Source organism: Alexandromys fortis, unplaced genomic scaffold (assembly GCF_014885135.2).
Source record: "Alexandromys fortis isolate MF-2015 unplaced genomic scaffold, M_Fortis_MF-2015_v1.1 scaffold_145, whole genome shotgun sequence".
NCBI classification, from domain to species: domain Eukaryota; kingdom Metazoa; phylum Chordata; class Mammalia; order Rodentia; family Cricetidae; genus Alexandromys; species Alexandromys fortis.
In genome coordinates this window covers 3,018,433-3,084,963 of record NW_026068049.1, presented here as the reverse complement: position 1 = coordinate 3,084,963, position 66,531 = coordinate 3,018,433, and the positions used below count along the sequence as shown (strand labels likewise).

The 66,531-nt window shown below is 42.2% G+C and overlaps 1 protein-coding gene across 1 annotated transcript; it reads right to left on the bottom strand.

The window, feature by feature from the left end:
• Positions 1–6,029: 6,029 nt before the first annotated feature.
• On the bottom strand, positions 6,030–55,055 carry Opn5 (opsin 5). The gene is made up of 7 exons (XM_050119385.1): positions 54,926–55,055; positions 50,853–50,999; positions 43,234–43,425; positions 39,465–39,799; positions 29,545–29,786; positions 26,400–26,457; positions 6,030–6,483 (listed from the first exon to the last, which is right to left on the bottom strand). The coding sequence occupies exons 1-7, from the start codon at positions 55,053–55,055 to the stop codon at positions 6,406–6,408; spliced, it is 1,182 nt and encodes a 393-aa protein (XP_049975342.1). The 3' UTR covers positions 6,030–6,405.
• Positions 55,056–66,531: the final 11,476 nt, after the last annotated feature.

Here is a 66,531-nt window from a genome sequence, read left to right as displayed (position 1 = left end):
CTCGGGAGGCAGAGGCAGGCGGATCTCTGTGAGTTTGAGACCAGCCTGGTCTACAAGAGCTAGTTCCAGGACAGGCTCCAAAACCACAGAGAAACCCTGTCTCGAAAAACCAAAAAAAAAAAAATTGATGATCATAGATGATCATATCCATAAACCTGTGATGTTGGTTTCTAATTCAAAATTAAGAATAAGAACATAGGCTGCAGAATGATTATGTCTTTAAAATATCATCTAAACTAGATTCATAAAGTTTGTGTCTATTCTTCCTTCTGACAATGTTGCGATAAATACAAATATTAATCATTATTTGAGCTGTGCTCTAAGAAACTGAGAGTGGTGACAGCAGGCCCAGTGTCTAAACAAAAGCAGGCCTGAAATAATAACTCCTGGATTTTATGTCATTGACCACACTTTCAGGTTTTAGTATCAACTTCATTCTGACACAGCCAAGATGACATTATCTATCTTTGTCTTGACCATAATGCTCAAATTACAACCACCAGCAAAACACTGCAGTCAGTAATTAAGGTATTAATTTCAACATCAGCTTGAAGGTCCTACTGAGCTTCTAAAAAAGAATTATCATGACAACTGTGGACCTTTTGTACAGACAATAAGAAGACAGTGACCGCCTCGTGTTAGAAAATGTGTGGAGAGGGATAGAAACGGTTGGTGGGCTTTTCATTCTGGATTCCTTCATCTTTTAAAAGCTAAACCATGGGAATATATTACCTAGCTCCCCAAAAAATATCACGCTTAAATGACAAGGACAGCGTTCTGGATTTAACAGAGCCTCTACTACGTTTGGTTGGAAATGCCAAGAGAGTAGGAGGTAGGTATTTTGCCACTCCATGTTCATCCTGAGATCATGCACAGATGGGCAGAGCACCTGCTCTGAGTCAAGACAAGGAGTCAACCCAAGCAGATATATATATAAGGAAGACGTTGTTGGAGAAATAATATGCTGTGATAAGAGCACAGGCCCTCACCTAGGTACGGGCCGAATCTCACTTTTATCTTCGTTGGCTGCGGGATAATAAGGAAATCTATCTCATTCATAGAAGGCCATTCAGGAAAGCCTTGTATGAGCATTGTAGATTCTACAGTGTATAATAAGAACTCAATGAGAGGCTGCCAAGGTGGCTCAGCAGGTCGAGACATTTGCATGAAGGACTGACAGCCTGATTTGGGCACAAGATCACACAACAAGGCAGAGAAGAACCAAGTCCTGAGAACTGTCCTTTGACCTCCATGTGTGTGCTTTATATTTTTAAAATACAACTCAATAGTGGCTTAAGAGATAGCTCACTGCTCTTGCAGAAGACAAAAGTTTGGTTCTGAAAACCTTTATCTGCTCACAACTTCTTAGAACTCCAGTTCCATATGATCCAATACCCTCTTTCCTCTGCGGGCTCTTGTACTCAGGCAGACACACTTACATAACAATGAAAATAAATAAATATTCCCTGAAAAAGGAAGAGAAGAAATAATATACTAATAAATAATAATAATAAAATACATATTGGGGGCTGGGGAGGTGGCTCAGCAGTTAAGAGCCTGTATTGCTCTAGCAGAGGACCAGAATTCTGCTTCCAGCCCCTATCCTAGGAGGCTCACAAATGGCTATGTTTCCAGCTATATATCTGATTCCCCCTTCTGGCCTCCTTGGGCACAGCTCTCATGCACAGATCCAAATGCATACATGTAATTTAGAAAAATAAAGAGAAATACATTTTCTAAAAATTAATGAAAAAAGAAGACATGAAATTGAAAAAAAGGCAAGAAAGGGTAATGGGGAGATTCAGAGGGAGGAAAGGGGGGGGGAATGATATAATCTCAAAGGTAAAAGAAAGAATATTTTTAAAATCAAGTAAACAATGAACAGTAATTCATTCCCCCCTTTTTAATTGATTTTTATTGAGCTCTACATTTTTCTCTGCTCCCCTCCCTGCCTCTCCCCTCCCCCTTCCAGCCCTCCCCCAAGGTCCCCATGCTCCCAGTTTACTCAGGAGATCTTGTCTTTTTTCATTCCCCTTTTACATATTAATAAGAACTTTAAACTCCTCAGAGTTGATGCCCTCACTGTCAACAAATCAGAAAACAAACCACAGGCCAACAAAACCTTTGTATTCTTCATTGGGTTTTCAGGAAGACTCACTTTTCTGTACCTTGTCACAGCTGGATTGAGTCACAGGAAGTGCTGGCCAATGGACAGTGGTGGGATTACACCATAAAACACGGCATGACGTAGCATCACACCATTGGAGGTTCTGCTCTCACTGCGCCCTCTACAGCAGGGATGGTAGACTGGAGACAGGGGTTTTGCCAAGTGTAGTCGAGAAGTTGGCATGGGGCAAAGTCCCTCTGGGGACACATGGAGTCATGACACAAGCAAGAAATAAGCTTTCGGGCTGGAGATATGGCCCAGTGGTTAAGAGCACTGACTGCTCTTCCAGAAGACCCGGGTTCAATTCCCAGCACCCACTAGGCAGCTCACAACTGTCTGAAGATCCAGTTGTAGGGGATCTGACACCTTCACACCAATGCACATAAAATAAAGTTAAATAAACCATAAAAATATTTAAAAAAAAAAAAAAGGAAATAAGCTTTCGTAGCACCAATCAGCAGAGGTTGGAGGGGGAGGGGAAGATTTTTGTTCCGTGTTACTGCGTCATCGTGGAACCTTCACTTTGAGGAAAGAATGTGTCTTATCAATAGTAATATTTTAAAAGGTTTAAAAATGCAGCTGTCGCTCGAACATCTGGTTTGACTACTGTGTGTGTATGCTGATCTCATTTCTTCCTTCTCCTGCTCTTCTTGCTGTTCCACGCCCAAGCACAAACACTCCAAAGTATACCCTCTTCCGGCTGCTGCTTTTTGAAATTCTCAACATGGTTTGAAATTGTTCCCTTTATATATTCTTTTCTTATATAATGTATCCTGATGATGGTTTCTCCTCCCTCTACTCCTCCCAGTTCCTCTCCACCTGTCCTCCCATCTGGGTCCATCCCCTTTCTGTCTCTCATTAGAAAAGAAACAGGCTTCTGGGGTATAATAATAAAACATAACAAACTAAAATATTAGATAAAACAAAAACTATTACATCAGATTTGGACAAGACAAACCAACAGAAGGAAAAGAGACCAAGAGAAGGCACAAGAAACAGACTTGCTCATTCACAAACTTTAGATGCCCATGAAAACACCAAACTGGAGTTTACAACACATACACAGGAAAGGACCTGGTGAGGCCCGTGCAGGTCCTGTGCGTGCTGCCTCAGTCTCTGTGAGCTCATATGGGTATTAATCCTATTGATTCCTAGGCCTTTGTTAGCTTGGTGTCCCCTATTTCCTCTGGCTCTTACACCCTGCCTCTGCTTTCTCAGTATTCCCTGAACCCTGAGGAAAGGCATCCCATGGAGACATCTCATTCAGAATTGAGTGTTCTGTGGTCTCTCTCTTTACACAGTAATCTACCTGTGGGTCTCTATATGTGTTCCCACCTGCTGGAGGAAGATGGCGGAGAGGGTATAAAGAATTTACATTCTTTATTGCATTCCACAGGGAATGGAAGACACCAAGAAAACAAGGCCCTCTAAATCAACACAGTCTGTGCACATATGAACTCGCAGAGACTGAGGCAGAGTGCACAGCGCCTGCACAGGTCTGCACCCAGGTGGAATCCTGGAGCTGAAAAAAAAGGGGGGGGGGACACACATACCATTCCTAACCCAAGGCTAGCTCAAATTGAGAACCACTTGCAAATGAAAATCTAGTTTCATCCAAGGGAGTCTCACGGGGAAAGAAACCATTCTTATTTTGTTTTGTATTTTTTGTTTTTTTTGTTTTTGTTTTTCGAGACAGGGTTTCTCTGTGGCTTTGGAGCCTGTCCTGGCACTAGCTCTGTAGACCAGGCTGGTCTCGAACTCACAGAGATCCACCTGCCTCTGCCTCCCAAGTACTGGGATTAAAGGTGTGCGCCACCATCGCCCGGCATGAAAGAAACTATTCTTAAGTGTAGGCTGCATACCCACGGTAGATGGCCAGTTGAAAACTAATTCATTGGCATTTTTGGAGGTCCCTTGTCTCACAAGTCTTCTTAGGGCTTTTCATATTTTTTTAACTTTATCTTATTATTTTTTTACTTTTTTTTTTCAAGACAGGGTTTCTCCTTAGCTTTTTGGTTCCTGTCCTGGAACTAGCTCTTGTAGACCAGGCTGGCCTTGAACTCATAGAGATCTGCCTGTCTCTGCCTCCCGAGTGCTAGGATTAAAGGCATGCGCCACCACTGCCCGGCTTTACTTTTATTTTTTATATCCTTCTCTCATTTTGCCCTTCAGGTCGTGTGTGTGTGTGTGTGTGTGTGTGTGTGTGTGTGTGTGTGTTATGGCTTCCAATTTACTTTTCTTATGGGATTTCTGAGTGTGTGAAAGGGTGGTTCTTGGATTCTTGTGCCTTCTTTTGGTCTCTTTTCCTTCTGCTTGTTTGTCTAGTCTAATTTCAGTTTTTGTGTCAGTTTTTGCTTTTATCTTATTTTATTATTATCCCTTAGAAGCTTTTTTATGTTCTAATGCGAGAGAGAAAGGGAGTGGATCCAGCTGGGAGGAGAAGACTGGAGGAATTGGAAGTAGCTGGGAGAGGGAAATCACAATCACATATTATGTGAGAAAAAATCTATTTCCAATCAAAGTACAATGTAACAAAACTTTTTCCTACTATTGTGTAGTGCTGGAAATTATGTTTAGGACTTTGCGTGTGCCGCATGACTATTCCATCACTGCGCTAAACTGTCGGCCCAGCCCCATTTTAGGTTTTAAACACAGTCTGCGTTGACAGTTTTGCTTCTTGCGGTAATGAATTTCATACACTAGTGAAACTCTTTCTTCTCTCTGGCCTACTCCTCGTTACCTTCTGTGGCAGATTAGAGATGGTGTCCCTTACGAAGGGACTGGTGGTGACAGTTTGGTCCCCAGCTAGTGCCGCTGAGAGGTGATTGGATCACATCATCAACAGTTCATACGAGAATGAAATGAGCTTTTAGGAGGGTAGTCTGGTTAGAGAAGGAGCTCACTGTATTGTGTACTGAGGTCATCTAGATGGCCAATGGGAACCTAACTCAGCAGCATCAGTGGAGGCCCCTTGAGGGGCTTTTATTTGTTTATTATTGTTTGTTTGTTTTTGTTATTTCTATTTTGAATATTATCTTAGTTTTCATTTTTGCTTTTTTTTCTTTTTCTTCCTTTTTACCCTAAAGATCCCTTACATATAAATTACGGCTTCCAGTTTAGCGTTCTTTATGGAACTGTGCAAACAAGTAGGTCTCTGCATCCAAAACTGTTTTGTGTGCCTTTCTCTGCGCTCATTTCCTTCTGTTTATTTGTTCATTTGTTTTATCATATTTTGATGTGTTAGATTTTGTTTTATATTACTATATATGAGGGAAAAGCTATTTTCAATAAAATGGAAAAAAGAATAAGCATAAAATAAGCATAAAAGGAAAAGGAATACTCCTGACCACTGAACACTTTTTCCTAGGCTCTATGCTTTTAGAGAAGTTGACACAAATCACCAAGATGGGCAAATGGAGAATTACCAAATCGTGCTATTCGGCTGGTTCCCTCAATGTAAGGTCTTTCTTTTCATCCTGTCAGAGCTGCACAATAGTGCTGCCTCTTTAGCTGTAAAATAAACAATGCCGACAAAACAACAATGGTTCCGAATATTGGTGCAATAGATTTTCTTTATTTAAAAAAAAAAATGTACTCGGACAGCAGCTGTGGCTTCAAAAGAAAATAATCTTCAACGGACAAAGTTGAAAAGTGCTAATCCATCCTTTCCCAGTCCAGTCAACAAACTGCTCTCCAGTTCGGCACACAGCTGGGACAAAACCAAGGAGTCAAAGGCTAAAGCATCTTCTGAATGTTCTCATAGAGAGTACTTACAAGTGCTATATACAGGTTGACTTGACAGAGGATTCTTTTAGAAGCTTCCCAGATAAATGGTCCAGATGCTAACCATCTACAAGAATAAGTGGTTGGTGTTTTCGAGGGCATGTTCACAGTAATTAATGCATCCATAAGCTCTATTAATATCACAATGAAGAGGCAGCTTAGGGGACGATGCACCTTCCCATGGCTGAGGACATGCTTTTCATCTTGGACCATTTTAATCATCTATAAAGACTAAAGAGTGGACACTTCACATGCTATGTACTTGTGATTAAACTTCAATATCAACGCTGCAGTCAACACTGACCATATATTTTCTCAAACTTAAGAACAAAGGCAAAGAATACACTACAAGGGTTTTTTTTTTCAGCATTTCAAAGAGTATATTGAAGCTGGCCACTTATTTCTGAAGCCCTGAAGGACAGGTGCGGGGTTTCTCGGCCTCAGAACTCAGGTGTCTATTTCTTGTCACAGTCCCCATCATTACTGTGACTCTCTCCATCCATAACATGGGCACTAGTAAATCTGGAACTGCTCTGTTTGAGAGAACAACAACATTTTTGAGGTGTGCACGTCTGCTAATGTCAGGCCGACTTCAACAGCTCCCCAGTACTACTCACAGATGCAGAATGCTGGAGCTCAGTGGTTCTCAATCCTCCTAAAGCCGCAACCCTTTAACCCACTTCCTCGTGTTGTGGTGACCCCAGCCAGAAAATTATTTCACTACTGCTTCATGGCTGTAATTTTGTCACTGTGATGAATTGCAATGTAAACATCTGATATGCAAAATATCTGATATGTGACCCCACAAGGGTTACGACTCACAGGTTAAGAACCACTGTTGCGGATGGTCCACAACCCCAACCCATACTCCCTGAAGCCAGCCTTGGACTTGTATGGATTTACCCATATTTGAGCAATGATCCCTGGAGCATAAGTGTTTAATGCTTACCTTGGGGCACCTCAGGTAGATCCTAAAGATGAAGCCCAATGGGAATCGAGAGCTTCAAGAATAGAATCTGAACCTAACTGAACTTAAAACCAGAATGAACTATGGTGTTGTGCCTCTCTGAAAAATGAGTAAAGCCATTCTGCTGCTTTTTTTGTTTTTTTTTTTTCATTCTGCTGCTTTTGAGGTAAATTCAAGGACCACAAGAATATAGCCTATGTTCAGGAAACCTCAGCTATAATGCAATTATTACCACATATCGTTACCAAACACTTAGATGGGAGATGGACCTGTTGTACCCAAGGATACACATGTGGATGCAAAGATACATATATACATGCATGTATTTAAATAGATGAAGGGTGATAGGTAGATGGATGAATATAGATATATAGACAAATAGATTGTTTCCTTCACTTCTCACATATCTTGTGTATCTATGATAGTATTAGCTTATCATTTCACACTTTAGACAATGCACTACATGTCAAGAAAACCTCACCCCTAAAAAGACTGAAATAAAATAACCTTGGAGTAGTGGGATTACGCCTCCAATGTAATCCATGTTGTAGATGCTAAACCAGCCCTTCTCTGTGCCACACTCACCAGACAAAAGCATAAATATCACCAAGCCCAGGTCATCCAAATGAAATGCATCTGTTCCATTCACCCCTCCCTTAGCCTCCCACAGAGAGAGAACCATAGACAGCAAGCATACAGGGTTCTGGATCCATTCCACTACTTCTCTTGCTGTTTGCCTAACCCCACGTCCTTGACTTTCTATACTCCAATAGTAGGACCTTTTTTCGACATCTTTACTTTCCTCATAGATACCTGTTAGATATACTCTGCTGATAAGATTTAACGTATGATTGTTGCGCCATCATACAGCTTTCTTTGTCAGGCTTGATTAAGGAAATGGGGATGTTAAGGGAAGATGTCTAGTTAGCATCTAGGATCCTGCAAATGTGTTTGTTCTAGAAATATCTTGCAAATATGCTTTTCTTAATGCCTTCTGGTGACCTCCCTTAAACTCTACCCCTAAGCCTTCAATTCGGATTCTCCTATCCCGGTTCAATCCACTTTGGGTTGTCTTTAAGAGTGAAATGTCTGAAGTGTTTTGGGGATTCCCTGGTTTTGTTTGATTTTTGCCTCTTTAAAGTGTTTTGTTTATCCATGAGTTAAGGTATTCCTTAGACAGATGGATACACATCATTCTTTTCATACCAAGATAATAATGAAGAAGAGTGATGGATTATTTTTACATGTGCAGTATTGTTCCATTGTGCCAATAAAATTGTATTATTAAGAAAATGTTTAAAAATTCTCCCTGATAGTTTCAAGTATCTTTAGCCTCTTTAGAGTGAACTAACACATGTCTGTATTTGGTTTCTTTTTGACATTATAACAACCATAATTATAGAAGAAACGGTTTTCCATCAAAAATTCAATTTGTCACTCAAAATATTTGTAATCTTTATATATTTTACTCTGTTGTGGAATACTACTTTAACTAGGCAAAGATGTTTACTTTTGTTTATGTTGCAAAATATTACTTAAACTATGTAGAGATGTGTTACATTTGTTTATGCTGTATTTGTTTAATTATATAAAGATGTATTGTTGTTTCACCTTGCCTGCCTAAGGCTCCTGGTTGGTCTGATAAAAAGCTGAATGGTCAATAACTAGGCAGGAAAGGGATAGGCAGGCCTGGAGGGCAGAGAGAATAAGTAAGAGGAGGAGTTTATTCTCTAGAGACTGAGAACAGAATATGAGGGATGAAAACAGGGAGACACCCGGGGCCAGTCAGGCAGCCAATAGCCAGTCACACATGGAGTAGGACATACAGAATGAAAGAAAGGTAAATAGCCCTAAGACAAATCATAGATGAAGAGGAACAGATCAATTTAAGTTATAAGAGCTATTAAGACTGGCATAAGGTAAGGCCGAGTATTCATAATTAATAATAAGTCTCTGTGTCATGATTTGGGGGCTAGCAGTTCAAGAAAAAAACCTGCATTATTCTGGAGTAAATGAGTGGTGTTGTTGCATTTGGACATTTAGCACTTCTCAGATCACAAGTTTATCCAGAATAATATGGTGATAACACAGGAAACTTATGAGATAGAGAAAGAACTACAGAGTTCATCTCCAGATCAGAGAGAACACCTCCCCTCTCCACCTCATGGTTGGCTTCTCCTTTCAATCTCCCCCCAACAAACTGTAACCTGCATCCTTACACATCCTGGTCTCAACTCGGTGGCCCCAGTCTTCCAATCATGCATTCCCCTTTGGATCAGAAAGAGGATATATTCCCTCTTCCTCTTTTTAGAATTTATTTATGGGAGGAGAAGCTATGGGGAGGAGGCTATATGTGTGAGTGTGGTGTGTTAGTATAGCGTTTGTGTGAATGGTGTATGGGGGTTGGTTGCACACTTCACACCTCTGCATTTGCTCTTGAAAACCAGAGAAGGAATCAGAAGTCCTACCATATCACTCTTTGCCATTTGAGAGCGGTTCCCCCATTGAACCTAGAGCTAAGCTGGTAGCTATCAAGCCCAACTATCCTCCTGAACACCCCCCCCCAGTACTGGGGTTACAGGTGTGCCTGGATTTTTATAGGTGTTTTATGGGTGTTGGAGATTCTAACTCAAACCCTTATACATGGTCTTCAAATGCCTTACTGACCAACCCAATTCCTCAGCCCTTTGTCTTCTTAACTATGACGCTGTCACTGCCAACTTTTTCTATCTCTTTACCAAATCCATCTGATTCAAAGATCCACAGTCAAGCACCAGTTGAGCTCCAATACTCTAGTCAACGAGAAGGAGGAAGGATGCTATGAGCAGAAAGGGGTGGGGTAGGCAGTGTCAAGATCATGATGGGGAAAGCCAGAGAAAGCTGACCCGAGCTCATGGGACTCTAGACAGACAGCTAGGGAGCCTGCATGGGACAGACCTAGGCCCTCTGCATGTGTGTGACAGTTGTGTAACTTGGTCCATTTGTGAGGCCCCTAGCAGTGTGACCAGGATCTGTCCCAGGCCTATTAGCTGGCTTTTTGAAACTCATTCCCTATGGCGGGATGCATTGCTCAACCTGGATGCAAAGGGGAGGAACTTGGTCCTACCTCAATGATATGCCAGGTTTCTGCCTCCCCATAGGAGGCCTTACACTTCCTGAGAAGTGGACTGGGGAGAGAGCCAATAGAAAAGAAGTTGGGGGAGGAAATGGAAAAAGGACGAAGGGGAAATGGTGGTTGGTATGTAAAATAAAAAAAATTGAAATAAAAAACGGAAAAAATCCATCTGAAGTAACCCTCGGCATATTCCCACTTATGCTATACTCCAAGGTTCCCTTTCTCTCAGTAACATTACTGTAGAACAACAGCCATTGGTGGGGGAATATTTTATGAAACATCTGTTAGCTTCCAGGTGTTCTAGAAGGAAAGCCAGGCTCGTGGTGTCCTCTCCAGCTCTATTGCTGTCTTGCTATGCTATTCCTCAGTCTAAGGAGATGGTCCATATGTTAAATTATTTGATCAACAAAAAAAATAATTTAAGGGCTATATCCCAGTTTTCAAATAAGCACACTAAGGCTCACACCATTATTCTCCTAAGAACTCACTATAGAAGCATAAGAAGCAACTCCCTGACGCTGGAGAGCTGACAGCAATATCAGTGCTGTCTGCTGAATTTTGGTGGCACTGTCTTTTTAACAGCAAGCTACAAGTGACACCCCTCGTAATTATGAGAGTGGATATAATAAGAAAGGAGATCAAGATGCTTCACTCTGTGTCTTTCCTTTTTAATCTACCTAGAGACAGTCTCTTTTAATCACCTGCAATGAATGATTGCTTATTACATAATTTTATGGCCCAGATACATGCAACACTAAAGCTAACTGAATTATCCTTGGTAATTATAGCATGTGAAAAAAGATCACATTTGCTTACCTTGACCTACTTGGATGAACTGATAGTGCTCATTCTTAGCAGTCATCTAGCCAAATGTTCCTTATCTCCATGCAAGTGTAGGGCAGCCAAAATAAAAGTCCCATTTTTGCAAAAGCTCTGCTAAATGTTGGTGCTTAATTCTCTGTGACCATTATACAACCAACGGTCCTGCTTCCCTTGATGCATTGAACAGAATTGTATAGTATAAGCGTTTGCATAAGTTTGTACTCATTAGATAATATAACTAACATGTTATCTAGGAGGCAACATTTTGACCTTGAAGAGAGAATGATATGGGTGAGATGTCTCTTCCACGAGTCTATTCTGGCCTCTTCATAAACATTATGGGTAAGTTTACTAATGAACCACTGGCAAATTCTGCAGAGGCTATGCCATGATGAGACAAGGACCAGGGTTTACAGAGCACGCAGGGGTAGGCATCCCAGTGAGCATCAGCGGGTCTCCATAGCCCGGATGAGTAAACAGATGCTATGGCCATTCCTACCTCAGCCCCAGGTTTCCTTAAATGCTAATGAAAGCTTGAACTCCTGCCTCTAAAAGATTCTGAGGAGCCGGGCGGTGGTGGCGCACGCCTTTAATCCCAGCACTTGGGAGGCAGATGCAGGCGGATCTCTGTGAGTTCGAGACCAGCCTGGTCTACAAGAGCTAGTTCCAGGACAGGCTCCAAAACCACAGAGAAACCCTGTCTCAAACAAACAAAACAAAAAAAGATTCTGAGGAAAGCATTCCCAGGAGAACATTTACCTCTGTCCAGTGGATCTGGGTAAAGGTGACATCCCCATGTTCTATCCCTCAGCCTTCCCAGTTTTATCAACTAGAACAATACAGGTCTGGGGATGCATTCTATTTGTGAAAGCAATATTCACCATGCATCAAAAGAAACTTGTCCCAGACATAAAAGTTTCTAATTCCAGTCCCAAGATGTGCTTGTGACCTTGTGTGAGACCTGCATATTCTCTGCCTTAGTTTCTGACCAGAAAAAAGTCCATCCTTCCTTCCCCTTTCACAAGGCATCGGAAAGTTTAGTTAAGACAGGGAGCTCTAACAAGAGCACACGGTACGAGGAAACTGAAAACATTACTGTTAAACAAAATCCTAGTGGCCCTTATCTGGTGTTTCTTATTGTACCTTGTCACTACAAGGAACCCAAATTATGTCAGAACCACCAAAAGCCCCTCAGGTCACCAGCTGCTGTTATTTGTCCTGTCGCGGGCATTGTGGTGCTTGAAAACTCAGGTTCAGGGAGTGTCACACAGCCCCAGAAAACCCTGCACAATTTCATGTATTATGAAAGCATTTTCTGAGTTTCCATTTCCTCTTCTGAAATGGCATGATATGTTCATAGTAAACCCCAATGAACTTGACTACCTAAGTGAGGATTAAATGAAGCAATTAACCCGTATAACAGGATTTGACATTGAATTTAACACACAGTGAGTGTCTTATCAGAGTTAGAAACATTATCTCTTTAAATGTCTTCCCTATGACAAGAGTAGAACCTTCAAGTGAGAAGGATTTCCAGAATCAATTACGTTCAGAAGTGGATAAATTCCTATGAGGAGACCATGAATAGGCCCGCTCTTCAAAATGGAGGCCATCTTATCTACGCTTTGCATGACGTGTTTGAAGATTAGAATGCTTTCCTTCTGTGGGAACTGCAGGACTTAGCTGCAGGGGGTTATGTTTTGAGAAATATTGTTCTCAAAAATTGGATCTTCATTATGCTATGTTGTTAAGCTCCTCAAAATCTAAGAAAGAGAGCCAACCTTTGCCAGATTCAGCAGGTGAAGGCACTGGGCTAACAATCTGAGTCCCATCCCAGAGACCTGCTTACAGGAAGGAGAGAGCAAACTCTGACCTCTACATGCATGCCATTGCAATGTGCTTCCCTACCTTGAAACACACAAATAAATCAATCTAGTTTAGAAATTATTTTTAAATTTGAGGAGATGAGGAAGAAAAAATGGATGAATGCATCTAGTGTCTGTTTCTCAAAGTTCATGGCGCTTTGGTTTGTTTCCTCCCTGGGAAATTCCTGTGTCCATTTGTCTTCTAGCCAGGCTTATGAAGGAAGAAGGGTTGTATGCAGTTGGCCATTGCTGAGGCTAGGCAATGAATATAAAATATGAGTATGAAATATGAACATGAAATATGTCATCACACGGTGTGTCCTCTTTCATGCATGTTTAAGAAGTGCCATGAAAGTCTTAGAAAACCCATTAAATAAACCAGAAAAATACATGTGTACATACAGACAGACTGTCACTTTCTTTAGAGTCTTACATTTTAGTTGTTTATTTTGTGTGCTTTAGGGGCAGGGGACTCACACATGTCCCACGGCATGCTAGTAGAGGGCAGAGGGAAACTTGCCTGAGTCAGTTCTCTCCTTCCACCACGGGGGTCCCGGGACTTGGACTCAGCTGAGCAGTCCTGGCGCAGGGTGCCACTATCCTCTGAGCCATCTCACCAGCCCCAGATGATCTTTTAATATCTACAACAAATCTAAGGAAAATGGCAACTGCCCTGGGGCTTACACGTCTATTCAAGCAATGGTTAATAACTCACTTCTTTAACAAACTTGGACATGAAGCTCTTCTCACACTTCAAAACCAGAAGAGGTCCCTTATGGTGATAACGCTCAAGGCAAGTCCGTGTGGGGTATGTGGAGGTACGCAAGCATCGCTGCTCATACTTTCAGCCTTTAGGGAAAGAAAGGCTCTGCATTTTAAACTAGAGCATAAATTGCATCTTTAAATTAGTCTTCTCTCTTACCTGCCTGCCAGAGATATTCTATATTCAGTCAAGTCAAATTTTGGCAGGGCTAAATACATGATCAGCCCACACACAGTAGTGAACTTGACTTGAAGATCTCTGTCTAGTCTTCACTTTTTAGTGATCGTTTTTTATTATTATTAATTTTTTCATTTATTTTACATACCAACCACAGTCTAGCCTTCATTTTAACTGTAACGCTCTTTGGGGTTTCCAGCTGCCAGGGAATCCTAAGGAAGTTTCATTTGGACCCGAATACATTTCACTTGCCAAAGTGCTAACTCATTGTTAAGAATTCTTTCCCCTACTAAAAGTGAAATCAGCAGGCAGTGATCACATTTAGCCTTTTGAACAAAATCTCCCTAAATTCTCTTTCATTCCACATGCCATTGTTTTAAAATGTGCCCCGTTCTTTCTAATTGTGAGCAGTTAAGGGACTTACATAGGTGGATTGTGCATTTTATTGCTTACACTCACTGTGGGGCTTTCACTAACCTGCCTGCCTGTCACCGAGGTCCAAGTCCTTGCATTAGTCATTTTCCAACTGGCCAATTTCACGGTCTCCTGGAGGGGCATTCTCATTCATCTTGTTTGTGTTTATAATACCATCAAAATTTATAAGGCACTTGGGTGTGTTCCCACACTCTAAAATCCTCTTTTCTCTCACCCCAGCCAAGCACAGTGACTTTCTTCTTCACCTAAGAGTTACCTCTAAAATTAAGATCGTCACTTTTGCTCCAATTTATAGGTTAAAAAAAAAAAAAGCTGTTGTGTTGAGTTGCAGGGATAAAGGCTCTCCAAGCTCACACTAGATAGGCTGAGCTGCTTTGAGAGCAAATGCTTCAGTCTTTAAGGTGGGAGAAGATGTCTTAGGAGGGCATTTCTACCTCCATGAAGCCACACTGAATTTCCAGTCACAAAACACATTTTCACTAATCCACGTTCACATCTGCATAGAAGCTAGTCATATTCCAGATGTGGCCTGAAGCTGCCCCAGGTAAACACACAGCCCAACACTTTCCAAATGAGCTTTCACAAGACTAGACTGATAAAAAGGAGGAAAGAAAGAAAGAAAGAAAGAAAGAAAGAAAGAAAGAAAGAAAGAAAGAAAGAAAGAAAGAAAGAAAGAAAGAAAAGAAGAGAGAGAGAAAGAAAGAAAGAAAGAAAGAAAGAAAGAAAGAAAGAAAGAAAGAAAGAAAGAAAAGATAAAAACTGGGATTTTTATTCACTAGTTAGGGCTGAGCATTGCTGGCCATAGAAGGGTGGGTTTCTAACACTCACTTCCTCCCTCACTGTATTACAATAAAATAATGGGCTTCGATGCTGCTAGGTCATGCCATTTTTTTACACTGTTTATTAATTTCTTTATCCTAGCAGGATAACTAGGATAAAAGAGGGAAACCAAAAACTTTGCATTTGTAACCTGCCTTCTCATCAGATACAAGGTATAAGCATTTTGGTTGCACCTTTAACAATGGGCAGGTTGATTAGCCTCCTTATAGTGAAGCAAAAATTGGGCTTCAGCAAAAGCACAAAATTAAGCACAGTCCTACATGGCTGATCTACATACCGAAAGGATAAGAACTGCGTGAGATCACTTCGCACGGACAGCTTCTCTCAGAACTGCCTCCTTGCCCACAGGATTGCAGACTTTTGCACGGTCTTGTAGACTCTAGTGGACTCTAATCCCAAGGTGCCTTTGAGCCTACCCCTTTTAGATTCTTCTACTGACCACAGGTACACGCCAGGTCGCTTGTCTCTCTCTCTCTCTGCCACTTTCATCCTGCAACATTTCCTTGTCTTCCAATCATTGACCAGAATGAAATTCACCCTTCCTGGAGTGAACTACGGATTTGTTTAAAACCTCCTCCCTGGTCACTTAAACTATTGGATGTTCTGATACGCCAATGAATCCATTGGGTTCTCCAGCTTCTTTCTGGCCATGCCTCTCTGGGACCAGTTCTTACCCCTCCACCTATGCTCAGAAGTCCAATTTATTCTCTTGGAGTCTGAAGAAACCAAACTTCCTTCTTGAAAGCAAACTCTCTCCATTCCCAAACACAGTCATTCTTGTCAAAGAATAAGTGCCCTGAAGACTACATTCAAGTCTTAGACCCAATTTTACAAGCCAGTTGCTAATGGAGCCAAGGTGATGTAACTAACCAGGAGCCAAAACTACTTCTGATGAATACTTCAGCAATGCTTCTTCCAATATGCATGTTGCTTAAGACTGTGCTAGAGTTAGGACAAGCTCTGTGCTGTTCTCCTGTGAGTTCAGAACAGCCAAATACATCTTTGCCCTTGTGCTTAGTCTTTGAACACATGTGGGGGACCACTTGCCCCACTTTCAACGACAGTGAACTTGTGGCACTGTGAAGTCTAGGGCTTTCATTTAAACAACAAATGTGTAGGGTGATTTTGGGGGGAAAACTAGTCAAATAACACTTTCCCATGGAGAGGGCATCTCTATGACAGTGGTTCCTGAACAGGTCTTCATTGGCTCTCTAGTGGACAATCTGCCCACAGAACAGATTTCTTAATTAAACTGAATTGCCCTGTGCCAGACTCCATTTCGCATTTGCTCAATCAGTTTCATCAACAGGCCCTCTCGTGGGATCAGATTCTTTACTGCAAATGTGTATAAATCCACATTGCATCCTACTGTTCTGGGCAGAGTTTTCAATCCCGGGGAAATAAGCCGGGCATTTGTTTCCAAGCTGACTGGCAGGTTTCATGAAAGCGTGAACAGAAGGGACGCTCTCGGGTGAGCCCATGAACTGAAATAGGCAAGGTTCGGAATGGCAGGAGAAATTCTACTTCTTGTCAACAACCTAAGCCGGGAGATTTTAAGTAACAAATAGTGTCCTTTTGATAACCAGGCGTCAATGCAATACCAACACTTGTTTATTTTTACTTCTGAAGTAGGTTCTAATTTGTAACGATCCTTCTTCTACAGAACAGGCACCACTCTTTGGGCCTTCATCAGTCTTTACTCGGCATAAGTTTCTAAACATAGACTGTATGAGAATTAGCTAGGGCATTCACTTGAATATAGACACACAGATACCGGTCCATGGACTGTGGAATGGGCCCAGCCTATTCACATGTTAAATAAGCATTGCAGGTAATTCTGATATAGGGCCATACTTGGGCCAGAACGAGGACCAGTGTGTCTATCATCTAAAATGGAAATCTAAAAATAACTTAACATTCACTAAAAACTCATGTGTTTCCACACCAACTAAAAACAATGGAAGCTCTTGGCCTCAGCAGCTTGATATTCAAAGACTTTTGACCCCTTTTCTTGGATACTACCCAACTTGGAAGTACTCTGGAAATACTATTCTCAAATATGTGGTATGCTCATCCTCACAAGACTCTCTTGTTTTAAGACTCTCCCAAAGACTAGTTCTGAACAACTCTTACCTGAGACTTCCTCTTCCAAGATTATCTCTAGATCCATATCCTCCAGACACCAAGTGGCTCAAAAACAATCCCTTTATATTCTTTTTTTTTGGAAGATTTTCTATTTTTTTTTTTTTTTTTTTTTAATTTATTTATTTCTTTATTAATTAATTAAAGATTTCTGTCTCTTCCCCACCGCAGCCTCACCTTTCCCTCCCCCTCCCCCAATCAAGTCCCCCTCCCTCATCAGCCCAAAGAACAATCAGGGTTCCCTGCCCTGTGGGAAGTCCAAGGACCACCCACCTCCATCCAGGTCTAGTAAGGTGAGCATCCAAACTGCCTAGGCTCCCACAAAACCAATAGGTGCAGTAGGATCAAAAACCCATTGCCATTGTTCTTGGTGTCTCAGTAGTCCTCATTGTCCGCTATGTTCAGTGAGACCTGTTTTAACCCAGGCTTTTTCAGACCCAGGCCAGCTGGCCTTGGTGAGTTCCCAATAGAACATCCCCATTGTCTCAGTGTGTGGGTGCCCCCCTCGCGGTCCTGAGTTCCTTGCTCGTGCTCTCTCTCCTTGTGCTCCTTGGTAATGACAATCATAGCACCTTTGGTGATGTAATGGAGCCTTCTACTCGCTCGTGTTTTGTTCAGCCACACCATGGCCTCTCTACATATAAGAAGCACACACTGTTTTGCACCTGCCTCCTCTAAAGAAAGCCCTCAGTAGACGCTGCCTGCCTGAATTTCTTCTCAACTGTGACTGCAGCCCCATACCACTGATTCCTTATCCTATAAAAGTTAGAGCTCGGTGTATAGGATCTTAAACAGAATGGCAAACCGCTCATTAGGCTCACTTAGTCCTCCAGTGTGTTTTTAACTATTGCACAGAGAGGAAATTATTGTCAGGGCAACAGATGAAGATGCTAAAGCAAGCAAAGAAAAAGAAGAAAATCTGAATGCAGAGCAAATCTGTCAACCACAGACCAGAGCACAGGTGCTATAGGCTGACTGAGAGAAGGGAAGCCCAGCTCGGCCATGAGCAGACCGTATCACCTCTCTATGCCTTGGTTTTCTGATGGAGAGCAAAGACCGTCCCCCTGGGTTTTTAAGACAGCAAAGAAGATTTTGGAAAATATCTTATATAAAGTACCAAGGTACAGATTTTGTAAAATCTGAGATAAAGGTTGATGCATTAAAAACAATGTCTCTCAACTATTCAAAAGCGCAAGCATCTATGGACAATGTAGAAATGAATGTCTGTGTGCCAAGACAATTTCATTTCTGAAAACAGGCAGTGAATCAGATTTGGCCCAGGGCCATGGTTTGCAGACATCTGCAACAGGCTTAACCACAGCAAGTGATGAACTGGGAGATGCTAATATTTTCCTTGGAGAAATTTTCTACTTGCTGAGCACCCTGAGTGTTAACCTTTTATCCAACCTTTAATTGTGTCCCCACCGTAATGAGATTGCACCATGACCATGTGTATTCACTGAAATCAGTATAACATAGGCTGTTATCTGGGGCTCACTAACTCTTATTTCCCATCATTCTAATCTATATTTGTCACCAGAAGAAAAACCAGTGGGGAATCTGGAAAAGCACAGTTTCACCTATAATTTTAGCCTTTTTGCTTCTTAGAAGTTAATCTAAAATTCTCTGTAAGACACTGAAGCAGCAGCCTGGCTGATAAAGATGATTTTCTTCTACTTGGAAATTACTTGTATTGATTGGTAAACTGTTAACTAAGAGTCTTGTTAAACGAAACCCAGACGATGAACTGCTGAATGTACTCCGTCATCCCCTCCTTTCCCTCTCCTGTCACTTGACTGTGACGACAAAGAAGAAAGTCCCCAACCTTCAGAATTATTTAGGTATTTCTGACCCTCAAGATACAGCAATAATGTGGCTCCAAAGGAAACTTACTGTGCCCTAGCGTAAGACAGTAGACAGATGCTGTACCCGTGGTTCATGTTGTGCCTGCTAAATTATGGCTATAATAACCACTGCTAGACTGTTATCCAGGGAGGGAGGCAAAAATAAGTATTTTAAAAATAAATCTAAAGAATCCACACCTGCCACCTTTGCATATCAGCATTTGTAAGCTAAGTTTTTTCCAGATGTTTTTTCTGGAACAAGTTGTTGCCCTCCTCTGCCCTCATAGTCACCAACTCTGGGTCCTCCAAGGTCTGTCTTCATTGGCAAAGCCTTGACCAATGGCAGCTACTACAACACAACAGGATAGGAAATACTCTTGCCTGCTGGCGCTCGGACTCTGACACGCACCGCCTTTCTTGCTTTGCTTCCTACTGTATTTGAACAGTTCCTATGTGCTTTGGCTGCCATAGCTCTTCTCATGAACACCTAGGAGCCAGTCCTTTTTCTACAGGTGCCTATCTGGTCTAGTTTCCAGGCTAAGCCAACTGCTGACTTCTAGGTTTCTTCAGGTCCTCCATATTTTGGGAACAGAAAATAGCTTAAAAGACAGGGCTAGGATGTATGCTCATTTTGAAATAAAATCTTTTCTTGTTTGAACAGGTATCTTCTTTCGCAAGAGTGCCTGATTCCTTCCCATCCTAAGAGAACAAACTCACAAGCATCTTATACTCAGCCTCAGCCCCAGGCTAGATTATCCTTTGGCTAGTTGAGCAATCCCTCGCCAGCAGCAAATGACCATAACACAGGCCCTTGGAGGTATTTGTACAAGTCTCAGGCCTGCTTGTATTTTTAGAGAACGGTGCCAACTAATCTGCTCTAGGAATGTGGACTGTAACTCTCTGCCTTGATAACATTATTCTCCATTCCTAACACTTTCAAATATTTCACCAGCCTATGCCGTCACACAGATTTGTCTCTACACACATAAAATGTCAAAATGCATAGCTCCAGAGCAAATCCTGGGCAGTCTGGGTAAAGCCCCACATGCCTCCTGGCAAACTGGGTTCATTTTTTTTCTCCCAGGAGGATTGGATACTTCACTTTTTCTCCAACAAGTTAGATTTTGTTCATTTGGAAGTGTGCGTATGTGGGTCAGGGGGGGTGCTAGAAGCAAGTGGCACTTTCAAAGTAGGAAACACAAGGAAAGTGTAACTTTGGATATCAAGGAGAAAAACAACCTTGGATAAGTAGATAATCCCCATTAACACAATAATATTTGAAGAAATGCTCACCCGTGCAACTCACTCTTCCTTCCCTGGGTCCATGAGGAGGTGACTAGACTCCTCCTGTAGCCCTCCACAAGGGTCTTCACAAAGGTTCTCCTCAGATGCCTGATGCTCTACTGTCCCATCGTCCTAATAAAGCACACTAGAGAAAGGGCTCTGCTCACAGAACACTTGTTCCTGGCATCCAGCAACACTTTTAACACAGCTGAGATGCTCCGGTAAGTTCTGATCGTCACCATACACAGTGCGAAAAGTCTTAGAACCATACTCTTCTTAAGAGAACCATCGATTTAACCAACACGAATGGGCACCCAGGTTGTCTTAAGTTGCAGATCCTGGATCAGCCAATGGTTCAATGCTGTTTCTCCATTTCTAATCAGCTCTTAGGAAGCATCCAATTCCTGGATATGCAGATGACATTTTGGGTGACAAGAATTTAAGTCACACTCTCATAGAGACTGGTAGGTTAAAATCCTTTCATGGTCCTTCAAAAAACAATCTCTGTTGCTATATTTTGTTGTTGTTTGGAAGTTTTTCATTTGTTTGTTTGTTTGTTTCATGTTTACTAGCACAAAACTCATAATTCCCCTGAGTTCTGAGACGACAGACACAACACAGACCCAGTTTTCTCTCTGCTTTAAATACACTCTCCAGATAGGAAGCAGAGGTAAGTGGGAATTTCTGGACTATCTTGAATGCCAAATAAGATTTCTGATTGTTCCTCTGCATGGGAATTTACAGTAGGAAACTGTGTTCTCCACTCAGCAATGTGTTAATGGAACACAGCTCACCACAGTTCTTCTATCAGAGCCAGGCAAGACTGTTCAGTTCCTTTCTCCTTGCTGGAGACTCTTACTGGAATGGACCAAGACACTGGGGATGCACTTCCTGCACCCCAAATGCAACTTATACAGGAAACATCTTCTCCAGTCCAAAACCTAACACTAGCAATGCCCCGTGGAAGGACTACAAATGGCTGTTTCCACAGAGTCCTGTTATCTTTCACCTTCTCAAGAAGAGTGAGAATCTCCCAGATGTACAGAATCCAGACTCCTCTGGCACAGTTACAAGAGTGTATGTTATTCCTATCGGTCTCATGCAGATCGACTAAGTAGTTCTTCTAATAAAGGCCTTAGACACATCTGTTGATTTTATCCTTTCAAGGAGTCCAAAGATTATGAAGAATCTCGTAGACTTTAATGAATTTAAAACAAATTATAATGATGTGAGACTTTTGACAACTGAGGACTTGGAGAAATAAGGCCATTTACCCACACATCTGGTGGGTGACACATATTTGGTATGACACAAGGCTAATTCCCAAACTGTGCTCTGAATGCCTATGCTCTGTTTCCTACGTTCTATCTCTGTTCTCAAGGAAAAAAAATGTATAAATCACAGGATCCCAGATCACACGGTGAGGCTCATTTTATTATATCCTGGGGAAGAAAACTAATTCATGAAGTTCAAACATCAAACTCTGATGGCATCCAGAGGGCCCCATCTAGCAACTACGACAGTTGTGACCATTTGGTAGATGACACAGATATAGATAATATAGACACACAGAGAGAGGTAGATGCTATATAAACATAAAGAGTTGGTTGGCAATTTTCTGATTCTGACACACAATTCCTAAGAGATCGAAAACACATACTCCCCTTCTTCTATATTTCCCAAAATAAGCAGTTCACTGTGTGTTGCAAATGTATAATAAAAGCTCCTGACTAGAAGGAATGAGTGAATGAGACATTTACCTAGTTAGAGTCAGCCAGCGTTGAAACCAAAGCAAAATAGAACCAATGAAATCCTGGTACAAGGTGGAGTGATTTTTCTCTCAGCTATGTCTTATGTGATATACATGAGATATAAATCTCATGGTCTGCTTGAGACATGTTCAGCGGAGACCAGAGATAAGGAACAGATATTTAGCATAACTGAGAAAAGTCACTTAAGATTCAAATTTATTCAGTAGAATAATCTCAAAAATGTATTCCGCTCATTAACACGACCTGTGTATATACATGTAGAAGGTTGTACAATCTTTAAAAAGTAAAATATCCAAGTTCACAAAAGCCACAGTGGTGAGCAAGGGTTTTCTCTAAGTAATACACTTAGACTTTGAGATTTCAAGCTGTTGGTACTAAGAATATGCTTTTGATGCTGTTTTCTTACTGAATTCCCTATAACTTTCAAAGATTTTGCCTTTTGCCACCTTTTCACAAGAAGCATGCAAACCATTTACAATTTTCTAATGTGGAAACAACCGAGGTACCTGTAGACAGATGACCGGGAAAAGATAATGTATTGGAATGGTATGCTGTGCACACTAAATATTAATTAGTCATAAATTAAAATAAAAAGAAAATATTATATCACTGACAACAAACTACCTCTATGTGAAGTATATTACATTGAGTTAAATAATTTAAATAACCCTTCATGTGTGAAAGTTAAAAGAAAAGTTGGCCTGAACGTAGAATAACTAGGGGAGGGAGAGGAAATAGATAAAGAGAGGCAAGATTTTTTTTCACTCTGGTTGTATATATGTATTGGCATATCAGATTGAGCTCCATTCTTATGCATACTGAATACACATTAATCAAAATTAAAGAGGGATGACCATTTGGACAATAAGATCTGACCGTCACAATAAATACAATTATGAATCCAAAGCTGGTGAATGCTACACACTAGCTTTTTCCTATATACCTTCAGTGGTTGCCCTCTGGCATTCTGATGTCTATAAGACCTACATTCATGCTGGTACCTCTTAGCCCTTCCAGATACATAGCAGCACTTGCTGCTGGATTTCCTCCCTCAAGTTCCTCAACTCTGTCTTTTCTCTTCATTTTCACTGATTTAATGGAAATATTACTGTTTATAACCTGGTTCACATTGCTATAGAGTATCAAAGAGCAGGTTTTTTAAGAAAAAATTAAATGGAACCAAGTATTGTAGTTACCAAGCAAGTTGCAAGTAAGTTTAATGTTTGATTCTTAAGAAAACTGCATTTGAATGATCAAATAGAGCTGTACTATAAAACACATTCCTGCTGCCTTCCTCTGAAAATCATTAAAATTATTTTTGGATTTTACCATGATTCTTGAAAATTAAATTTTCAAGTTCATTGTGCATTTAAGCTCTCAGTCTCTTTTCATGGATTTATTTGTCCGTTCTTTTTCTTTTTATTGTCATGAAGTAAATTTAAATGGCTGCCCATAGAAAGAAGGCAATTTAGGACTGGCTGGGCATGGTGACACAAGCCTACAGTTCTAACACAAAAGAGGTGTGAGGTCAATCAAAACCAGCCTTGGATATTTAGTAAGAATCACTACTAATGACAATAGCAATGATAGCGATAATGAATAAACCAGATATCTAGGATTTCACATTCTCCTTTTAACATTCTACTCCATGTCCCCAGGTCTCCCCCAAATCATGCCTGAGAGTTACCCATTTGATCCCAATCATTTTACTTCCAAGTACCCTTCAAAGGGCAGACACCGAGCCAGTTACTCAGAGTTCAAACAATACGAACAGTCTGTTCAAAGATTTAGATGTTAGTAACACACACGCACACACCTAGCAGCCCAAAATGCAGCTGGAACAGAAAACTGAGGAAGTGTTTGGTAACTGCACAAAGTTTGTTTCCCTGAACCACTGTGAGCTCTGGGACAAACAACACCAGTTCAAGAAGCCTTCTCTGACAGCCTGGTGTATGCAGCCAACCCTCAGTAACCCGTTTCTTGCCGCATTCTTCCCCAAGGATCACCCCTCTTTTTCTAAATCAATACTGTAATAATTCTAGTTCCTTCTAGCTCCAAGGGTATCACAGAAACTTACAGAAGCATGGCACAGAGGATTAGAATCATATATTTCATATTGGTAGGAGAAATGAATGCTAGGATCTTTCCCCAAAGCTCCTAATATTTAAACCCTATTTCCCTCCTCAGTATGCTCATTCTTTTTTGGACATGCTTTTTAAAGCTGTGCTAAAGTCCACAGTTTAGTTAGTTAATAAGTGAGACTGTGCACTCTATGTCTGGGCACCCCTGTAAAGGTCAACGTTAGCTTTCACTGTCAGGCCACATTAGCGTGAGTGGACTCACCTCTGCAGTCTCTCGCTCCCCCTCATCTAAAATCACCTCCTCAGAAAACCTCCTTGACCTTAGTCCTTTCAGGCCTTTTGAACTCAGCATTTTTTCTTTATCCACACAGTTTCCCCCAAGCACATTTCCCAGAGCCAGTCTTAACTCTTCCGTCACCGTGCCATCAACCGCCAAGGACCCCTACTTCTTGGGACATTTGAAAGCTATGTTTTCAGTTCCATGGCCACTGCCATCACTTCATCCAGGATCTCACAAATTTTAACTTCTTTACAAAGTCCCTAACAAATGGGAAAATGCACAACCATGACCTGCCATCCTCACTAAGGAATCCACCTTCTGCAGTACCTCCAGACTGGTAGTTCTGGACAGTGCAGACATCATGACTTCCCACTCGGCTTGTGCAGAGCAATTGGTGACCCCCTTCTCAGCTGAGTACCACCAGCACAGTAAGAGAAACTCTTTGTGTGTTAGGAGTGTGTGCTCACTAACAGGGTGCTGAATGGCTCTTTCTCATTCTCTCATCTGTGCCTCACAACAACCCTTAGAAACGATTGGTTCCTTTCTCCACGAGCTTACCAAGGGCACAGAGTTAGGGTGCAAACCCAGGCGGTCTGGGTCTGGGCTCTAAACACATTGCCCACTCGATCTGGGTCCCTCATTCTCACGTATCGACAGTTACACATCTGTCTATGAGCTTGCCTCTCCCTTCTAATGACAATTGTGTCCTTGCTCAATCCTGACTTAGTAGCCCTGAACCCCAGACAGAGATTCTTACCTTTGCTGCAATCCCACAGCTCCTTCTGTTACATCTACTTAACACTTATCTTAAGTCAACAACACGCACTAACTCCTCCTTCATTCCTCCTGCAGTCCTCAAGGAAAATAGACACAGAGAAGCTGAAGCTATCATACACAAAAGATGGAGCCTTGAGGGAATGCCTGGCACTCTACAAACCTTCAAATGCAAGGGGTAAATAGATCACCAGTGCAAGGGAAAAGCCGCTCATTTCTTGTTTTTCTGCCTAGCGGTTATCAGAAGAGGAGAAACAAGGGGAATGAACAAGGCTATGTTCATAGTTGACTTGGAGGTAGCATAGAGGATACCTGCTTGGGCCTTTCCTAGGTAAGGAAAGAAAAATCCAATGGGCACTGACGAAATGCCTATCTGGATAGTATTTGCATGCCTTATCCTTCACCTTAGCATTTAAAGAACACAACTTGGTTTTAAAATCCTTCCTTCTTATTCATTCTTGAGCTTAAAAGGGTGCTTGTGGAGATACAATGAACAATAATTAAAAGAACTAAGGTCACAAAGAGCAAGTAAAGACAAGAAACAGCATTTTCAAACAACACTGACAGTAAATCTCTTCCTCAGGTACTGATGCCCTACTCTCTGCATAGAATTAGCAAGAACCTAATGAAAACCCAGGAGGATGAAATTGCCATCAGCAGGAATTAATTTTGTATTCAAATTCAGAGATACAAGAAAACCATTCACTGTTTTCAGACAGAGCTGATTTCCCTTGAGGACTCCTTCCTATTATTCCTGGCACAGAGTTCGACCCTCAGCCAGCAGAGAAGAGAAGAACTGTGAGAATCTAGTGCCTACCAAGTAACCATGGCCCCACACTGTCCCAGTGACCTGCTGCCTAGGGGAACCCCAGGCACAGCATCCCTGGTCTTCCACTAAAAAATGATGATGAAGAAAATGATGATGACTGATGATGGCAATGATAAAGAAGATGTCATGATGACATAAGTAAAACAATACCCTAATGAATAAAACTTGTAAACTTTTTTTTTCTTATTATCTTAGGCAAATCCTATTTGGCACGGGATAGGTTTGGCACAAGGAAAAGAGAGTATCAGGGATTTCCTTCCTAGTGTTCAGGAAGTCCTAGCCTAGTTTCCCTTTGCAGTTTCCCAACAAACCTTGGCTTCAAGAAAAAGAGGGGAAATATACAAAATATAAAAATATAATATAAAGACAAGAGTGGAGCCACAACTGAATGTTAAGACCAGTGGAAAGGCAAGCGTGTGAATAGTGTGTCCATGAGGGTTGCTGTGTCCGTCTTCATACCTCTTGGTGGATCTCCAGCACGGCGGAAGACTTCCTGGCTGCGGCTACAGTGTGCAGCCTAGAAACAGAGAAGAGACAAGGAAATGAAGCCAGAGACATACATCCACACACTCTTAAGTATGCTATCACGTCAGCTTAGCTACCATCACTACCTGTTCGGAGAAGCCTGGTGTAGTAGAGCATAGGTGTTCTCTAGATATATTGTATACATCTATTAAATTTTTAAAAGTTAAAAAAAACTGCATGAAGTGGTAGAAAAATAAGCAAAAATGTGTGAAAAAACTATGCACATAAAATTTCAGCTTAAATGAGAAAAAACTAAAAATCCAGAATATTCGAAATGAAAAAGAAATCTCTTGGGCAAAGCCTTCTACATCCAGAGTGTTTCTTTGCACAAATTCTCTATGTTGTGAAAGCAGAATTCATCAAGCTCATTCATTTGAACCTGCAGAGGCAGCCTGTAAACCCTGGCAGTCAGGAAGACTTGAAGGGTAAGAGCCATCCCAGAATTTGGGGTATTGGTTGCCCTTGGGCTAACGTATTAGAAGTGTGAAAGATGTTTGTCCTTTACAGCATAGCGCACTGAGTCTGTTGCTTTCTACCCACGCGACTGAAGTCTCTTTCTCTATCATCAGCCGAAAACAACCTCGTAGGTCTCCACAGAGGCTGAGGCAAAGAACTGTAACTCTGCCCGCCGTTGCTAGTATTTTTCTTTCTCTGCCTCTCTTTCATCAGCTTTCAAATATGGCTGTGATGAGAATCACCTGGGAGAGAGATCCAGGCAAATGGCTGAAACTCAGGCCCAGCCTGGGCCGATCTCAGCTGGTGGAGTTCTCAGAGTTCCTGAGGTAACAATCACACAGCCAGCCACAAGAGACTCTATCTCAGCAGCCGAGAGAGGACTGCAGTGCCGTTTCAAACTGGAATCATCTCTATGTTTGGAATTCTGGGGTCTTTTTTGTTTGCTGTGTGGCTCACTACCTTCTGCCAAACTTCAGGGAAGTTGACTGTGGAAAGTTCAGCATTACTTTTCTAGGACTGTTAAAATTAACTCAAAATTTCTTTTCACAAGCTCATATTCTACACAGTAGCTTTTCTGTTGGAATTCAATTTTTCCTTCTTCAAAGCAAAACACATTTCAAATCTCAGAAAGAGCAAAAATATCATCTGCTAATCCCATGTCAGTTCACTGACTTGGTCTGAACCACGGAATCACTTCACGTCACTATAGGAGCACTCGGCCTCTTAACAACAGCAAAGATAAACAGGAACTACTTAATTCTCTCTATTTAAAAGAGAAACTTTGAGGGCTGCCTTCCACCTTTCTGTGATCCTCTGGAGCAGACACTTCTAAAACCTACAGTTCAACACCTCTCCAAAATGGCTTCCGAGAAGGCGCTCCAGCCTGTGGAATTCAAGGTCTCCCCACTGCTTCAGCCCTGACGTTGGCTTCCCCAGTAGAAGCAGGAATGTCAGGAACATAAAACACTCTCAGTCCTCTTCAGAAAAGCAGTCACTGCATTCTGCATAAATGTTTCATGAGGACAACTAAACCGAGCTGTCTCTTGCCTGACTGGGTTTTCTAAAGGCTCATGCCCCAAAGTCACTTTCTGTCCCTCTTTCCCTTGCTGAGTGCTGAATATTTATGTGCTGCTCACACTTGTGAGTACATGTGCAAATCACAGTCCAAGGCAAACTTCTGAGCTGGGTGAGAGGCGCTTCCAGCCACCTCTGTCACGTTGTCATTTTTGAGTAAAGAAGTGTCCCGCTACTTTCTCCCAAAATTCTCTGTGAAAATTATTCCATCTACCTGCATTCACAATAAAGAATCAATAGTTGATAAGGAAAAAGCTTTGTAACTTCCTAAAGATATGGATGTTAGCATTTGGACTTAATCATTCGTTTCCAAAGAGAAGACATCAACTATCAACACTCTGTCAGGCCGTTCACATTTGTCACAACAGGCCTTTCCCACACACCCTTTGGTTCAGTCACTACAATTTCCTGTTGTCAGCTCATCCCAGTCTTTGGCTCTAAGCAACTAATGTGCCCCTCAGAAGTTGGACTATTGAAAGCTACTGTTTTAAGGACTAAGTTTCCATCTCAAATTGTAGATCTGGTCCCTTTGTCAGAGCAACAATGGCAATATTGTCACTAATTTATAAACTTTTATGATTATTTTTATTTGACCATGTACTCAGAGGGTAAAAACAAATTAAAGTTCAAAATGTGGTAAAGCAGAGTATCAGAAGGTAAAATTTCATGTCTTCCTTGGTGGTCTATCTCTAATACCCCTTATTAAAGGGAAGAGGTGTTGAAGAATACCTGTCCCCAGGTAATAACTCAAGAGGATCAGAGACCCTGAAGTCTTCCCTGCTTCCTCAGTCAAGACAATGACTTGATATGCAGTTTCCACTTTTTACTCAAAGACAAGCTCTGCATAGGCACAGGAGACCACCCCGCCCCACAATCCTAGCTCTGTACTCACTCAATATTGGACCTTTAGGGAAAGTAGTTGTGAACTTTGAAGGTCTCTTGTACTCTGTGCAACAGAAACAGCATAGATGAAAAAGACCAATGTTTAAGTGGCAATTCCTACCCTGCTGCCTATGTAAAGGTGAGTGGCTTCCCAGCCTTAACCTTACTTGAACCCATGTCTTCATGTGACACAGAGAAAGAGTAGAACATACCTGAAAGACCCTGGCAGAGAAAACAGAGGGTAATGGGTTATCTATCATCCTTCTCCCACACTTCTGCCTCAGGCCTTTGATTTTAACTAAGAGTGTTGATGCCCCAGACAACAGTGGCCAGTAATCTTTCACAAGTATTTATGGTTGGATCAATGCCACATAGAATGTTCCTGCACTGATTTGGATTTAATCCCCTCAAAAGAAAGTTCACAATCACTGATACAGTGATTACTCCAAAATGCACAGGATCAAAAACTAGAATGCCTCTTGATATGTTTCTGTCATCCAGCCCATACACATCTGATGACTTGGGTTCCGAAATTTTGATGATCAGAGAACAAAATCCTCCTAACCCAGCTCCTCGGGAACTCAGCTCCACCCCAAGTGTCAGCTTAAAGTGCCACAGTTTTTTAAGACAAAGAAAATACAATTCATCTCCAGCTTCTGAATTTTACCTAAAGTTTTCCAAAGACTTCTTCTTCGTTGCTCTCAAACCACCGGTCTGGCAGCAGGCAAATCTGTAATCAATGACCTGGTAGATGATCGGATTGTACATCGCTGCAGATTTGGCAAGGAGGGTGGGTACCACGGAGAGCTGTATGGGAATGGAGTCTGGCCTTCCAAAAGCAGACCACACGGAGACCACTGCATAGGGAATCCAGGCAATCAGGAAGCCAGCACAAATCAGCATTGCCACCTGACACAAGGAAAATGAGAGACAGTGGAATCAAGAGACTTCAGAAACAATCCAAAGTGTTGTGACAGGCTTAAAGGAGAGGCAAGTCCTTCATCCCCCAAAAAGTCCCGTTTTGATCACAGAGATTGCGTTCCATTGACTTCTGAGAAGTTGGCACAATTCTTATCCCATTTGCCACATCCTGACCACTCTCCATTTTAAAATTCCAATGCCCTCAACGACCCAAAATATATCCCTATAATAATGTCAGATTCTGCCCACATTGGGGCAAGAGATCATAATAAAATGATACCAGTTCTCCTGAGCTTGCCAGAGTCCTCAACCCACATTCTCTTGCAGACCTGACCTAAAATAAGTCCATCTTGATGAACTCTTGAATCATCTCCACTGGCCTCGGGAAACTGAGAAGTGTTGTCCTAGTTTAAAATTCTAATGCGCACTTTGGTCAGAGATTTTCACTAAATGTTGATTCTTCTGGTTCAAGTTTTTCACAAGTTAGAGGCTTGGATCACAGAAATTTCCCAGATATAAAAGACAAAAAGAGGTTGCGGAGCTTCAGCCAAAGCAACATAGAAAGTTTTCTCTCATGAAATTAAAATAATCTCTTAATATTTCCAGGCCACAGAATAATTGGAAATACAGTTTAAAATACCCTCACAACTTTTCTCCTTGCCAAACTCAGTCCTTTTAGGTGTAACCCTAACTAGTACCCTACAGCTGCTGATCCTAACAGGTATCTTAGTTCAGGGGAGCAAACAGTTTTGGCAAACGCTTTGGACAAGACCCTAAACATGCCCCAGTTCCTGAGTACTCTTCTAGAGTATAAATAATAGCAGAGCATGGCTAGATATGGTTTTGGTGCCAGCACGGAGGAGAACAAGTTTGTTTCTTATTGGAATAAGTAAGAGCTTCATGGAGTATGTTGTACAGCCTCTACACTTGGGCAAGGTGAAGGAATAGCAGCAAGAGAAGCTGCGAGGAAGGCACCCCATGTATGAGTGGAGTCTGTCCATGTACAAATGAGAGAACCATGGAGATGTGGAAAAGCTGATCAAGGAGGTAAGGCCGGGAGCAGAGAGAATACACGTGTGTTCAGGGTTTTGTAAAAACATATTGCTGAGTTCTCGCTTACTGTCATGTGCTCTGTAGCTCGCAGAGGTTTATGAACAGAAACATGGAAGATTAGCCCGTAGGGAGAAATTGCCTAGAGAAAACAGTGTATAGACAGACCACTATCCATTCAGCCAACAAGTAGTATTGAGAGTCTATGTTTCGTAGACAGGACACAGGAAGGACAAGCAGACACATCCCTGCCCATCTAGAATTTCCACTCTAACCAGATTAGTTTAGACAAATGTCCAAACAGAAATAAGAAGGTTTTCAGTGAGACTACCAACCCTCAGAAATGAAGTCCAGGGCTGGTTTTTTTTTTTTATTTTAAGTGGCCTATTTCGGGACCTACGTAAAAGAGAGCATTGCTAACTTCTAAATGTCCTTACGCTGTCGTTCTTCCAGTGAGCTACATAATGAAGCTGAACCTAAATCAGCACTTTAGCGTGCTTTTCCTTTTGTTGGTCTGCATTCATTTTAATTTTCCTGCTGTATCTTCAGCTTTACAATTCTTGGCATCTCTCTCCCTAGCTTCGTGATGTTGACATAAGAGGTAGAGCATCACTCAAGTCTGACTAACAGTCGTACTAAACCCATTGACTACAGAGACAGGAATGAGAGATCTAGCCTTCCTCACTTTTACTTGTGAGCTTCCTCAGATCTTGGGAAGATGAAAGAACGGTACGAACAAGGGTGTCGTTGTATCTTCCTCCCATCATTGGACCTAAAAAGACAACAACCGTTCCTGATATCCTGGTCATGATGTGCTACGAAGAGGTGTGAGACCTAGCATGCTGTACAAACATGTTAAATTATGTATAGATGCTCTTTTGTTTAAGTGGCACAGCTGGGTGCTGTTCTCAGTAATAAACCTTGTGTTTGTGTGTCTTCTATGTGTATGTGTGTCACACATATGCATGTGCATTTCCATAGGAAAAAGTAGGAGCCTGACTGTTATACACAGGGAATGATCCAAAACTTGTCTGTCTGTGACCTAAAGAGCATCATGGGTGTGAGATGTGTTGCCATGGAAACCTACCTTTGCAAGATATGTAAGAACGAAGCATGAGGCTGAGTTTAGGGATAAGACACTTGCTTAGCAAGTGTTCCATCTCCATCCCCAGAAACACACACACACAGAGAGAGAGAGAGAGAGAGAGAGAGAGAGAGAGAGAGAGAGAGATTGGAAAATATATTCTAAATTCTGGGGTTGCAGAATTTAGAATATTTCACTCAAGAATTTCAAGGCTCAGGAGGCTCAAGAGACAGAGACAGGGCCACGAGTTAAAGAGAGCTGCCCGTGCTTCCAAAGAACTCAAGTTCAGTTCCCAGCACTCACAACCACTTGTCGGTCTGGCTCCAGAGAATCCAGTGCCTCCTGTGGCCACGGGAGGTACCTGTGCTCACCTGCGCATATCCACACACAGATGTACACACATACACATGATTTAAAAATAATAAATCTTCAAAAATGGAATTTCAAAACTCATCTTCAACACTAATGGCAGGCAAGAAACTCCTCAGCAATGCTCAGTTTGTTCCACTCTACAGAGAATGAGAATCCCCAAGAGATGAACCAAAGGAGCCAGGACTCAATCAAAGGCCCTGCAATTATGCTTCAGCCTCTTAAGCTAAATCTTTTTCTGTTTTGTGACCAACACTTATAGCTTTTCCATCATCCCACAGAAATCTATCCAGAAGTCCTTTCTATTTTGTTTCTAAAGAGTAGATACCCCAAGGTGCCCAGTGAGGCCCCTTTTTTCCTAAATTAAAAAAAATATATATACTAGCTACAAAAATGAAGCTTGTGTTAGCAGCTGTAAAGCCCCATCTTTGGTTCTAGGGTGAGTCACAGGATGCTCTTATGCCATCTTGAAAGCCATTGTCTGTACCACTGCCAAAGCCATTGACAAAAAATAGGTTAGCACAAATCCCATACTACTTTCTACTTTTATGGGAATTCAGTAGGAACAGGGAAGGTTTATAACATTCGTGCTGTGTTTTCTTTTCTTAAAAGATGCAGAAGACTTGGATACACTGTGTTGTTTTGTTTTGTTAACACAGTCAGTTAAGTACTGTGGGGCTTCTGGCTTCAGAATAAAACACTATCACTAGAATCAAGTCTAAAACAAAAAGAAGGGGCAAAGGTGAGAGGTGTGGAAAGAAAAGCACGTGCGCATGGGTGAAAAGTCAAAGCCAGGCACATCCATTTCCGTTGACCTCATTTTAAATTATATTGCACAGAATGTCAGTCATTCAGGTAGTAAATCTGGGCCAGCGAATTAAGTCCCATAGTAAAGGTGCTTGCCACCAAGCCAGACAACCTGGGTTTGATCCCAGGAACTCAAGTGGGAGAAGGAGAGAAGCCATTCCTGTAAGCTGTCTTTTGACATCGATTCATGCAATGTGACAAACATGGGCACACACACAAACACACCAAAGGGGAAAAAACTAAATTAATTAATGTTTAAGCTTCTATCTATCATGCACTTTCTGAAACCTTCATGACATTTTCCCAGATCTTGGACTGGGCTTCAACTTTTCTTGAGTTCATTCCTCATTTTATCTAATTCAATCTAACTTCAGTTTCCCGACATTTACTCCCCAGGGATCCCCAGCACCCATCGCTCTTCCTAGGCTGTTTATTTTTTAATGACTTCATCCCCATCGCCATTTCTTGGTTCACTGACAAAGCACTAAAAGCTCTGGTTCTTAAATTAGAACAGTTTTGTGGGAGGCAATTCACAGAATTCATGTTTAGCTTGTACAAAAGAATCACACATCTGCAGCTCGGTTCATTTTAAATAAGTCTTGCTGCAAAAGACCCAAGGACGCCAGTATTCCCCAGTTCTGGTTCAGGGTGGCAGTAAGTATTACCAAGTGATGGTGCCCACATGTGTTCAGTTCCACTGAGTTAACTAGCTAGTTAACACTGGCATAAGATGAGGGGCTGAGCTTAAACGTTTGAAACTATCCATGACTCTGAATTATCAGAGCAGGCAACAGTTCTAAGGAGGGCGGTTCCCTCCTCTTGGTGTGAGGGACATGGTAGAAGGATGCGGAGTCTTTGGCTGTGAGATACTGTGTCTCTCCATGGTCTCAATCCTAATTTAGCCCTACTGTCTCTCAGAAGAACGAAACTCTGCTACTCTATGCACAGCCATTTCAGGAGTCCAGTTCCTCCCACCAAGCTCCTCTGCCCAGATCTGAGTCAGGCTCAGCTGCACGCATCATTGAATAATGAAATCAATGGGCGGAGGCCATAGGATTGATGTGAAGAAAAAAAAAAAAAGCATAAAGGAAGGCAAGGAAACAGAATGAACCCTCCATCCATGTTTGAGTTACATCACCAAGAAAGTGATAGCAATGTGAATTTGATGGCTGAGGTGAAATCAGTGTGCCAAGAGAAGGGTAGTAGAGGGTCTCGCCCACTGCCAGACACTGTGTGAATGACCTATGTATATGATGGATGAAAAGATCGAGCTATATTATCATAGATATATTAGCAAGTACATAGATCTGCTCACAACCAATTAAAATTAGATTAAAAGACAGTAATGCCATTTCTGGGACAGCTGCCTTCCATGTGTGAGTATGCCTGTCACTAAGCGATACTACCAAAATGCAGAAAAGTAAAAGGCCAGTATGGAGGCATGCCAGTGACCCTAGCACTCAGGAGGCAGAGGCAGGAGGATGACCATGAGTTCAAGGCCAATATTTTTTTCAGAATGAGTTCCAGGACAGCCTATACTATAGAGTATATTTTTGAAGAAGAAAAAGTAAAAAGTAGAGGGGGAAGATGAAGGGAAGGGGGAAATGAATAGGAAGTGGGGACCCTCACTGCTGCCGTAGCTTTTTGTACCTCAGTTCCCTCACACACGTGTAAAACCAAGAGAAAGGATCCCTGTGCTCTCAGGCCACCTTCTAAGGGCTCAGGTCATCCAACAACCTAACAGGTCTGCTTTGAGCTCCTTTTGTTTACCCACAGAGTGACAGCTGCGGTCAACTGTCTCACACCCTCTTCCACAAACTTGCAAAGAAACTTCTCTGGAGTCTTTGGGGCGCCTGCCATCTGTTAGCCCTGGCTGCGATCCAGGCAGAAAATATGAGCTCATGCTTAAGAAAAAAAAAAAAATTCCACACTTTCCAGCTGCAATTTTTTCAAACCTTAAAAATACCGCTACTCTAAAAACAAGCAAAACCCAAGACCGAAAGAGAGGAGGCAAATTAGGTCGCTTCTCCTCCTGCCCGTCTGTATTTGGGAGTTTAAGTCTAAAACTGAAGATGATGCCCCCAGACTAAGCCATGGCCTGACCTAATGAACGCGAGATAGTTTGTAAGGGCCTGATCAACAGAGGAAGGGACATGGTGAAGATGTGGTCATTATAGGTGAACCATGTCCTTAGATGGGACACTGTTGCCGACAGGAAAACAAACAGCTACAAGACCCAACTAGTATTACTTCAACAACCGCAACAGGCCTTGAAATGAGCCAAAGTGTATAACCAGATGGGCAGAATCTCCGAGTTTTAAAGTTACTGACAATGCCATTGGACTTGCTGTTCCTTCTCTCTCTGTCCCACACCTGTTCACAGATGTGAAAAGCTAAGGCCTTACTTGTTGCATGGTTTGCCCAAGGTGGGTCAGACCAGAGTCTGGGTTGTAGGTTACAGCACTGATTTCTGCTGAGTGGAGTAGAACTTATCAAAAGGTGTAGATCTGGGCAGGAACCTGGCCCTGAGACTCAGGAAGGGATGGCACTCAGGCCCCAGCCACCGAGTGGTTCTGATTAGAACACACCGCCTTGGGTGAGGAGAACTCTGGCCCTGGGTGTGCCGTTACCACACCCTGATGCACATGAGAATGGCGGGTGACAGGAGTATAGCTGTTGGCTTTTTCTGCATCTTTGAGTCACGTACATATCTCTCACACCTGCTCCTCCAAAACAGTTAAAATTGTTGACAATTTTTTAGAACAGGATTCAAATACCGATGACCAAAATCAATAATAAATGTTAACCGTGTGTATCTTCTCACAAGACAAGTGGGAATATTGGAAATAACAAGGACTTTGAAATTCTTTTTTATTATTATGTCTCTCTGGCCTAGTTTTTCTTTCCTACAGCAAATAGTTACTTAGAATTTAGCATGCTAGAGGCATTGTGCTGGGTTCTGGGAACGGGAAGTGTTGGAAGGATGTGGTTTCCCTGCAGGCCCTATTGACTGGTAGTAAAGAAGGGCATCGAACACACAACCACAAGAGGAGTTTACAATTGCAAATTAATTAAAAATTTGACAATTCCCATGAAGTAATCATAGTAGTTCAGTAAAACATTCTGACAGAAAGACCTGAATTCCATTTTTTAAAACCCTTCTCTGAGAAGTGGCCTGTAACCTGGGGAAAGCTAAAGAGAACAAAGAGAAAGAACTAACTGGTTTTAAAAAGAGCAAGTGCTTCTACTAACTGCCCTTGGCATCACATAGAGAGTCCCCTGAACCCGATACCTCACTGATCAATGGGTTAATCAAGGAAACAAAGCCACCTGAGAAAAACTGAGTTCATAGCTAGGGTTTTGTTTTTGTTTTTTGTTTTCTCAAGAAAAGGGAAAGAATGAAGTGAAAAGTCCCAAAGAAAGAGATGCTCAAGCCAGAGGTCAAAAAACCACTTCACAGTTAGCAAGGTAATTAGGTCGCTTTAATGATGTATTCAATGGAGGCATCATGGTTACCATCTAGCAAGTTCCGGACTACAGAATGCAGACCCTAACAGATTGCAATGCGTGTCTGTACCTCATTCATTCTTCTACAAAGAAAGAGAGATAAATGTTCAACTCAGTATGACAGGTAGCACTAAAGGAAACATGCCAAATGCCCTGGTGTCCTACAGTAGGGAACTTAAACTCTCTAGAGACAGTTGAGGAGGGGTATTTAATAATAGTGAAAGGGATGAAAAGAGAAATCCAGGGTCTGGATTAACTACAGGTCTGGACAGAATAGCTGATCAGTGTACATTAAAGAACAAATCCGGAGTGCCAAAGTATTTGGCACAATGTTTGAAAAACTCATGTGCCCTTTCTGACCTTGTTGTCCAGTCACAGCACTGCCCCCTTATCAAAGGAACCACAAGAGCTTCAATGCACTGGGCAAATAATTTTACCAGCAAAAATATTTGCCCCGTGCAACAACTAAACATTCATTTTTCGGCATCTCAGTATCAAAATAGAATTTTAAGTTAGTTGGGCATGATAGAGTATGGCTATAATTCTAGTACCTGGGAAGTGGAGACAGAAGGATTGGGAGTTCAAGGTCAGCCTCAGCTACACAGTGACGTTAAGGGCATCCTGGGTACATGAGATAGTGAAAAGTGCAGGAAGGAAGAAGGGAGGGAGGGAGGGAAGGAGGGAGAGAGGGAGGGAAGGAGGGAGGGAGGGAGGGAGGGAGGAGGAAAACTTGAAAGCTACATGAGGGAAAAAAATAGTTGAGAATAAAGGCTTTTCATCCTTTTATGGTGAAAAACCATTGAGTGTCCACAGGCAGGGGCCTAAATGATGCTGAGAATGCACAAGAAAGTACAAACTAGTTTTCCACCCCAATAGATGAAATGTCTGTAGTCCAAAGACAAGAAAGGACCTCAGAAGGGGTGAGAACAAGTCCTGAACTGGCCTTTCTGAGCTGAGTGCCACAGATCAGGGCTGCAGAGAAAAGCCACAGGGCCCTCTGCGTGTGTGAGGAGGTACAAACCGAAAACACATGTCTTCCTCATCAAGGTCTTAGCCACGTCCAAAGTGTTTACTGTACGGGTTGCGGAGGAGAGGGAAGCAGAGTTGAGACACTGCTTACAGAGGCCGTGGGATTAGGATAAAGAACATGCAGTGTGCTACAGAGGAAGAACAGAAAGAATTAGATACCTCAACAGAGTCAGGACAATGAACAGCAAAAACCTGGCTGGATCTCCAACCAACTGGACCGTGACATTTTAATGACCTCTGCAGGCCTGACAGGAAGCTCTGAGTACAGACGGGGGAGAGCCGGTGCTACTGAACTTCCCCTTATTGGCCAATAATGAACCGTGCTTCACAAGGTCAAAGGCAGACAGAAAGGTGAGGTTGTGTTGAGCCACAGAACCAGAGAGTGCATACAGATTGTGCATTGTGTAAACAAAACACATATGTTTAGACAAATACACACTCTACTTCCGTTTGTAGTCTGTGGAAGTCGGAAAAACCATCAACAAAAAAATAATTAGAGAAGCTGCCAGGCTTGTAGACAGATGCCATTTCAAGTTTTCTAGATGAAATCAGACCAAAAGAGGACAGATCAAGATAACAACCCAGCTAGAACTACTTAAATAAATTTATTTTGATGCTAAAATCTTGGCCGGCAGCCTTGAAGTTACACACTTCTAGATCATCGTGGCGAGTGGAAGCTCTGAATGAGTGAGAAGCTGAGCAGTCCTGAGCAGGGGCTGAAGGAAGGGAAGGGCAGATACGGGCCCTGGGGGCTTCTTCTTCTGCCTTCAGTAGAAATGAGTTGGAATTAGTGTCAGTGTATAACGGATATCAGGGAGGTTCAATGCTTTTCTTTCTAGGTTTATTTTTATTTTATGTGTGTGGGTGTTTGCCTTCATGTCTGCTCGGCTTGAGCATGTATGGTGCCTGAGGAGGCAGAAGAGGGTGTCAGGTGAGTTGTAGGCTGCCGTGTGGGTGCTGGAGGCCAAACCTGGTTCCCCTGAAGAAACGGTGTTTCTAACTGCTGAGCCGTTCCTCCAGACCCAGGTGATACTATTTTTGTTACACAGTGAGAAAATGGAGGGTTGGAGGGAAGGGACATGGTAGAGATTGGAGGAGAAAGAGAAAGGAAAATAATATAATTATATTTTATTTATATGTAAAACATTAACCAATCCATTAATTAAATCTAAAGAGAAACTAGGTGTCTAGTGCCAGGTTACAAAGGGGAATGGTTATGATGGAATTCAAACCCTCATCCGTTGTCAAATTCCATATTCTTTTCCCTTTACCACCACATGTAAAGAGCCACCAGCTGTATTCTCTCACCTTTACCATAATATCCAACCATTTCAGAAGCAATCTGATAAGCTTCTTCAGCAGACAGTGTGGACGGTAGGAAGTCCTTAAAATGCCCACCAGAGTCCAGCAAAATGGTATGAGCTCTAAAGTATCTTATGCCATGATTTCTATAAATGTATCTAGATAGATAGGTAGGTAGGTAGGTAGATAGATAGATAGATAGATAGATAGATAGATAGATAGATAGATAGATAGAAGATAGATAGATGATAGATAGATAGATAGATAGATAGATAGATAGATAGATAGATAGATAGATAGATATACATATAGAGAAAATAAGCCCCCACTGATATACTAATTTAGTAGATATTTGTGTGGTATGAGTTAGGAACAGAACAGTGGCTTAGGTAAGGCCTAACAACGTTCAAAAGCACACAAACAATCAATAGGGATTCTAGGTTTTCCTGGTCCCAGCCGTCCCCATGTCGCTCACCCTCTGACCTTTGACTTCCCATCTGTAAAGTGATTGCAGTTACCTTGGTCAGCTTCACCTCCAGCACATGGCTGCTATGAATCCGACTGTCGAAATGAGCTACCTCTTTTGACGACGACTTCACCTTGGCAATGATCTTCACGTACGAGAAGACGATCACAGCCGTCGGGAGCAGGAGGCAGAAGAAGAGGATGCTCAGGATGAACACCTGGCCTCCACCTGAAGCCTGGGCCAGCCACCAGTCCAGGGTGCACGAGGTTCCGAAGGGTTCAGGTGCATAGTCCCCCAGGCCCACCAAGGGCATGGTGGTCCAGAAGGAGGCGTATGCCCAGATGACTGCCAGGCAGATGTAAGCATGTTTTCTCTTCAGCCAGACCCCTGGAGGTGGAAAAAAAAGCATTACCACACAGAACCTGCCCGACACCCGTGTACCTCCCCTGGACATGTTAAATTCCATCTCCAAAGATTCATTCCACTGAATTCTGGGAGACGTGGACAGATAATTGAAGCCTGGGGGAGAGCGAAGTCAAGGGAGGGAAAGTTCCAGAGCTGGAGCCTTTGTCCAGGAGGATGCAATTTGAAGAGAACTCACAGGGACAGTTTTCTCTAGGCACCTAGGAGCTTCCGGAGGGAGAAGTGACGCAGAGGGAGGGGGAAGCGGACAGCCAAAGGAGGAAAGGACGCTGAAGACAATGGAGGAGCTTGGGAAGACGGCTCGAGAGTATGTCAGGAAGTGGTCCAAGAAGTGAAAGGAGAATCCTTCCCAGGAGGTGAGAAATCATAAAGGATTGGCTGTGTCTTTCAAACACCTTTATTCCTAAAACCTTCTGTGTGTGTGGACCCCCTGTTTGCGTAAGAACTGGCTGCATGGGGTTGGTGGGTCCTGACCCTGTGTTGTGGCACTGAGGAGGGTGACTATGCTTAGAAATTCATGCAGTTTTTTTGTTGTTGTTGTTCATGTTATTCACGGGACAGTCAAGCACATACAGCCATGGTGGGAGAACAGCAGACAATCTGATTAGGCACACATGCTGCAAAGGTAACTCTGAAAAAACGTCTTCAAGAAGGTTGTGGGGGCGGAGCTCTGTGTAAGGATACTAGTTTCTTAACCAAAAGGGAATTCCAAGAGGAAGAAATGCTGCCGTAATTTAACGTAAGTCGTTAAAAAGAAGTAGTGAAGGACCAGTGATCATATTCCAAAGTTCAACACAGCCACCAAAGCCAGATTAGCATCAGTCGCCATGGAAGTGTTCTCTGGCCCTCCCTTGTCACACTGGAAAGGAGGGCCAGGGGGGTGGCTCCTTGCTGCCTTGGGTGCACAGTAGGAGGGGAGAAATGCGGAAACACGCAGAGCAAAGCTAAATGATCCCTTCCACAAGCACTCAAGTCTGCTTCTGCTCTGAACGAGAAGAGATGTGAGTCCCTAAGACCACAGTTCTTCGGAGGGTAGTGTCTCATGTCCCTTTCTGAAGGCCCACCGCCCTGAACAGCAAGGGAAGTTGTGCTGATGCAGAGCTTATGGGTTTGTTGTTGGTTTCTTTGTTTTCTTGTTCATTTTGAGCCTGAGTCTCTAGCCCAGGCTGTTTTCAAACTGGCTGTGGAGCTGAGGATGTCCTTGGACTTCTGATCCTCCTGCCTCCTTCTCCCAAGAACTGGAATTACAAGTGTACTTCTCACTGTGCCTAGTAAATACGGTGCTGGGGGTAGAACCCAGGGCTCTGTGCATGCCAGGCAAACACTCTGCCAACTGAACTGTCTCCCCAGTCTTTGCTTAAAGGTTTTGATGAAGTTTAAAGCAAATGAAACAATGTCAGCTTTGCAAGCTATACACATGAACGTGAACATCTACTCCTGTGTGCGTGTGTCTTGTCACTAAGAAAAACATAGAACCAATTGTTGCTATGCTCAGTTGTCTGCGTTTGCTCGAATACATGCCATTACGCACCACGAAGTACACAACTTCCTCAAGCCCAACCCGAGAAGGGTAGCGGTCGGGTAGCCACAAAGGTTTGTCAGCCCTTGATCATCCACGATAACGCATCCAACACCGGCAGAGACCATGAACATATACTCATAAGGATGTGCAAAGGCATACGGATAAAGCATTGAGAGTGGGGGTTACTTAGTGAGGCGCTTTGATACTTACGTTCCAGTATGGAGAAAGGCTGTCAAGTACAGGAAGGAGGAGATTAGTAGATGGGTTCTGTGTTGCTCCAGCAGTCAGAACTAGGACCAATGGGTGGAGGTTACTGGGAGGCAGTTTTGTCTCAATATAAGGAATAACATTGTAACAATGAGAGCAGACCAATCAGAGAATGGGCTGCCTTGTGCAAGAGTAAGCTCCCCGTCACTGGTCACTGGAATTGTGCAAGAGGCCAAACGGTCATCTCTCGGGGGATAACTGTTTGCAACATTACATGGTGGAAAGGTCTGAACATACTCAAGTGACCTTTAAAATTCCAGTATGCTAGAGAACACTGTGTGGAGGGTCCAATAAGGAATCAGATCAAATGGTGAGATATCACTGAGGGTCAGCCTTAGAGGAGTCTAGGTAGTATACACGTTTCTCATCCAGTTCCTGCCCTGCCATGAATCTGGTGATGGATAACATCCTGTCTTTAGTTGATAGCAAGTTTAAACTCAAGATGACATTTTAAAACAGAGATCAAGGTTTAGTCTCCTCAAGTACTGCCAGGAAATTGAACTTTCTATCTTCTTGTCTATAAAATCTATGATTTTATTAAAACTTAAGAGTTTGTTGTGCTAAAAAAAAAAAAGATTATAGTAAGAGTTAGACTCTGATGTCATCCAAACTGCCTAATTTACATTTTAACCTTATTGGAAATTTTGACTTGGGCTGTTTCTGCTGGAAGCTTCAGGTGTTGATAAAAAGAGATTAAAATTGTAATGGTAAAGACATTTACAACACCATTCTCCTGCCATAGTCTAAACTGTTTAGGAACCAAAGAAACCTTTCCTTTCCACATCTGTCTGCTGACTGTACTCTGTCCTCTGGCCTTGGCCACTCTACCTAACCGGTTGTCAGTCCAAACAGCTTTACGCGAAGGGAATCAGAACCACTTCCTGAGTAGGTCTGATTCTCAATATTAAAAATAAGAGCCCCACAATTTTCTCCTTCTTGTTCAGAAAATTCCCAGAAATCCCCATAAGAAAGGTACTAAAACTTGAATTAGTACGACAGTCTAATCTTGTAAACACAGAGCTCTGAAGACTCCATTACAGCTGCTTCACCAGCTCCCTTGTTAGCTACTCCTCTACCTACCAATACCAGGACAGATCAGCAGGGCGGCATCTCAGTGTGTGTGTCCTTTCAGGTAGGGACATCTGTGTGGCTCTCTAAACCTGGAGAACATTCTGGATCTCCCCTTCTCTGAAAATATGGGGAGTCTGAGTCCTAAAGGAGAGTCGCAGACAGCCTTCCTTATAATTGCGAAGCTAAATAGGTCATCAGCTAAATACCCCAGATCTGATCATGCTCATGCATTTTTTTTATCTTTTTGCTTTTATTTCTTGTATGGGGAAATGTGGTAGGCATTTCCATACTTTATACAAAAGAAGTGAGATATTTAAAAGCTATAGGCATTATTATAAAAGTAGTACTAAAGGAAACATACATTGATACCCGTCAAATCAAAATATAGAGTAAGACAAGGGAGGCTATGAATAGTAGAAGTATTCTTGGTCACTGAAGTTATTAATAATAAATTTATTTACTGTGCAAAGTGTATACAGCTCTAACACTCAAACCATCTAACTTTCACTATCAGGGAACAAGGAACCTTCCAACTTACCATAAGATAGATAGCAGATCTTCAGATACCGGTCCAGGCTAACAGCAGTCATGGTAATAAGGCTTCCACAGCCAAAGAAAAATCCAGCCCATCCATACCAGCGGCAGCCAAACCAGCCAAACACCCAGCGGTGACAGAAGCAAGAGATGATGGTGAACGGCTTGCCTACAACTAGAGCATCAAGCAGGTGTCAGAGGAAGTTCCTTGTCATTGAAACCTCTCCACTTGCTCAGCTGACTAAGCTGTCCCTTCCTCCCCACAGACAATTTCAAGGTGTGAGTATGTGCATACACACACATACACACACACACACACACACACACACACACACTCACACTTCACAGAACTGATGGATTAATAAGATTCTGACAGGCCCACCACAACTGAAAGTTTTCTCCACACTGGGTAGTCTTCACAGTGCTTGAAGGTGCCATGAAGTCGGCAGGGAGACAATTGTCCTTAGCAGTCTTACTCAGCTATAGATGATAGGATACTATGAGTCTACTGTGCAGTAATGAACAATGCCACAACTGTTGTAGGAGTTACCAACTGTTTTCTGACTCATTCTGAAGCCTGCTTCAAAAGGAGAGTTCACATCTGAAACTGTAAACTCAACAAACAAGCTGATTGCTTAGGAAGTCCTGGACAATGAGAAGAAGCTACTGCTGTTGCCCTGCTAGAGTGGCATAATACACCTTCTAAATAACTGCTTCTGCCCATAGACTATAATGCCACGGTCAGTGCTGGCCGAACCAATGTCATTTTGCAGTTAACAGTAGTGACTTCAGGGACAACGGGCAAAAGCACTGAGAATAAAGGAGTGTTGAATGTTGGGCTGTCACTTCTCTCTCTCTCTCTCTCTCTCTCTCTCTCTCTCTCTCTCTCTCTCTCTCTTCCTCTCTCTCCCTCCCTCTCAGAACAACACAGAGCAGAAAGAATTTAAGAGTCGCAGGAAGGGATAGGGAGTGGTATGAAATGCTGACATCGTGACAAGCCTGTCACACTCCTGAGCTCACAGCGCGTGTGACTACCTGTACAAGAGCTGGACTAGACTATACCAGGCCTATCAACACCCTCTTATAGAAGGAAGGGAAGGGGCTCCTTAAAGATGATAGTTCCTTAGTAGTTGCTGAGGAAGGGAAAGGGACGTCCTTCAGTGGTGTGCCCTGGCAGGGCGCCCATGCTTCTGTAAGCAATCCTAATGAAAGTCACTGAAACACACACACAAAAGACATGGAATTAGATGAGAGGCTAAAAGGGACGGGATACGGGACTAGTGAGAAAGACACGGGAATGAGGGAGGGTAACAGAAAAGTGAATATTGTAAAAGTGTATTACGTTCATGTATGAAAGTCTCACATTATTTTAAGTTGTGCTAATAAAATCTTTTGAAAACACCTTTCAACTATTTTCCATAAACTATTTTTTCATGCTTTCCAAGGCTTCCAATAACTCCACTGTGTAGTTTCATGAATAACAAAGAATTAGAGATTTGAATTCACTTGATTTCTATTTATTGTGTTATGTCAAAGATTTACACAATGTCACAGATTTACAGAATAATGTTAACTAGAAGTTAATCTATTTTTTTCTTTGTGCAACATCAAAGATTTACAGGATATTGTTAAATAGAAGTGATCATAGTAGGCATCCATGTATTGACAAATTTTAAAACAAATATTTGTAATGGTTTTGGTTGGTGTTGTAACTCAGTTGTTGGAGTATTTGCCTGGTGTACATAATGTTCAGAGCACACAAATCAGACATTGTGACATCCCTGTAACTGTGGCACTCAGGAAGTAAGGTTAGAGGATTAGAAGTTCAAGAAGTTAAACTCTACTTCATAGTGAGTTCGCTGCCATCCTGAGCCACATGAGATCCTGACTCAGAAGAAAAGAAGGAAGGAAGAAAGGAAGGATGGAAGGAAGGAAGGAAGGAAGGAAGGAAGGAAGGAAGGAAGGAAGGAAGGAAGTCTTATATTTTTCATTATTAAATGCTTTCAAATCAAAGGTCTTCCTTTGTCATACTAGTTTGTTAAGGATTGTTAACCAGATATACATCTTGTTTTATTAAAAGCTTTACAATGTCACCTCCCATGAAATTTTATTCTCTGATTGTGAGTTTTCTGTTCTCGTTGAAACTTTCGGTACAATCACTCCTGAAGTGTGAGAGTGAACATGATTTCTAACACCAGATATAACTTCTTACACTCAGAGTTAAGCCCTGAAAAGGAGGACTTGGGAGAGAAAAGGGGGAAGTTATCTCTGGGTATAGTAGTTTGAATAGTTATGGCCCCCACAGACTCGTGTGTTTAAAGGCTTGGCCCATAGGGATTGGCACTATTAGGAGGTGTGGCCTTGTTGGAGTATGTGTGACCTTGTTGGAGGAAGTGTGTCACTATGGAGGCAGACTTCGAGATGTCATATGCCCAAGCCACTCCTAATGTGACAGTTTACTCCCTGTTGCCTATGAATCAAGACTCAGAACTCTCAGCTCTTCTTCAGCACCACCTGCACACTGCCTTGTCCCACCAGGATGATGATGGACTAAACCTCTGAAACTGTAAGCCAGCCCCAATTTAATGTTTTCCTTTATAAAAGTTGATGTAGAAAGGTCATCTGTCTATGTGTACTTTCATTGGTTAATAAAGAAACTGCCCTGGCCTTTTGATAGGCTAGCCCTTAGGTGGGTGGAGGAGACCGAACAGAATTCTGGGAGGAAGAAAGCAGAGTCAGGCAGACACCATGACTCTCCTAATTATACAGTACAGCAACATGTGACCTCCCAGCTGAGAAAGGTACCGAGCCATATGGCTAGCATAGATAAGAATAATGGGTTAATATAAGCTACAAGAGCTAATAAGAAGACTGAGCTAATGGGCCAATCAGTGTATAATTAATACAGACTCTCTGTGTGATTTTCTTTGGGGCTTGCCAGCTATGGGGTACCTGGTGAGACAGAAACCCCAACGAGCAGGCCCCTCATTGTTACAAAAAGTAGTCATGGTCATGATGTCTCTTAGCTTTAATAGAAACCCTAAGATAGTAGGGAAAGTCCTATTTTGAGAAACCATGGGCATTACATACTTTGAATACAAAACTGGAGACTGAAAGACCACAGACAAAGGTGTTAGCCTCACACATATTTTCTCAATTTTGAATTTACTTACCATATGTGTGTATATATATATATGTATATGTATGTATATGATTAACTAATATAGATAGATAGATAGATAGATAGATAGATAGATAGATAGACAGACAGATAGATAGATAGATGATAGATGATGATGAAGATAGATAGATGATAGATAGATAGATAGATAGATAGATAGACAGACAGACAGATAGATTGATAGATAGATAGATATTCGTTTTACTATTCTCTGTGGTTCTTATCAATGAATACAAAACAGGAATTCAGATATCTCCAGGGAAACAAAAGGATTCAAGGGCATGAAAAATAGGAAGTCTTGGGATTGGAAGGAACTTTACCACTACAGCAATTTTCAAATGTTCCTCCCTCGGGCTCCTCTGATAGCACACATATGTCTGTGCATGTATGCGTGGATGTGTGCAAGGGTGCACCATCTGTGCATGAATGACTGTGTGCATGAGGGGAGACTGAACAAGGAGGGCCTGACCTCTTTTCAATCAGGAAAAAAAATATCTTCTTATTTATGGCTATCTTATAACATCATTTGATGTTTGAAATTGTTTAGGAACACAAAGGGACTAGTTAGGAAGGGAAGCACCAGGAATGGGTGAGGGTGAGGGGAAGGAGGAGAGGAGGTATGGGGAGGAGAATCAATGAAAAATTCGGGGCCTGCAAGAAAACTCGTTATTTTAGATACTATTTCTAAAAACAAACTAGCAAAAATTGTTCAGCAATCACTTCCTTAAGCTCTTTCATTTCCATGTTCCCTTGCAATTTTTCTTCTCTGTTCATTCTTTGTCTCCCTTGATTGTTGAGTTATCGCTCATTCAAATATGAGAGAGACATTTTAATAAATGTAAAGTTCAAACACATGATAGCTATTGTAAATACAAGGGTCAATGTGTTTACAACAAGCAGGGAGGACGCATGACAGAATGATAAATAGGATTTAGTGGGGTGAAGAAAAGTAGTGTTCAGAGACAGACAAGAATCGGTGTTTTACATAAGGGAGTGACACTTAGGGAGAGTCGGAATCAGTGAACTGAAGTCTTCTGGCAGAGAAGACAGTGGACTCCAAACTTGTGGAGAACCCCTTGTGTGGAGGCCAAAACAGCAGACAAGACAAACACTGATCTACAGACCAAAACTAGTATAGGTGCTAGATCTCCATCCAGAATAGAGTTTTTATTTGGCTTGGTGTGTGTGTGCGTGCGTGCGTGCGTGCGTGCGTGTGTGTGTGTGTGTGTGTGCGTGTGTGTGTGTGTGTTGATTGGTTGGTTTTTGAGACAGGACCTCAGGACCTCATGTAGCCCAACCTAGGCTCAAATGTATTCTGTAGCTAAAGCTACAGGATAACCTTGAAATCCTGATCCTCTTCACTTCCCAAGTCCTAGACTCTGTGCACAGCCTGGAGTGGAGGAAGCCTTTGATGTGTCTTGTTGGAAAGGTCATGTACAACGAGAATCTCTTCATCAGTCTATGTGTGTATGTGTCTGTCTGAGTGTCTTTCTGTCTCTCCCACAGAGCAGAACACTCCTCAGCCTGGCTGCTGTTAGAAACACCGCAGCTGTTATGTTTCCATGGCATTTTGCTTTGCTTTGCCTTTACTATCAATGTCCAGGATTTCAAACCCCTAGCTCAGCTGATACCCTAGGTCTGGAGGGAACTCAGGCAGCAGTTTCCTCTCTCCGCCTCTCCACCTCATGCTTCTGCATGTTCTCTAGTAAGAGCCTTTTGTGCCCTAGACAACCGGCATTAAATTGCATATATGCAGCGCGTCTGATTCTAGAATGTGCTTCTCCAGTGTTTAGAATGGAAGGCAGCTGGGTAACGAAAAGAACATTTCTTGGGATGTATTGGAAGAAAGTGTATGACAGACAGTCGCCATGACCTAAATTAACCAGAGAAAAATTAAGTGGAAGAAAACTCCTTCTGCTGGATTCCTGTAAGAGCATTTACGGTGGAAGGAAGGAGGCCGTTTCTGTGAACTCAGAACAGACAGGCAAGGCTGAGAACAGTTTCAATGCATCAGACCAATTAAGAGTGTGTTTTAATTCGCGCCCGATCCACGTCAGCCTTCAGCAACAGTCAGGTATTACTCACTGGTGAAAGATGTTGCTGAAATGGCAGAGTTCACTAGGACAGACATTTTACGCTCAGAACTAGGAAAGGAGCCTTTCGTGAGCGGATGGAGAAACTCCAGACCATTCCTGCTGCTCTAGCGCCATCGCGTGGCCAGGGACAAAATGACAGGCACTTTGCAGCCTCACAAAACTCAGGGTTCACATAGAAAGAGGTTTGGTAACATATTCCTCTTCTGTTGAATATACACATTACCACGTAAAAACAAACACGTCAAACACTTCACTAAGAGCCTGAGACCACATCAGGTTAACAGATATTTGAATCCCAATAAAGGTTAGGCTACATCTAGGCAACTCTGGAACTCTATAGAAGGGATTACAAGGAGACACATGCAGAATTACTTTCTTAAATGAATCACAGTTAAAGAAAAAAATAATACAGATCCTTTCTGCTGAGTTATCTAAAAAGTCTAAGATGCAGGGAAAAATCCAGTTTTCAACTTTTTCCACATAGAAACTTGCCTAAAAAAATGCATGCATATGCATGCATGGGTGATGTATGTCTGCATCTCTGTGTGTCTGTGTGTGTGGTGTGTGTGCAGGGACACACATTTGTTTAGGCATGTGTGCACACCAAATGTCAATGTTGGTGTCTCCCTCTGCCACCTTATTTGGGGGTCCAGGATCTTTCAGAAGCTGGAGTCGAAGCTCCTGGGTGTTCCTCTCTCCACTGCCCGATGCTGGGATTATGGCTCTGCCATGGACGCTGAGGATCCAAACTCAGGACTTCATGCTTGCACGGCAACCACTTCACGCTCTGAGTCCCTCAACCACTAGAAGTAAACTCCCGGTAGGCAAACTTTTAAGTACCCCACCCACCAGTAATAATGTTTGCGCAGCCAGCTTTAAGGACCATGGAAGCAGAAGCTTGTGACCAGTCCTTAAGTTACAGTTAAGATCACCGCTGGCCCGGTAGTTTTCCTCTCCTCTCACAGTGACCTGTCGCTGTCTTTGGCTGGTGTTTTCCCTTCAAGAGACTGTCCTCTTACAGTTTTCCCTAAGAGTGGGAAAGTAGTCATGAAGTGTAAAGCAGTGGACTGTTAGATAGCGAGTCTGTCGTCCAGCGCACTCTGGGATATGTATGGTGTCATGTGTCGTTCAAAATGTTATCCTTAACACTTAGCATGCCTGGGGCACGGCAAGAACACAACAACGGGCTTGGGAAATGACTCCATGTGTAGAGTGCTGGTCACATAAGCATGAAGAGCAGAGTTCAGATCCTCAGGACCCATGTAAACACACTGGGTGGTCAGCCCATTTGAGGCAAGGATAACGAATTCCCTAAGGCAAACTGGCTAGCTAGAGGAGCACATTGGAGAGTTATGAGTCCAAGTGAGAAACCCAGCCTCAGTACCAAAGGTAGGGAAAAATTGAGGAAAACATTGACGTCAACTTCTGACCTACAAACACACACACACACACACTTGTATGCGCACCACACAAACATCTGCCCGCCCACACACATATGAATATGCTTGCGCTCACACATACACATGAATGTGTAACCTTACAAATCTGCTCATATATGTAAAAATGCAAATACACACAAATATATTTGCAGAGAAAAAATAAGGAAGAAAGAAAATATTCAACATCAACAACAAAAATCCAGGCATAGTGCCAAGTGACCATGACTCTAACACTCAGGTGGAAGACAAAAGGATGAAGGGTAAGTCCCTCCTCATCTACACAGCACTTCAGGGGACAGCCTAGGTTACAGGAGACCTTTCCTCAAAAGGAAGGGGGCATAAAGAAAGAAATGAGGAAGGAAGAAAAGAATTTTTTGTTTTTATTTTTATACAATATATTTGTTGATGTTTCCCCCTAACTCCTCCCAGAACCTTGCTACATCCCCCCAACTTCATGTTCTCTCTCTAAAAAGAAACAAGTAAACGAAAGACAGACAGAAAGACAGGAATAAAGACAGAAAGAAATAAGGGAAGGAGAGAGAGAGGAAAGAAGGAAGGAAAGAAGGAAGATGAAAATCAAACAAAAAAAAACTATTTAAAAAATGCCAAAACGAAAAGCCCACCAAAAACCATGGAGTTTCTTTTTGTACTGGCTAACTACTCGTGGTTGATGGGCACTCCATGGAAGAAAATTGTGGTTTTTTCCTTTCCCACCTGATATCAGTTAAAAAATAGCTTCAGAAGAGGGGCCAGGTTGAGAGCAAGAAGTAGAAGAGGCGCCATGCCTGACCAAAAATAATAGATGTTAAACAATCTCTTTAGCAGACATTTTATTAGCTGTTGGCAAATACTGCAAATCTGCTTTGGGAAGAGTGTGAGAAGATTTCGACTGATGTTTTAAACCCACCGAGAAGGGGCAGCGTGGCGGTGTTACCTGATATCCCCAGATCACAGACTGCCAAATTGATAGTCATTATTTCAGCAGGTCTCAGCTTCTTCTTGCGTCTAGAAGACATATAAAGGACATACCCATTTCCGAATGCCGAGAGAATCCCTACAAAGAAAAACAAAATTTCCCATCATTAGAATGAGGGTCAGCACTCTCTTGCATATAACACACTTCTCAATTTCAAAAATGGACACCACAGATTCAGAGGGTAATGAGAGGCCACTAAATAAAAAAATCTAAATGAAGAAGATGAAATAAAAGGCATGAATTGTGAGTGACAGGCAAGGGATGGGTTGCCTCCACAGGAATAGGAGCAGGGATTGCAGGGCTGAACTTACCCAGACAAATGGAACCGCTAACTCCCCGGTTAGGCTCAGGAGGATGTGGGGATCCCAATGGTCAGTTCTTGTACTGGCCCCCAGGGCAGAGTGTTTTCCTCAGCCATTTTTTATAAAGTATTGGCTTTGTAAGATCCCCTCCCTTTGAGAAGTGGGATCAACCCCTTAACTGTTTATAAGTCCTGAAGGTAAAGTCAACCCAAGGGGGTGACTTCCGTGCCACTGTGAGCTCCCGTAGGGGCGCCAGCATGCGGGAAAGGTGTGGTCAGAGGTAGCTGTTGTGAACCCCTGGCAATGAAGGGGTCGTCTCCTGGACACAAGCCCCAGGACTTAGACTCCTGAGGTGGTATCTGGAACTCGGGATGCCTTCAGCTACCGCTGGACTAGGTGTCAAGGGTGAGTGTGTAACAGCTGACAACGTGGGCACTCCCCCTCCCACCAAGGGGAGAGAAAGCGACCCTCAACCCACCAGACCTAACAACAACGACAACATACATGTGTTCCCAAGTTTGAATACTCTCTTATTAATGACAAGTTGGTTTGGGTAGTACAATGAAACTGTTCCAAAGTTCTTACAAACCCAGTTAAAATCCAAAAAACACAAAAAAGACCCATTATCTACTGACTGTATTTAAGAAAAGAATACACCTACTTCCATAGCTTAACATGTAGAGTAGATTTCCTCAGGAATTCTTGCTTCATAGTGTGGCTGTGTATAAATGAGAGTCTGGTACAGCTGCCTTCAGTAGTAAGGAATAAGGAAAGCATTAAAGGAGAGGCCCAGAGTTGTCTACTTTAATTTCTATTTTAATTTCTCCACCACAATTCATTTGGGGGCAAGGAAAAAAAATGTGTGTCTCTGCTGATGGCACGAAACCACCAGGACCTGCCTGCATTGTGCTGCTAGGAGATGCTGACTCTCTGGAGTCAAAGATGCTTAATGGTCCATGAAAGCCTCTTTAGCTTTCTTAAAGCAAAAGGGAAGAAAAATTGAAGAAATTGTACAGTCCTAAAGCAAGGCAGATCAAAGGCAACGCCTGTCTCCTTATAAGAATCCATCTAGCAAGGCACACTGGGAAAGGAAAATACAAAAATGGAGCTCGAGAACAATAAAATAAATTCCATCCATTTCATATCCAAAAAAAAAAAGAGTAAAAAATAGTTAAGTATTCACACACAGTCAATTTAAAAGGCTTGTCTGACACTCTTTCGCCTGCCAGCATCTCTTGAGAATGTGTCTTACTGTGCTTCCTTACATTTTTACTTAACCCTTTTTCATAGGGTTTTTTACCCAGTGCCCGTCGTGATTTAAAAAATAAAGAATTCTATTAAGTGCCATGTTCCATTGTTTCCACAAGCAACCTTGTCTGCAAATGAACTTTAAGAGAAACTGATATATTTTTAACACTAAGGAAAACAAGATCAAGACAATGGAGACTATGAGCCAGTCGTTTTTTTGGATCCTCAAAATCCTGTATCCTTTGCAGACAGGAAGGATGAGGAGCCTTCCTCTACAGGCTGTCAGTCAGGCAGGTGTTAATGTGGAAAAGTGGGGAGTGGAAAATGGGTCTCGCGTTTATTTCTCCTGCATGCCAGACTTGCGCTTCTATTTCCATTCTTCAGTTTCCCCTAAGATTCCTCGTATTTAACAAGAATGTTGCCCTGTCTGCTTTGGCACCTTAAAAAGGACCTAGACATGTGATGACCAGACATGGAGTCAAGCCAAAGACATGGGTCTAGAAAGAGTTCCAGGCCCTCCATTGTCATCCAAACCTACCCTTCTCCCCTCATCCCAGATGATTGTCTGGGACTTCAATTTCCCTCCCTGATTTACCTGACACTCCCTTTGCTTGGGGATTCTTCATTCAACATCTAATTTCTAAGCTCGACTCCAGAATTTAAATCTGATTTTGATTCCCTTGAGCCCAACATACATAAAGTGAGAACGTCTCTCATTGTCCCACCGATGCTATTGGTCTCTCCTGCTAAAAATCCTTCAACTTAGAAAGAATGGGCTAATAGTCCTCCCGCTGCTACACTGCCAAAAGCCATTTCTCTGGCTGAAGATACTATTTTCAAACCATCCCTTGCAACTGACTGGGTTTATGAAGTGCTTGCTCGTCTGCCTTTTCCAATCACTGAGTTTAATAAAATCATGATGTGGACTTACTCTGAGGGAGTCTGTATTCCAGCAAAGGGCTTTTAGTTACTGCTCTGTTCCCAGCCATTTATGGGTAGCAAAGAGTAGGTACTTTGTATATTTGTGTTTGAAAGGACAAATTTAAATTAAATGAAAAGTAGCCAAATGCTCACAGTAAGTACAAGGACCCTGGGAATTATTTGGCAATAGAGCACTTCTTTTTTAATATCACGAATTCTTTCCGCCTCAAGCACTGACCATAGAGGGATCTTGAGAACTTTCTAATGGGTTTTTCTAATTTCAGGAATTACATGAAATTCTTCGCCAGTCATAGACCGATGAGAGAAGGGAGAGGAGAGGGGAGGGAGGGATAGTGGAAGGAACAGAGAGAGGAGAGAGAAAGAAAGAGAGGTTGATAAACCAGGCTTGAACCAACACCTGAAAATATTAAAGGCATATAAACCTAAAGATGGAAGCTCACCACATGCCCAAACTTAATGTAGCAACTTTAAATTAAATAAATGTTGTAAATATTTACTTTAAAAAACCAGGGTATCACTATGCAGCTCTGGCTGGCCTGGAACTGTTCTATATAGACCAGATTGGCCTCAACCTCACAGAGATCTGCCTGCCTGTGCTTTCCAGATGCTGGCATTAAAGATATGTGCCACCATGCCCAGCCAAATGTTATAAAACTTTATTTTCTGCATTAGCACAATCCAATATAAATATAATGTAAACCAGGAAGAAGAGCTACACATATACTTTAATTTTTTTCTGGTAGCCACATTAAGCAACATAAAAACACACAAACAAATTAGTTTTGACAATTTAATACTTAATCTAACCCAGGAATTACGAGTTCAACAGGTACTTTATGTTTCAAATATTTGTGCATTGTTTTCCGGGTACTAAGCCTCCAATAGGAGGCATGCATTTTCATTCCAATATGCTCATTTGAAAGATAACTGTTTGTGTGCCCAGGAGCCACGGGTGGTTGCTGGATGACAATACAGTCTAACATCAGACAGAGGCAACCCTGTGGGAGTGATGCACCAAAATCTTTTCACCCTGGACTTGTTTCAACTGATCATCAATGTAATTTTTGTCTTAGCAGCATCGATAAGGTGCAACATCTAAGGCAGTGTCTACTGTCTCTGCTGTCCGGGGCCACAGTTTCCTGGGTTGTGAGAAGAAGCTGGAACACTTGGCCAGCAAATGGTCTAAGGGCCGTTCTTTCAGGACAGAAATATATTCATTATCACTCTTTTAATATTCACAAAGCAAAGATACTAGTTAAGCAACCAAAACGAAACAATCTCTAGATAAAGAACTCACTGTGAAAGTTCTTTGGATTATCAGTGGAATATTTATCCCTAATGACAGTAACAGTTGTTTTTATGAAACCTTGATTGACTGCCGTTATGCCTACCCACCTTTCCCCACCTCCACCAATCCCCATGTAAGTATCAGAACTGTTTGTGCAAAATCAGCCCAGCCCTGTGACTTCTCTCAATTTCAGCCTCTGACACAGAAACGTTATGGAAGCTTACCTATGATTGTTAGGTAAAAGCCAGCCACTAAATCCGCTTCCCAGGAAAGTTTGGAAGCAAAGGGGTCCTCATCTCGAAGATAGTGTGGCAGGCGCTCGTCCTGGGGTGGGGCAGTGTGATTTAAGGCCATGCTGTCCGCACACCACCGGGGTCTGTAAAGCAAATGAGCAGAGATCTCAACAGATGGAACGGTAAGTCCCTTTGGATCCGCTCACAGACGCTCTGCTTCCTGTACAACAAAAGGTGCACTCTGGGGGCCCCATGGGGGATTAGTGCCCAGGGAGAAAAAGTTCAGCGCCTTTCTTAAATGACGTAAATGCACCAACACTCGGTTGTTCAATTTGCAGTCTGGGCAAAGCTGCATCTTCTCCTCAGGCTTCCTCTGAGCCTTTTCACACCTCCGAAGACTAGCTTGTCCTATCGCTCTTTTGCAAACTTTATAAAGCCCTGAACTAAGAAAAGCCACTGTGTGAAATGCGGGCATGGTGTACACTGTCTGATTTGTCCAGCGTTCTATGATAGCCCTATCTTCTCCACTCCCTACAGGGTCAGTGAGCTGCAGAATTCTGCTAAGCGGAAAAAACGGGCATTCAGTGCAAAGGAACATGGGCGCTTCTCTAAATGAAGCTAAGAGGTCAGAGATTGGCAGGATTAACCTGAAAGTTGAAGCTGTTCATGAATGGCTCAGAGATGCGCCCGCCTCCATCCACAGCTAAGCAACTATGAGGGTTGATGGCTGCTAAGAGAAGGAAGGTCAGTCTTCTTTGGGGATGTGGCCACATGGTCTAGCAGGTTGCCCTGCACCCAACACAAATTAGACTCAGTGTGTTATTTTTTAAAAAGTGGAATCAAGAGGTGTGGGTGATCTGGGAAGAGTTGGAGTGGAATTGAAAGAATTATGTATGTACATGAAATTCTCAAAGAATAAATGTAAAAAAAAATACGTATTAAAAAATTAACGGCTGGAATGCTGGTTCAGTAGTTAAGCGCACACAGTACACTTATAGGGAACCCGAGTTTGGTTCCCAGAACTCCGATTCAGTAACTCAGAGCCACCTGTGTCTCAGCTCCAGGAAGATCTGTTACCTCTGACCATAGGCATTAGCACTTTCTACACACACACACATACACACACACACATACATGCACACAATCACACACATTCATTCACACAGAGACACACTCACACAGAGACAATAATGCACACACACATACTTACACACATACATGCACAGAATCATACATTCATTCACACAAAGATTCACATGCAGAAACACTAACACACACATACATGCATACACATACACACACACAAAGACATGTTTATGCACCTACACATACAAACACACATTCAGACACACAGAGTCACAATCACACATATGCATACATACACAGAGAGTCACACATATATGGGTGATGGGGACCTTCCTTTAGCCAATGGCCTTTGAGAGGTTAAACAGGTTGGGTGTGGCCTTGGGCACCAAAATGGTACGCAGTGGCTTGCCCTCTGTGTGTGTGTGTGTGTGTGTGTGTGTGTGTGTGTGTGTGTGTGTGTATCTCGCATGGATGCTGGATTCAGTTCCTGTTTCCTGGTCATACATAGGGAGGACTGTGGTCTGTGAGTCCCCCTTAAATAAAGAACCCCTTATTATACTTGATTCTCAGTTAGTGTGGGATTAATTTATTTGCGTTCTCTTTCATATGGGTGCTCACATGTGTATATACACACATACACACCCTCACACAGAGACATACACACTCGTACATATCCACATACACACGATCACACATTTAAGAATGAAATAAATCATAGGAAAAACTCTGCCTGTTTAGAAAAGAGCTGGGTTTGTCTAAGAACCACAAAGTTCAGCCTTAGGAAGCTTTAGATTTTCCTAAAACAGAGAGCAGCTATCCGGGCACTCTCATTCAACCGCAGGATAAGACTCTGAGCAATGAGGACTCCCTCCAAAACACATAGAATTGTGTGTTATTTCTTCTGAATTTTGATTTTGAAAGGTTTACCAAGAAACCCTGTAAGTGACACTCAGAAAACTTAAGTCCCACGCTGCCCCTCCCTGGTAAGGAAGGAGTTGGTACCCCTGGGAAGTGACCCACACTCTGAGATAGGGACAGTGAGGCAGTGGGGGGTTCTTACTTCCTGGTATATAAAGAGGAGAAATGCATCTTCCAAGGGTTCGCTTCGGAGCTAGCTCATTTCACACTGAGCCAGTACGTGTCACTGCTCTGCCCTCTGAGACAGTAGACAGCTTATGTCAGCCTCACAGAGGGCGACCAGCAATCAGGAGATGTCACAGGGTATTTTCGGTTCCTGCAGAAAGACAGATCCAACCTTTTTCTGACAGACAGTTTCCAGCCCACACAGGGCTTTTCCGTGAGAACTGGCATGTGACTGACGCTACTGAAGTTTGAGGACACTCTGTTTGTTAATATCTGTTCCCCTTCTCTCCAGTAGCTGCAGAGGGCTGGACTGGAAACCCTGGCTGCCAGGTCCACTCTGTCTCCAGCCCTGACCAAGCCGAAGGTTTTCCTCTTATCTGTCAAGCTCCTGACTGCCTTCTCTCTGGTAAAGCCTTTCCGCACAAGCTCCCAGGCCCTCTGCTGTCCGGTCCCTTAGATTCAGACACAGATGATGCAGGCTGTCAGATCTGGAACTCACCCTCCCATCTTAAGCAGATCCTTAAATTCTGATCTACGTCAACTTGTGGGGAAAAAAACACATCTGACGTATCTCTCACGCTCACAATCAATGAGACAGTGGATTTCTTTTCCGTTGGCCATTTTCCCCAATGTGCGTGATTGCCATGGTTACACTGCATGCTTACTTGTGTGGGAGCACATGTGTGGAGCATACACATGGAGGCCTGAGGCTGATGCTGACAACCGTACACAATCTTTCTTACACTGTTGTCAATCAAACCCAGAGCTTGCTTGGATCACTCTTGCTAGTCCATCCCTCTGTGTCCCCGTCTCTTGCTAGTCCATCCCTCTGTGTCCCCATCTCTACCTCCCAAGGCTGCAGTCACACCACACCCACCTGATATTCTCTGTGTATTTCTGCTGAAATATGCAGACTCTGCTCTTCACACATGTAGGATGTGTTAATTTAGGTGCTAAGCCAATCCCTTAGCCCTAACCAATAAATTTACAAACAAATTGTACACCTAGAGGCCAGAAGCCCTATCTAATTTTTACACACCATGGTACTTACTTTTACCCAAACTTACAAATGTTTGATTATTCACATTAGCATAAGCCTTTTAGCAATAAAATATACTCTACTGCTCCCACTGCATAGCCAGTAATTGTTTGACCATAAATAAGGCCACCCAAGGCTTTCTCATAACAGTTCCCACACACACAAAGTCAGAATCACCTCCCACTCCTAATCATACACACAAATTTTAAATAGCTCTTGGAGTCTTATAATACATGTGACACTATAGATATATCTTCTATCCTCTGTGGATCCATATTAGAAAGTAAGTGATAACTCAAGGCATAGCCAGACCCAAGTCCTCATGTCTGAGCAGAAGGGACTTGTAAAATGGCTTGGTGGCAGATACAGGGAAGGAAATTTTACAAGGTCACTCACAAAGCAAACACACACAAGTTAGTACTCAGGAAAAGAGCAGAACCCGTCCAGTTTTGCTGAAGGGCAAACTGCCTAAAAATATAAAAATGTTACATGAGACATTTTCCTCTGGCTCTCTAAATTTCTTGTAGTTTAAAAATAAGAAATAACAAAGGTCCTAGGTAGTGTGGATAGTGTGCACACATAGACACTGTGTGCAAATTTCTGGCCTCCAATTGTCTTGCCCGTGACCTACTCTGGCTCCATGAAGTTTTGGCTCTGTGTGTGTATGTGTATGTGTGTTCCGTGTGTGTGTCCCATGTATGTGTCCCATGTATGTGTCTGTGTGTGTCCCTGTGTGTTGTGTGTGTGTTTATGAGTGTGCATGAGCTTCTGTGTGTGTTTATGAGTGTGTGTGTGTGTGTGTGTGTGTGTGTGTGTGTGTGTGTGTCATGAGAAAAAAAATTTCTGGTGAAAAATTCCTATCTGAGAACATGAGATTCAATCCATCAGCACCTGTGAAAATTTTGCCTAATGACAGACACCTACCATTGGGACAAGAGGCATGATACAGGTTATGTCAGTCATGGATGAGGGAACTGTAAATAACGCTAAGAAAGTCTAAACAACGAAGCCCAACAAAGAAAAATGATCTGTCAAACCTGAAACAGCCAAGCCGAGGGCAGAATTTGCTGACTGTTTAGCCTGATTCAGATGTCACGTTGTGGGTCTGTACAGGTCTTTTAAGTAAGGCCTACTTTTTCTTTTATCTGAACAACAAAAAAATCAAGGTCATCATTACATAAACCCCAAAAATTCAAGCCCAGCCTAGCAGGTCAGAAGCGATCACCTTTTCCCTTTCCCCAACCCCAGTGAGTCAGCCAATATGGGTCAGGATTGCGCAGGACCTAGTTTAGCAAAGTCCTGGGAGAATGCAGCTCGGCTTGAACTCCTTGAACTCCTACTCTGTCTCCCCTCCCCTCCTACTTCAATCTAGGTCTTCCCCCATTGCGCCATCACAGTGGAATCTAACTCTTCCCATTAAAAAGTGAGCTGGAAAATTCTGTTGTCATAGCAACAGAGGAAATGCTATTACAACTTAAGAGAAAATGTTAGGTACCAATAAATATTTTAAGTGAAGAAAAACGTAGGGAAACAATAGAGGAATTCATGCTTCAAGGACTAAAATTGATCCAAATTTTATACACATATATTTTGTACATATACACATGTATGTAGCATAGTTATTATATGCAGCTTACAAATTTATTATATGCAGCTTTACATTTCATTTGGCGAGGAAGGTTATAATGATGCCCATAATTCTCAGATAACTACCAATAGTATGTCACTTTTTTGAAAGATTGATTGTGCAAATTTTAACGTAAGATTTGTTAGCGGTTATTTTATAAAAACATTCAAACGATCAATTTATTCATTCATGTAAGTATTTATTTACTATACATGATACACAGGCCCCTACTGAGTATGTGGTACCTTTTGGGGTCTGAAATTGAAGAATTTTATTGCTCTTGTTTTGATTTGGATTTTCTGCATGGAACCTTCAGAGAGTCTGAAATTTTACCACCCCGGCAGCTGTTCCCAGCTGTGCTTTCCCTGAAGTCAGCACTGCCCTGGGTGGGCATCAATCAGAAGTCCAGATCCCACATGACATGGCCAGGACTTCCTCCCTAGAAATTATGTCTTTTCTTGCTCCCCGAGTGTCCTATAAACTTAGCAAGCTGAAGCCGAGGCTTGGTGATGCTTTTTTTCTGTGTATATTCTGGGTATATTCTGCGGATATTTCAGAAATGCGCACAATAATGTCAAGACGGTCCTGATTTGTCATTGATCAAATCTGATGCTCTTAAAAAGTTGGGATTATTCTGACATCCATTATTACGATGTCGTATGTTCCTACTATAAAATTAAACTAGCCAGAGATCATGGCCACATATGAAGTAGAAATCAAGAAAATAAAATAGTTTTGGAGCACAGATCCCAGAAGCCAGGGTGAGATCTCTCTTTAGAGACTGCTAATGAGTTCTTTCCCTTCTCAACCAGCAAAATGCTCAGAGCCATGAAGAAAACTAGAGATTGCCTGAGGGTGCACGTCACACAGACACACACACACACACACACACACACACACACACACACACGCACACACACTTCCAATTATGTGTTTGTGTGATCCAATATGACCTTAGGCAATAAAACAAAAGAATAGCACTGGACACATGGAGCACACGGAAGCAAGGCCGCAGGAGAAAAGGGGAGATAAAGGGTAGAAAAGACATAAACACTTTTGTGCATAACCGAGCGAGCAACAGAGGAATCAATAAACTCAATATCTTCCAAGCCATGTGAGAAATAGAGCAGTGTTATCTGCTGAGAATAACAACCTTTGTGTCAATTTATTTTCAACAATTTCAGCTTGAAGCAGAGAGAAAATTGTAAGTGACAGAAGGATCCACTTGAATATTTCTAGATTGCCACTATTGTCTTAAACTGTCTTGTCTCATGAAGCCGGTGTTTACTTCATCCACCTTCTCCTCTGAAATTCTAAGCAGCAAGTTTCAAATCAGTTTAAGCCCACACTGTCTTCAACCTACCTCTTCTAAACAAATTTCACAAGGTACACATCTTACAGAACAATGATTAGTGTAATTGCTTGTCTTCAACAACTTTTACTCCAAGGATGAGAAGGACATGTAGTTACAAGGCCAGGTAGTGTTCCATATCTCCAGGACAGCAAACATTCTCGTTCTCTGTCCTGGAACCTTGCACACATCCAAGAGCCCTTTCTGGGAAAGCAGGAAAAAAACACAACCCTCTGCACCCAACAACAACAATTCTTGGCCTGAAACTATCCCAAGAGGACACAGAACACTGTAAAGCCCCAATATGGAGGAGAGATCTCTGAATCCTTGTCCACATCATCATGGAACTCAGAACCCAGGATCCTTACCTACACCCTGACTTCCGTCTTACCACAGCCATCTCATCTACTCCCCCACCCTCAAATCACATGAAAAGAAACTCAAAAGGAGAAAAGAACTTTGAGAAGAGCGCCAGGAATCCCGCAGCTTACTCCCCAAATCCAAATATTGCAGCTCTGAGCTCACGGGTCTGTGCAGATCATGAACTACGATTCACAGCCCCAGAACAACTACACCTAGTGACAATCAACAGGAAACACTCGGAACTGATAATAATGGTCAGCATGAAACACGCGTGGACCTTTCAACAATAGAATGTATTCATTTCCTCTCAAAAATGAATCCATCGCAAGGTTTAAAAAAAGTGCAAAGAGGAACATACAGGCTAAACACATATTTGTCAGTGAAGCAGGGTATTTCAGAAAAAAAATCTGAAATGATCTGAAAGGCTATTTTTTAGATGCCATTTGTAAGCATTATTTGATAGCTATGGACCAAAACTCAACAGGAAAAATAAATAAGTAACTTCTTCGATTACACATCAGTATTTAGAAAGAGGGCTCTGATCAGTTTCTACCTGGTTCCTTGTTCTCACAATATTTAAAAAAAAGAAGAAAGAAGAAAGAAAAATAAAGAAGAAGAGGGAAGAAGGGCACCCATCCCTATGCCACCCCCATCAAATCTTTTTGCCCCATGAATCACACCTGGGTAAACCCTCCCACTGACTGTTCAAACCCAAGCTCAATTTTGGACAGTAGATATTAGAAGGTGTCCTTCCTAAATTATTTGAACCCTTTGTTGAAACTCACCGTGGGTTGAAGGGCCAAAACCAGAAGTGTCCTTCCTGGACTTCTAGCTGGATCTCCTCAGATCGGCCACGTCTTTTTATTGGTTCTTTCCAAAGCAACACTCCAGTTGCTTTGCACCTCCGCGGACGTTAAACATTATTGAATATAAGGTATTCATTTTCTCAACGTCGCCGTTCTCCCCACCCCTTGACTGAAAGGACCAATCATATCCTTGGTCCACACACACACACACACACACACACACACACACACACACACACTCATATTATTGAATTATGAGCAGAGATGCAATTTTTGGAAGCTTAATTTATCAGTGATTAAAAAACAGCAGCAGCTACATGGCCCTTCTATTGATCAAAAGAGTGGGGGACGAATGCTGTCTGCAGACTGTTCTTTAAACACCATATACTTGCTCTTGGCTCTTCAGATGCTAACGCCTTCGCTTAATCTTTTAAATAACTAAATATTAAACCTGAAATTCTTTCTGCAGGATTTATCTTCCGAGGCTATCCTTTCGACCAAGTTAGTTTCTCCTCAACTACCTAATAGAATTGCCAGAGAAGGCTACTAAAATAAGAAAAGAAAAGCACGTAGATAACTTTGAAAACATAGGGTTAAGACTTAGTCAAGCCCACCTTAGTGGTGTGTCAGGACCGAAAACAAAGTTTTGTTCCTTTACAGAAAGCGTCCTCAGTTCCTGGTCTGGAAAGGAGACTTCCCTGTGAGTGGCACTGGGGCATGGTGGTTTACAGACATTGTTCCCTCTGCTCCAGAGCAGTGATGTGATAAAGATGGCTGTTACTGTCACCCTTTCTGGATAAGAACATCACAGCTCCAAAGAACTCTGGTAGTCGGCTAAGGCTGTAGTTAACCAAAAAAAGCCCATTTTATCAGATCCAGAAAGGTTACCAAGCTCGTAAAGGTCAAGCTATGTGATGTCTAGTAGTTTCTAATTACAGGTTTGCTGGCAAAAATCAAGGACTAAACCCTTAAGAGCTTTATAGTTTGAATATGAAATGGCCCTGGGGATCGTGTATTTGAATGCCTGGTCCCCAGCTGGTGGCGCTGCTCTGGGAAATTGGGGGCCCTTAATAGAGGAAGAGGGATACCAGGAGGCAAGCCTTGAACATAAAAGCAGCCCCTTCCTCCCGTTCCAGCAACGGTCACCTTGCTTCCTATTTTGCAGAGATGTAAGCAAGCTGAACCACAGCTCCTATGAGCACAGCTTCCAGTCCCTCCACTGCCGTGCCTTTCTGCCTTGATGAACTGCTGCCCAAAATGTTCCTAGATATTTCTGCATAAACACAGTTTTAAATAGCCTAACCAACCAAGACAAAACTTGTGCTTCTTATATGATAAGATCCCATTTTTTTTGAAAGGTTGTCAAAATATTTTTAAACTGTAATCTAAAAGACAGTCACAGTCACTATGGAAATCAGTGTGGAGGTTCTTCAAGAAGCTAGAAACAGATTTACCGAACAACCCGTCTGTCCCACTCTGTAACGTAGTCCAAGGGCTCCATAGCCTACTGCAGAGAAACTTGAGCATCTTTGCCAGTCGCTGATCTGTTCCCAATGACTAGGAGATAGAATTAGCGAATGTGCCCATCAGCTAACAGACGCATAATGGAAAAATGGCACATCTACACAATGTAATACTGAGCAAAAGGACACAAACACAATATAAAAGGAAGAAAATTCATGGGTTAGTGACCTAAAATTCCATCCTAAGGAATTAAGGTGCAAAACGAGCAATATAAACAGAAGAAATGGCATGCTGAACGTAAAAACTACAAGGCAACAAAATGAAAACATAAAGTCAACAATGAAAAATCCACAGCATTACAAATGGCCCTTGCAGTGTTTCCTGGACAATGGACTGGAGAGGTAGCTTGTTTGGTAGAGCACCTCCCGGAGCACACACTGGGTTTGAACCCCATCATGACTTACACCAGGTGCAATGTCACACTCTGTAAGCCTAGTTCTTAGAAGGTGGGATCAGGAAGGTCAGAAGTTCAAGGTTATCCTCAGCTATACAATGACTTGAAGTCCAGTCTGGAAAACACTCAGTTCTTAGAAATGAATGCATATGAACACTGTCAAACCCCCGGAGGAATGAGAATGAAGGCTGTGCCACTTCCCACATAGCAATGTGCCTTAGCTACAACTACTATATGCCATTTGTGACAGCCTGGTGTCATTTGGATAATTATTACAAATTCAATGAAAGATACAACATGGAAAAACAGAGGTTAGATACATACATTAGCAACCGTCAATAAAATTCTACATACTCTAAAAGAGTGAGGATGAATTTCTCAGTGGGCAGCGTAAAGACTAAACATCACCTTGTGGGAAGATTTACCCTTTTCCCTCAATGCACTGGGTTTTTTGTTTGTTTGTTTGTTTGTTTCTGGTTTTTACCCAGTGCCTAGCTAGGGCGATAGTTTTAAAAACAATAGTGATGCTGGTAGTAAAAACTAGTATTTAAATGGCTACTAAATGCTGAATCTATACTAATGCACACATGTGTACACATGAGAGTATATAGATTATATAGATGCAAAGATTGTATTTGCATAGACATGTTCATTATCTTGTAAGTATAAATAAAGAGACTTCTGCATCCTCAAAACCAAAATCCATAAGGGTATTTTATCCTATATTAAGTAGGCAAAAAAGTCAAGCACTGTTATATTTTAATTTTTCAAAAGTTGCTTTTATGCACCCAAGAGACTAGAAGTATACCTCAGTTATAGGGCACTTGTGTAGCCTGGCCTGCATTCCATCCTCAACACTAAAAATATATAGGAAGTTTTGCTTTATTTATTTGCAGGAGCACACAGCATAGAGGTTTTAAACTTTTTTTAAGAGGAAATTTTGGATTTTACATGAAATTTAATTTTTTTAAAAAATGGATATTTTTAAAAGAACAGCTTTTAAAATATTTAAATGTATAAGACTACGGGGTATTCTAAGTTTATAAAATGTTTTATATTATTAATATATGATCTTAAAAATAAATAAAGAGGTTAAAAATTAGTGCCACAGCTATGAGCACAAAATACTAAACACCAGAAACTGGGATGTTCCTATTTTATGATACAGCAATAAAATGACTAAGCAGTCTGGCATAGGACTTGGAGTAGCAAGTTCTCAACCTATGGCAATTAAAAGACCCATTCACAGGGGTAGCCTAGGACCATCTGCATGCAGATGTTTGCATTGCAATGCATAACGGTGGCAGCAAAATTCCAGTTGTGAAATAGCAATGAGAATGATTTTAAGGTTGTCACCACAACAAGAGGTAGGGGGTCATCACAACAAGGGGAACTGTATTGAAGGGTCACAGCATTAGGAAGAGAGAAATCTACCTCTTCAGCAGAGAGTTGGTAAAGAAAGAGCTCACAGGCTGGAAGTGGAAGGAAGGTCCCCTTGCCTTGGGGGACAGGAAGGGGAGTTGGTGGGGCTTGTCTCTTAAAGGGACAGGACAGATCATTACATTCCCATCTCTTTTTTATAATAAAAAGGCAGGAAGTTAGTCATGGGTTAAAGGAATTGGGACAGTGGATTCTCAAGCCTCCTTCCTGCTTATTTGTGGGCATTGTCTTGGGGGAACCTGAGAAAGCTGCTGCGTGCTGGTAACATCCTGGGGTAGCTGGTCTCTTTCCTCCTGTCTGGTGTTTGTGATATGGAAATGTCTGTTGTCTCTTATACCTATTTAAGGTGTTGGCAGAACAGAGAACGAAGTTAAGTTTAAAAAGAGAATTTTTTTAGGACCAAGGAATTGAGACAAATGTATCTGACCTGTTTAGGGTGAATTCTTTAATTCTGCTTTCTGGAACTCACAAGAATTTTTTGGGTTTGTGAAAACATAAGTTTTAAACAGCAACATATTTATAACAGAATTACTGTGGCAGATATTTTTGCATAATGAAAAGTATCTTTAAGACTATGAAAGGCAACATGAGAGAGAATTTTGTTAACTTGTAGCTTATTAGAATTTGTTTGGTGAGGCTGTCCTTTTAAATGACAATACCTCTTAGCTGTCAAACTAAATCAGATAAAATTTTATTTCAGTTATTGATTAAAAAACAATAGAGAACTTACTTGGTTGGCACCTAGAGCTACTCTTCAGGGTCCTCCATAGTAGATGAGGGTTGTATTTGCCTTTTGCTGTTTAGCGCAGGACCTGCCAGGCTTCAGAAGATCCTGTGAGCTGAGAAATCTGTAGGAAGACAAGCCCACCTTGACCTGAGCAGCT

Coding starts and splice junctions, on each gene's coding strand:
- Opn5 (XM_050119385.1), bottom strand. CDS start 55,055: ATGGCCTTAAATCACACTGCCCCACCCCAGGACGAGCGCCTGCCACAC. Junction 51,000..54,925: donor CTTTTACCTAACAATCATAG/GTAAGCTTCCAT, acceptor TTTTCTTTGTAG/GGATTCTCTCGGCATTCGGA. Junction 39,800..43,233: donor GATCTGCTATCTATCTTATG/GTAAGTTGGAAG, acceptor TTCCACCTCCAG/GGGTCTGGCTGAAGAGAAAA.